We start from the raw sequence: 59622 nt of genomic DNA on the forward strand, positions 1-59622 counted from the left end.
CTAAAATCGGAAATTTTGTAGTTTCAATACTGGTAAACTAGCAGCATTACACACTAAGATAAGGTCAGTTAATTGCTTTTGGATGTTGAGATTTTGGATGAAAATTCAGTCAATAATTAATTATTAGTTTATGGTCAAACAAATTCATTTATTACTAAATTATCTTTTTAGGCTGCTGTTTGTTTTTCTTAAATATTAGAATTATGAAAAAGCATAGGTACCGATATATTATTTACTAATTTATTGTCAATAATAATTAATTATTATATTTTAAATACATATATAAAGAGATATATTCAAAAAATATATCTATAAAGACACTTCTATTAAACATAATCATAAAAAGATATTTTTATTAGACACATCTACAAAGATACTTCAATTAAACACAATTATAAATAAGAATTGATAAAAATGGACAAAAATGTGTTGGTAACGTAACGAAATTGTAGAATTATTTACATCCATCCGAAGTGACGATTGGGCAGTCAACCTAAATTGTAAATCTTTGAATTTGAAGGTGTAAAATGGTTTAATTTAGTTTTAATTTAGTTTTAATTAGAAGTAATGGAAGCGAAAATGAAATGGGGATGGGAAGGAGATAATAAATATGGCACCCTCGAGTCAATGAATGAAATCCACTACCACCGCCTTCCAATGATAATTAGTGGTGCATACTGAATACGCAACCAAGCCCGATCCTCTTCTCACTTCTCACTTCTCACTTCTCACTTCTCATCATCATGCTACTAGTATGCTACTTTCTCTTCCTTTTTCTTTATTATTATTATTATTTCCCTTTTCCTTTCTACTATTTTATTAATTACTTAATAAATAAAAGTGTATATATGTTGATGAATTAGAATGGCAAGAGACAGAGAGACAAGAGAGGGTATATAAAAGGAAGGATAAGCAATTTCATTCATTCATTCATTCATTCATGGCTTCTTCTAACAGACACTGGCCAAGCATGTTTAAGTCCAAGCCCACATGGCAGCATGATATCACTATCACCGCCACTTCTTCTTCTTCTTCTAGTACTAGTAGTAGTAGTAGAACCTCTCCTTACTCTTGCGACGACAGAAGCCCTGAGCCCAAGCCCAGGTGGAACCCAAAGCCCGAGCAGATTCGGATCCTGGAGTCCATATTCAACTCTGGGATGGTCAACCCTCCCAGGGATGAGATCAGGAAGATAAGGGCTCAGTTGCAAGAGTACGGTCAAGTTGGTGATGCCAATGTCTTCTACTGGTTCCAGAACCGCAAGTCTAGAACCAAACACAAGCTCCGCCACCTCCACACCAAGAATAACCCTCCTCCTCCACCTCCTCCGTCATCCACCTCATCCTCCTCCTCTGACAAGTCATCATCCCCACCCACTACTACTACTACTACTACTTCTGCTGCTACTACCAATACCTATTTCTATACCCACAATCACACCGCCACTATTCCACCACCACCACCGCCGCCGCACGTGGCCGCTGAGACTTTCATCTTCCCGCTGCAACATCATCAAGGTAACAGTACTACTACTACTATAACATCATCCCCGCAAGGCCTTTTCTTCTCTGAGCTCTCCAATGTGGTGCAAGCTCATCATCATCAGCCGTCTCCACCACCACCTCATCAGCTCATGATGCATAACGTCGTTGGTCCCTGCACTAGTCTCTTGCTTAGTGAGATCATGATGAATAATGCTTCAAAGAAAGATCATCATCAAGAACATGCCAGCAGCAATAAGTCCCTCAAATTAATGCACCATGGCGGCGGCCACCACCACACACCAAAGCTTAGTTTCTGCGTCACTCCACCTACTACTACAACCGCCACTCTCGTCCCTCCCACCACCACACCATCACTCCTCACTCAAGGTAACATGAATACTATTCAAACTTGTCTGAAGCAGTAATAAATTAATAAGAATTGTATTGTGGTGTGTGCATGGAATGCAGATGCAGTAGGCACTGGAGATGGAAGTGAGAAAATAACGGTGTTCATAAATGATGTGGCGTTTGAGGTGGCGGCGGGGCCATTCAATGTAAGGGAGGCATTTGGGGAGGATGCAGTCCTGATTCACGCCATCACTGGTCAACCTCTTCTCACTAACCAATGGGGTCTTACCCTCCACTCTCTCCACCATGGCGCTTCTTATTATCTGCTTCTACATACCCTCCCTCACGCACCTTATTAGTAACAAATCACTCCTCATTTTCCTTCATTCCCATTTCTCATCACTTACTTTCATTACTTATTACTCACACTTCTCATTTTTTTTTTTTTTTTTTTGCAGATTTAGCAAGGAAGACAAGTGTTGAAGGAATGGACTTTTAATTAAGCATCTACTATAGGATCGATGGAGGGGCTTTAGATCTATCTATAAAAATATATATATCTTTAATTAATTACCTACTTATTACTTGTCTACTTTGTGTTTAAGTATTAGCATTAGGGTTATATGAATATGAGTTCTTTTAATTTGGGCAATTTACTTCTACCATGTAATCTTCTTACCCACCCTATATTAGTCCAATGAAAACTTTCTTAGCTTGTTGCTATGGTCGTATATATGGCTTTGTGCCTCTCATCGTTCTTATTATTATTCCCAAGGGAAAATGAGTTATTGTATTAGGAGAAGTTATATATAGAAATCTATATAATGTATTTTAATTAATTTTACTTTTTGTTTTTTAATGCTACTCGTGATAAAATGATCATAAGATAAGATGAAACGTGGATTATGTAACAAGTGAGAGTTTACACTCCATTTTATAATATGATCTTTTGTTTATAATATGTTGTTTTAATTATATTAATTTAGCAAGTTTCAGAAAAGTTACGTTCGTTGTATCAAGTACAATAGATATTGAAGTGCTTATACTATAAATTAGATAAAGGATTCTTAATTATTTTTTAAAAAAATTTAAATAATATGGAAATATAATTAAAATGAAATGAATATTGTGAAGATAGTAATGAAATAATGAGATTTTTATCCATAGAATATAAATATCCTTAAAGTATAAAAGTAGAAAAGATAAATTTCTGAAAATCCTAATGATATATTAGATTCATAATTTTTTTTTTCATTTTTGTATTTTTAGCAAGTATCTTTTTTTTTATAAAAAATGAAATAACAATTATACAATAATTAAAAGAAAAAATTATCTTTCCAAACATTTCTATATGTTATTAGGAATCCCAAATCGAAGTTAACACAATCTGTGCACTAAATGTCAACGTGCAGTGGATATTAAAGTTCTAGCCTGCTACTGCCATGAATGTTGTACACCTATGCCATTTCTCGTGTTACTTATTTTATGCGATTCTATATTATGAATAAAGTTTATGGATGTGAATCCTAAAGTTTCAAATTAAGGAATAAAACAATAATTTACACTTTTATACGTGTCTAAAATAAGTACACTTTTATAGCACCATATATATTGAACAAGATATAACCTAAATGCCCTAACCTAATAAGGAGTTGAATAAAATTTGAAATGAAGAAGGTTTTTTTTTTTTTTTTTCCGGATTTCGTATTAGTCTGATCAAAAGAAACAGGAATCTACTTCACTGTATGCTATTTAAAACCAAATCTTGTTTACACGAATCAGAAAGGTCTCACCTGAAACGGAATGATACCAACATTTCCGTACAAGTTGCAAATATGTGTGTTCAAAACTGGTTAAAAATATTCAAGCAAGAATAACATTATTTAGCTACCTTATTAAATGGAAATCATTTTTGGTGACTAAATGGAAATCATTTAATAATTAATATCTGTTCCCCTACGAATTTATGTTCACCAATGAATTATTACATATACAACGCAAGATTCGAACCATTATATATATATTTTTTTTACCAAAGATAGGAGACTCGAACCCGCAACCTCTTAATTGAGTATGGGGAGACTATGCCATTTGAGCTATTACTCATTGGCTAAAATTTGAAAAGATAAGAGACTCGAACCCGCAACCTCCTAATTGAGTATGGGGAGTCTATTCGAACCATTATACTTGTTTTAAGTAAACTGAGCTAACTAATCGACTAATCTAATTTGTTTAGACATTATCAAATATTTATGTTATTTATTATACATTATTTTATATTAACATCTAATTAGGTGATTTTATATATAAATAAGAGTAAAAGACAAATAGGTTCCTAACCTTTTGTCCTGTGGACATTTTCGTCCCTGATCATTGAAAAATACTTTTAAGTTTCTGACCTTCGCAAAATTTGGACGGATCAGTCCCTCCATCCAAATGCCTCCGTCAGGGACTCATCCGTCCAAATGCCTTCATTAGGTACTGATCCATCCAAATTTTGTGAAGGCAAGAGACTTAAAAATATTTTTCAATGGTCAGAGACGAAATGTCGGCGGGGCAAAAGCTCAGAGACCTATTTATCCTTTTCTCTATAAATAAAAATAACTTTTACTTGCTCTGCAAAAGAATTTGAGTAACATAAATTAGTAAAGTTTGATTATTATGATGAGAAGAACACGCATAACTGGTATGGCAAATTATGTTGTTGAGAAGGGAGTGACTGTTCATTTGGTATGAAATTGAAGCACTAGATGGAGAAAGGGACAAGAATAGGATAGTAGTAACGTTGTTGAGGAAGGAGAGGTTGAATTTGAATTTGAGAAGGTGATTGGTTTACGTGTAAGTTGATAAGAACAGTATTTGCTCTCAATGTTTGATGCCTGCTTCGATTTGACACACCGATTTCGATTTATCATGGACAGACTTATCTGCAATAATCTGAAATCAAATTCTTCCCTCACTCCCTACTCTTTTTGATATTTAGCTCTACCAATGCAATCTATGTCACACTGCACCCACACATGTTATATATTATTTTCTTCTGCATGCTCAATTCAACCCATCACGTACGTTATGGTATATATGTGAATTGAAGCGATCATCATATCATATCATATCATAACATAACATATAACATTTACATGCTATCTACAATCATGACCACAACGACTCTTTGATGGTTGAGGAAATTATTAGAAGCATATATGTGTCAAACACTTTATGCTCGCCAGAGAGTTTAATTTCATGTCACATGGATGGGATTTGAAGATAGCATTCATTCATTCATACCTTTTCAAAATTATATTAAACCTTAGCTTGTTGATAAACATTAAAGTGATTTTATATACGTTTTTTAATTTGAATATGGAAGCAAATGAAGTGTTGGACTCGCGTATGGAGAGGAGGGGTGCTTCACCTCATCAGAGGATGCAGAACTCGGATTCTGCGAGTTGTGTCCCTCAAAACGTAAAAAAAAATTACCTAGAACAAGAAAAACAAAAGGTTCGAATTCCACGTTTCAAATTTCAAATTCCATCAACTGCAAATCGGACCATGCGATTTGTGAAGCAAAATTTCATGACCAAAGAACTTGCATGGTCCGAGTTGTTCTTCCTTTGGCTCAGAAAAAACTGTCCCACATTTTTGTTTTGTACGCCATAATTCTATATCTGTGCAGATCACACCCAAGCCTTCCATATCCATAAATTTGAGCCTTATATATATGTATGTGCATCACGTTTGGTTATATCCCGCACGAGGGTAATGTTAGGTGAAGAAACAGTCACCTTGACTTTAATTTGATTGGATGTCCACTCGATTTCACTGCATTTTTCCGATGACTAAATAAGGCTGCATTACCAAGTATGTCGAGATTTACAAGTAATGTAATGTATAGTTGAATGAGTCAAACTATTATAGATTAGTTAATCCTATAAGAATTTTTATTGTAATGTAAAGAAGAAAAGTCATATCTTAGATATATAGATTATTTGTAAATAAAATCTATTTGTACATTTCATTTATTTATGCCTTTATCATCTAAATGATGTTAGTGCCTTAGCTTGGTATCTGAATATCTGATCTATAATTAGGTAGCTGTGTTATTGTATAGGACAAGGGAATAACAAGACAAATCCCATCCAAAACCAAAAGAATCACTCATGATCACGTAGGTCTAGTTGATATATAGCTGCAGCTATATACATCTTTTACATGAATTGAACCATCACTCATGCAGAAAATATATAATCATCACCATTAACACTTTTTCAGTTTTCCCTACTCCCTACTTGGCACGCTAATGTTGTCTTTCTCTAATTTTTAATGATTTACTTTGGGCTTCAAATAATTAACATGCAATACGGCTATGAAAGTGGGCTTTAGAAGAGGCCCAGAGGCCCAATACCCGAAAGCCCATACATACATAGTTGTTAACGGTTTAAGCCGTTATAAGAAAATTTGTTGCTTGGTAAATGGCATAAATAAACTAAAAATTGGGAGTACGTTAAACTCTTTTGGAACCACAGGCATCGTTTCATTTCATTCCCTCAATTTGAGCATTACTATTGCACCCTGTTTCCATTGCCACTTCTTCCAAACCTGGATTTCAAAACCAATAAACTATGGTTCTGATGATCCTTAGTATTTTCAGATTCAACGGCAATCCATCTCAATATCTCAGACAACACCCGTCTCAAAACCAAAATAAAAATCAATTCTTTCTTTGATTTTCTCTCTCACTTTCTCTTCATTCATTCTCTCTCTCTCTCGCTTTGTGATTGAGGAAAATGGGGGCGTATAGCGCTGATGAAGATTACGATTATTTGTTCAAGGTGGTGCTGATTGGGGACTCTGGTGTGGGAAAATCGAACCTTTTGTCGAGATTCACCAAGAACGAATTCAGCAATGAATCAAAATCCACCATTGGGGTTGAGTTTGCCACAAGAAGCATTAGGGTAGATGATAAGATTGTCAAGGCTCAGATTTGGGACACTGCTGGCCAAGAAAGGTAAAATATTTCATTATTCATCATTCCCTTTGTGAATTTGATTCCCCATGTAAAAAATATGAATATCCATGATTTGTTATTGGAAGCTTACATATTATTCTCTATGTTCTCTCAATTGTTTCAATTATGTGGATTGAGTTGTTCTGGTGAAATGACAATCACAAAATCTGGATAGATGTCTCTGAGGCATTTAAGATTGTCATTTTTGTCATCATATTTTGTAGAGAGAGATTCAATGCCTTTGGCAATGTTGCTTTTGAAAGTATGCACCTATGTGATATATAACTCATCTTGCATTCCTTTAACTCAAGGTATCGAGCAATTACAAGTGCATACTATCGAGGAGCCGTTGGGGCATTACTAGTGTACGATGTTACGCGCCATGTAACATTCGAGAATGTGGCGAGGTGGTTGAAGGAGCTGAGAGATCACACAGATGCAAACATTGTGGTTATGCTTGTGGGAAACAAAGCAGACCTCCGCCATCTGCGGGCGGTTTCGACCGATGACGCCACGGCCTTTGCTGAAAGAGAGAGCACATTTTTCATGGAAACATCTGCTCTGGAGGCCTTCAATGTCGAAAACGCCTTCACAGAGGTCATGAAGCAGATCTATCATGTTGTGAGCAAGAGGGCACTCGACATTGATGATGATCCAACATCTTTACCAAAAGGGCAATCAATCAATGTTGGGTCTAGAGATGATGTTTCAGCAGTCAAGAATGGTGGATGTTGCTCTTCCTGAACTTGCAATCAGAATCTCTCGATTTGCCTATTCCTTGTTTATATCAATGTAGAGAGCATCATTGTCGTAGAGAGCATCACTCTCTAACCTTTCTATTTCTTTGTCTATAGAGAAATCAGCCTTAGGAAATATACACTTTAATTGTGCTTGCTTCCTATTTTGTTGTGTATTATCAAGGTATTCGTTTATTTATCTAATCTAATATAATTGATTCAGTACTTTGCTTTGCTTCACTCTTGTCTATGAATATTGGCAAAAGCATCTAACCTTGTTCTTTCCCCAATCATATGCTACATTCAATTATGTTTTAAGTTTGAAGTTTGAACATCAAACAGAATTAACATTGTTCTAAACTCCATAATCATTGTTCTTAACCTCCACCTCTTATAAAACATGAAACAAGGTTATACAAATTCCTTATCCATATCAAAACGAACAGCTAAAAAATTAAAATAAAAACATCAGCACTAAGCACTGAGCAGAGTCGATTATAAACATGAAACAGCATTGCCCTATCGCAGCGAACAGCACCTCCAAGTTATTCATAGGTGTAAACCCTAAAAGAAGCGAAATCAAAATTAAACCTTGAAATACCCAAATTGGTGAAAGTGGAGGAACTAGGTCACCAACCGAATTAGGAGAAAACAGAAGCAGCGCGTGATTCAAGGGCGAGATTTGTCTTCGTCATTATTCGATACAGAGGAGGAAGAAGAAGGAGGAGGAGGAGGAGGAGGAGAGTCGTCGGAGCGGAAAGAGAGGAGAGGGTTTTGGCCCTTGATGACCCAACCGAGGGCAAAGAAGGCGAGGCCGGCGAGCAAGGCGGTGCCCCAAGCGTGAGAGTACCACTTGCTGTATTCTCTGGTGGCATACTTCCACTGATCCTTGAGCGTGGAAGGATCAGGGTTCACCGTCTCCGGTGGGTTCACGTGAATTTTCTGGTTGTGCCCTGAATACTTGCTTGAAGACCCATTCTTCCCACTTCCATTTGAAGAAGATGGTGGAACAGGGTATTGCTTTTTTGGATCACTTTCTCCCATTCTTCAATCACCGAACAAATCACTCGTGTAAATGAATTATATTACCTTAGATTCTTACAACATATTTATATGCCACGTTTCATGAAATCATGGATCACATATTCACATGTGTCCCCCAAGAAAAATTCCTTTCCTTCTTTTGAGTTTTTTTTTTTTAATTTAATAATTTTAAAAAGTTCGAATTATATAAAAATATCCCTCATATAAAATTGTCTTTATATAAAAATTATAAATAATAGATAAAAATTACTAATTAATTTGACTAAATTATCATACGAAAGTTTTCAATTATTATATGAAAATTATTTATTTAAGTAATTATTTTATAAAAAATCTAAAAAAAAATAAAATCACTTATATATAAGAACTTAAATTAATGAAATTTTTAGTATGTTGTCTAATTGTTTGTTTCAATAATAAATTTTTAAATAAAATTTAAATTCGTGATGAATTAGTCTTTAATACAGTGGGCAACTAAATAAAAGAAAATGGAGAGAGAGTTGGCATTCAAAAACTATACTTACATTTAAAATTACAATCATTAACAAAATTAACAAAAATATTTTCATGACCACAAGTCTACAATACATACAAATAAGGATGTTTGAAGTTCTCCCCTTGTGGTACCTCATAATTGATGCACCAAATATTCAAAGTGAATTTGTATCCTAAATTTGACACAACAAACCTCAATGATTACATGTGAAGAGGGGAGTAGATACACAAAAAAATATAAATATACCAAGTCTCATTGAGGTTCTATCTTTGCTGTTGGGAAGTTTCCAGAATGGCTAAAATCTTCATTGTCATAAAGGTGTTTGACATTTTGCCCAAGTGGCACCTCATAGCTTTCTGTGGTGGAAGCTGATTCAACACTCGGGTTCAAACCAGCAAGTTGGATTATGTTCTCAATCTCTTTCACAACCTCAGCCATAGAAGGCCTCTCAGATGCATATTCTTTCACACACCTCATTGCCACTTCAACAAACTTCTCTAACCCCTTAGGACTTGTGCTTCTGACTATGGTTGGATCAACAATAGAGTGAAGATTGTACAAGTCTTTTGATGTATCCATTACCCTCATTACCTCTCTCACAATGTACTTCCCTTGCTCTATTGGCCTTTTCGCTGTTACTAGCTCAAGCATTACCACTCCAAAGCTATATACATCGCTCTTTTCGGTCAATTGCTGGCTCATGTAATATTCAGGATCCAAGTATCCCTATGACAACAAAAGGTAACAAAGCAATCAAAATACTTATTCAATTTTTTTGTGCTAAACAGAAGCTTTCTTTATTCTTCAAGTTTCATTATGTATGATGTTTAATTAAGTTATAAAGTCTAAAGCATTGTCTACAAACCATTGTCCCTTTGACTTGAGTAGTGACATGGCCCCTTTCACTATCAACAAGAAGTTTTGAGAGACCAAAATCAGCCACTTTTGCATTAAGGTGATTATCAAGTAGGATATTGCTTGATTTTATGTCTCTGTGTATGATTGGTGGGTTAGCAAGTTCATGAAGATATGCCAGACCCCTCGCTGCGCCCAACGCGACTTTCAGCCTCCGTATCCAATCCATCGATATCCCAGACTTTCCTGCATTGACAAAGTTGAATTGGAAAATAATAATCATGAGTCTATGATGCAACATCATGGCAGATATGGACTGGTGAAGGAATTGGAAATACCTGTAAGACTATCCATTATAGTACCATTTGGAACATACTCGTACACCAGCATTTGTTCACCCTTCTCAAAGCAGAAACCCACAAGACTAACAAGATTCTTATGGTGGACCCTTGAAAGAAGTTCAATCTCAGTTTTAAACTCAACAGCACCTTGCATAGATTCTTGTGCAGCCCGCTTGATGGCAACCACTTCCCCAGCAGGAAGAACACCTTGGTACACCTAGTTGATGAAGAACAATTAGATCTTTCACTCTTTCATACAATTGAACAAGAAGAGAGTAAAGATAAAGATGTCATGAATGAATACCTTTCCATAGCCCCCACTTCCAATAGTATTACTTTCTGAGAAGTTGTTGGTGTATTTCCTCAGATCTTCGAAAGAAAACCATCGCGCTCCTTTCAACTGAGGAGCAGCTCCACTATTCGGGTTCTGTTCCCAATTTGCTGCAATTTAAATGACATTTGGATCAATAAAAGAGTACCAGAAACGTTGCTTTCATTACAAGAAACAAACTAAGCTAAACTTGCATCAACTATCTTACCAAAAGGATTGAGTTCAGATCTTTCTGCTCTTCTTTTCTGGCGGAGGGCATACATGCCTATGACGACTGCTAATCCAAGAAACACCACAACAGCAACTACTGCACCAATTATAGCTCCGGTATGCTTTGACTTTGATTTAGGTTCTCCTATGTGACATAAGAGTGACAGAGTGAGAGAAGAAAATAATATATGACAGAAGAGACAGAGAAAATATAATCAATATTTCTGCTTAATAATTAGACACTGAACCACCTCCATAGTATTGATAGTTGAGACCATTGAAGAAATAAGGGGAGAAAAATTCCGGGGGCTTGAAAATTTGGTTACTTAGCACAAAAGCAACACTTGAAACTCCAGTTCTATTGAAACGATCAGTTTGAGATGGGAAGACATCCAGAGTCAACTGAAAATTGTTGTTAGATGCATTCCTTGAGGGATTACTCAGAGAAACTGAATCCACAGGAAGCTTTTGGGACGCAAAGCTCTTCAACAAAGACTGCTCAAGCTCCTTGTAATCAGTATCGTTAAGGGTTGTGAAACTAAGAGCTCTGGAGTAGAGTGTTCCACTATAGGGATATGCACATTTACAATTTGGGCTGGAAACCTGACCAGAAGAGCATGATTGAGCGGAGCAATTATTTAGTGGTGTTGTGTATGCAGGAGTTTGTAGGGGCAGTTGGCAATAACTCAGTTTTTGAGCTTCAGATTCATGACAAATTGGATTACCAGCTAACCTGCAAAAGCATTGCATAATAACTGTCTCAGAATCAAATTGAGTCTACTTGAATAGCTGGAAGAATCAAATTGAACTCTGTGATATCAATGTCATAAATGAATCTTACACCACTTGGAAATTTATCTTTTTGCTTCCTGGCTTGTAATCGGTTATTTGATTATCCTGCAAATCAATGAGCTGCAGACTGTTACTGTAGCCACTGGTAAGATTCAATGTGCCACTCAGCTGGTTGTCCCCTAGTAGCCTGTTACCACAATTCAATAAAACCAGGTTATCTCACATTCATATGATGCATCACTTAATTATTGAAAGTTAGAATCAAGGTGAAGGAATAGCATACACAGTTGTCAGAGATTGCAAACTTGAAACCCATAATGGAATATCAGAATCGTTGAAAGAATTGTTGCTCATATCCCTGCAGAAGATTTTCCATAAATGCAAACTTAGATCATTATATTATGCATGAGTTTTATGTTTATGTTTTGCATGTTTTTGTTGCATAAGATCTAAGTGTAGGAAAAACATGTAAGCAATAGCATGGCTTCTGGAATATTATTATTGAGTTTAACTTGAATAAAAACTTTCCAAAATATAACAGGCTATAATTATTCTACAGTTTACTACTTACACATAGGAGAGACTGTTCAATCCGGTAAGGTCCGGCAGAGAGCCATTTAGCTTATTATGGGATAAATACCTGCAAAAGTATATATAGTCAGTGCCTTCTCTCTGCAAGATTGATAACATAGAAAAACATGGAAATATTTGCAGATAGACAGTTTATGTATGAAGCTTAATATGACATGATGGTTCTTTAGTTTCCTTACAGCTCACTCAGCTGTCCAAGATTCTTTAAAGTTGAAGGCACTGCTCCGCTAAATCCATTTGTATCTAAGCGCCTATGATCAAGAGAGGAAAAGACATCAATATAGAGAAAATCCAAAGAAATTCAGACATCAAGAAGTCACCTGACACAGGTAACATGATACTTACAACACCTCCAATGTGCTCACTTGACCAAGGGAGCTAGGAATACTACCCTGCAGTTGATTGTTGTCCAAAAGCCTAAGATAAAAAGAATACAAGGGTGGATAATGTCACCAGCATATTAGGAAAATAACATGAAATTGCAGATAAATGTAATTGAAATATTGTGCTGTCTTACACTCTGTGACATGGATTTCCATGCCTTCAATTCATTTATCAAAATCAAGAAAACAAAAAAAAAGTACTATAAGATGTAATGATGCTTACACATGTTCTAGTATCATTTTTGAATTGAACAGTTTTTCCGGTAATTGACCAGAGAACTTATTGTTCCCCATATGACTGCAAAAACAGTGAACATTGTCTTAGATAATCACTGAAGTGGTAACTATATATATTCAGTTATATTATTAATGCAACAATATCAACTGAAAAGTGATGTAATGAGAATTGACATACAAGTGTTGTGCCTGAAGGAGCAGGTCAAGTCCTGGTCTTCCTTTGTTATCAGATACAGGAATTTGTCCTTCAAGTTGATTATCAGCAACATCAAACCAATTGATATTAGTCAGATTGCCAATGGAGCCCGGAATTGTTCCGTTGAACCGATTCATATTAAGTGCTCTGCATAGCAATATCTGATAAGCTAATCATAATGTACCATATCTTAGCACAATGAATAAACACTGAGCTGCAATATTTGGATAAATTCAAGAAGTGAACATTATATGAAACAATATCCTTTGTGATATTGGAAGTAGCAGAGTTGTTAATATAGAAGTTCTTACAGAAAGGTTAGTTGCTTCAAAGCTCCAATAGAGTCTGGTATAGGACCAGAGAGACCACAACCAACCAAGGCGCTGGCAAATAATAAGAGAAGTAACTTATAAAGAAGCATACTATATTTTTCAAGGGATAGAAAAATGCTAGATAGAAGAATTTCATTTTATTTTTCAAATATGATATTGCTAATTAAACTGCTTTCCTTACAGGGATTTTAGCTTCTTCAAACTCCCAATTTCTTGTGGAATCGTTCCTGTCAAGCCAGTGTTGTAAGAAAGATCCCTACATGAACAAAACAAGAATGATCCATTGGTTATTCTGTTTTCTCAATTCAGCTTATTTTGAAGATCAAATGCCTTAACCACACTGAATCATTTTAATGAATATGAGAAATTGAAAAATTACAATGTGTCTAGTTCAGGTAATTGTTGGATTGCTGAAGACAGTTGTCCCTCCAAATTCATGCTTAATAGTTTCCTGAAAAATATAAACATTTTTTTTTTCAAATTTAGTTTCTGAAGAGTATAATGTGAGAAACAATCTTTCATGTCAAAGGAAGTGAGGACTAACAATTCTGTAATCCTTGAGTTGGAGCAACGAATTCCTTCCCAATTACTGCCACAAGGATCTGTACCAACCCAATTTGGTGGTTTGTTAGTCCAGAATCCTGTAAGAGCTGCTAAGCCATTATCTGAAGCAACACAATTCACAAAAAGAAAATTTGTTAAAGGAACTAAGTAAATAGAAGACTACAATCTCAAACAAACTCTTAACAGATTTTACAATAGTAAGAACTAAGAACCTACATCATGTCAACTATTATTCTGGCAAAGAAAAAAATAACAAGGTAAACAAATCCATTTTCTAACTTTTGATTATTTCTTATAACCATTGTAGAAATGATCTATTCTTATAAAATATCTGCCTAACTGCTAAATGAAGGAAGAATCAATTACTTTTTAAAATTTCAAAACATTAGTTTCATCAGTTGTTTGCTTCATTAAATATTTAGAAGAATATTTTAGAGGCTAATTGAAGGTTATATCATAACTCTAGCTTTATTTATTAGCAGCAAAGGATCTCTGAGTAGGTACCAATATAGGTCAATGACTTGCATGCATAATAAGCACAGATTTTGACAGAGATAAAGATGAAGATAGAACATAAATTGATACATAATTTGCATAAAAGGCCTAAAATAGTTTAGGCACTTGTCAACCATATATAGTAGCATCCCAAGAAAATGGCAAGAGTTCTTGCTCTTTTATTTATATATATGAGATATGATAAAGCTACATGAAACAAAGAGTAAGATATCAAAAAGGGTTGAGTTGAGCTTACAGTCTTGGCTGTTTGTTTGTGCTGCTACAAGCAGAACTTGAATAAGAAGCATGAGTAGAAGAAACAACTTGTTATGATGTTCCATTATTATGATGCTGAAAGTTATATCTTCTGATGATGAATGAAAAAATCTAATCAACCCTTTTCTTTCAAATGGAAGCAAGACAAGGATCACAGAATAAAGCAGAAAAAATAGTGCATAATAAAGCAGAATCTTTTAACCAAGAATGTCTGAGATAAATTCAATAGATAAAGGTAGACGCGTCTTCTTGAATCTTGATGGCTAACTAATACATTTTACTCAGTCAACGGCTCTTCCATGTAAAAATTTCAACGTTTGAGAAGGTTATATATAACTCCAATAAATAAGAAAGAAGAAAAAGATAAAAATTGTTCCATGGTGGCCACTAACCATATATATCTATAAATATCTTCAATTGATAGAGTCATTGTGATTTTTTCTTTTCTCACCCTGAAATATTCAAAAGAAGAATTCTATAAATAATAAGAATAAGAAAACATGAAGTGTTTGAATAAGCAACCACCTAAATGTAAGATTTAATTTCTATTGGTATCTGTCAATCATGCAAGATGCAATTGGTTCCACTTCCATATTAAAATACTGCTCATCACAACTCTAAGGTAGTTAGATATTAAAGTCAAATTAATAATTATTTGAATATTAATTGAGGATATAAACTATAGGTGATGAACAAGGTGCACTCCTCATCATCACTCTCATATTTGTTAGGAGGGGACACATACATTCATTTTTGGTGTCTCACATTGTTGGAGCTAAATTGGCAGATGAGTGGTACTATAAGAACCACCTTGTTCTTTCTTTTCCATAACCAAATTCATATTCAAATTTAATGGCCTTACACTATATGACAATTTCATGAACATCTAGTTTGCCGTCCAATTAATATTACTATTAGCAATACAAAAATAAATAAACTTGGTTATGCCAAAATTTTGTGTAGCTTTCACTACTCTCTGCTCATGTACAACCTAAGATATATTCTAAGTTTTGTTATATGTATACCTAAAATTATTACACGCAATCAACAATGCTAGGAACCAAGAGTGTCTCTGGGTGAATCCAAAACCTCTACGTGGATGGTGCTTATACTAGGCATTAGTATGTTTCTTCTATTAAGTATCAGAATGTTTCTTTTGCATACTAAATGGATGTTCTTTTATATATTTTATAAAAAAATTTATATACTAAGAATCGGGATTGTTGGAAGTTCCGTGATCCCCGCCCCTATTTCTTCAACTATTATTCAAAATTTTAATTTGGGGTGAGAAACAATTAATATCAAATATTATAAATTAAAAACAAATAAAATTAATTAAATATAATTATAAATTAGTTAAGTTGTTTACTTTTTTGTTGATAAGCTTTTGGTTCTATATACTTTTCCTTTCTCTAATAGTAATAATATTTCCTAGTTTCAGATATCCTTGCACACAACTAAGCACACGCATTGAACAAGAATAAACAAGAATTTTTAATTTTTTTATTTATTTTTTAGTGTTCTATTTTAGAGAGAAAAGATGTGAGAATTGTATAGTTGGTTGGACAGGCTTGAAGCAGGTTGTGATCTTTGTATAATTTGTATTTGAGCAAAGTGGAGCGGCAACCGAAGAGGGTGAGAAAAGAATACAAGTTTTGTACTAAACCAAAAACAAAGAAACAAAAAGTTTAAATGAAAATATAGCATCTTCTTCTATTTCCTACTAGCTAGGATTTAAAAAAAAAAAAAATCAAAGTGATTAAGATTAAAATAAAAAAATCAAAAGTCATTGCAACGTCAAATTAGAGGAGAGACTCTACTTCACGGAAGAAAAGTGAGAACGCTAAATTAAAATTATTAAGATAAAGAAAGCCATCAGTGTGGTGTATCTATATACTATTGACTATTCATTATTGCATGTTGTATTCTTAGCTTCACGTAAATTAAATATGATGAACAACTTTTTGTCCTAGTGACTGGACGATATGTTCTAGAGAGAAGAGAAGGATTAAGATTTAGAATTCTATATATATATAGAGAGTGAAGTATTTAATTGGTCTTTTACGTTTTGGTGTAATTTTATTTTGGTCCTTAAAGTTTAAAGTGTCCTATTTGAATCCAAAAAAGTTTTATTTAGCTTTAATATAGTCCCACTATGAGATTAAAGTTAAATAATTAATGTAATATCTTACATTAATGTATCTACAGTTGATTTTGTGTCTTTGAAGCTTGTACTTGTTCTTCAAATTATCGACCTTGTTCTTGTACTCATGTAGGACATTCCGTTAATTATTTAACTATATAACATTAATGCATCTACGGTTGATTTTGTGTCTTTAGAGCTTGTATTTGTTCTCTAAAATATCAACCTTGTTCTTGTACTCATGTAGGATATTCCGTTAATTATTTAATTATATATAATAAAAGTATTGTAGTTATTTTTTATAATAGGAGTATTATAGTTATTTTTTATAAAAAAATATTAATTTAAACCGATTTAAAATTTGAGTTACCAATTTTTTAGTCAAATCGATTTATTTGGTCTAATTTTGACAAAAATAATACGATTTAATTAATTACATATGTTAAATTTAATTATTATAAAATATCTTTAAAAAAAATATTTTAAGTGTCTTTATATAATAGTTACTTAAAGTAATAATGTGAATCCTACAGCAAATTGCATTTTCTTTAACAAAAGCCGCATAGATTATTATTCAAATGATGTTGGAGAAAGGAGTTGGTCAAATCCACCAATATAATTACTATAAAAAAGTATGTAACATTTTTTTTGGTTCATGTATAAGCTGTGATTAAGGGGTCAAATTAAACAATTTCATACGTTGATCGGTTAACCGTGGCCTAGTATATGGAAGAAGTCATGTTAGTTCATGAACCTACAGAAGTAGTCCCATTCAATCTTAATGTTTTTACTGGTTTGCAAATTTGAATTTTTTTTTCTAATAATGTTTTCGTCACTCGTGTATTATCCTTCATTATTTAATGAAAATTATTTAGCATGAAATGATAAATAATTAAATATTGTCATGTGCTGCAAATATCCAATCCCCACATTTGATTATTATTATTATTATTATTATTATTATTATTATTATTATTATATAAAAAAAAGTCAAAAATACAAACGCAGTCATATTTTTGAAATTTCATAAAAAATGTCCAAGTTGAATTTCATGTTGGATAGCTATTTTAATTACATGGCATCAAACAGTGACATATATCAAAAGAAAAAAATATTTAAATTAGCGACGAGACATTAAAAGGCAAGTTAAATGACAGTATAATTTTCAATCCAACCTTTAAAATTTAGGATTCTAAACAAGAAGATGTTTTATTATTGATAATGCTGAGAAGACAAAAAAATTATTAGAATTTATTTTATTCAATATTTATAAAATTTATTTTTATTTACCAAATAAAATAAGCTCTAATTATTTTTTACTAAATAAAATAAATTTTAATAATTTTGGACTATTTTTTTTATTATCAGACTTTTCCGTTTTATTATTTGCCTTCAAACTTATAGAAAGTGATTAATATAGGAACGGAGGAAGAAAAGTGGCACGACCTAATTTGAATTTCAATAATGGAAGATGAGTTGGTAGGTAACGATGCAGATATATGCAGTTAAGACTTGTAATAAATATAATAAATACTCTAATCATATGGCACATGGATGATGGATCAATACAACCTATTTTTCTCCCGTTTCTATTATTTGGTAATATGGATATTATGATATATACATTGATTAAAAGGACATGCATAATTTGATGCTGACGTATATGATCTGTCCTTGTTCTTTTTGTAGTTAATTAATTAAATAATATTTTAAATTTTTTTTGTCAGATGAATTGGACAATCTCTAATGTTAAATATTATAACACACTTACATTACACATTCATCCACACAACACTAATATATTCAATACTTAGCGCATTCACTAAAATTTAAACCCAAATACAGTGAATTAAGAAAAATAGGGTAAATACCTTTTTCGGCCTCTCAGCATTTTAAATTGGGACATATCGCACCTTTATCATTCAGAAACCTCAACCAGGTCCTCAACCATCAACATTAGTGAACGTATCGATCCCTGTGACCGGTTGCCAACAGGTTGCCTGGATGACGTATCAGGTGGAGACTGAGTTGTCAACTGCAGGTGCCACGTGTAAGTAGAAGTTGTTGCAGGGACTCAAAACCCCCTCCCTGTAACTGAAACGGCGTCGTTGCGTTGGGTTCATATTCCCCCCTTCTTGAATGATTGAAAGGGTTTAGGGTTTGCATCTTCTGACTATGTGAGAGGACCTGCAACAGTGGCATGGCTACTGCAAATTCTGGTGCTTCATTCAGTCGCGAGAAAAGATGCGGTGGGGTGAGGAGAGTTGGGGCAGTGGAATGAGTGTCATTCTGGAAGGAGCGTCGAGAAGAATGAAGAAGAAATTTGTTCCTCCAGTGTGCAATTGCGAATCATACGCCATTTTGTTCGAATCTGGCACTTCAAAAAACCCAAGGAGACTTTTCTTTGGTTGTTCTTATTTTAAGGTAAATTTTTTGAAATCGTTTTTATTTGAGTTGCTGCGTTATTTTGGTAACTTGTTGGAGTTTAACAGTAAGCATGTTTGATGTAGAACAACACATGACATTGCAAATACTTTGTCTGGCTAGATGAGTATGTTGCCTCTTTTTGTATTGATGAAGTGCTACAAGATGGAGTAGCAGACCCAACGAAAAAGATGGAAGAAAGAATTACAGAGATAGAAAAGAAGATAGATGAGGTCAAAAACGATGATAAAAACAGTGGTACTCTTAGCAGATGGAAAATGTTTGAGTTGATTTTGCTAGGAATTGTAATAGGAAAGGGATGTAGTCTAGTTACAGCTGTATAATATTAATATGCCTTTGAACTTGTAAATTCAGTGTTTTGTAATGGGTACAATTTCTGAATGTAGTGAAAGAAAAGACTATGAAATTGTAATAAACTATGGTTCTGGATTAATAGACATTGTTTAGTCAGTTATGAGTATTTTTTGCATTTCATGATTTGTGTGTAATTGATTGACAAAATCATGGTTGAAAGAAACTGAAAACATAGTAACAATGCACATTTACACAAGGATTATATATTGTCATTTCATAAATCCAAGATTTGGAATATGTAGCTCATAAACCATGTGAGGCAAAGTTTCCATAAGGTAACACACAAGGTACACCAGACAAAGTTTACAAAATAAAACTCCCAAACTATGTGAGGCCAAGTAGTTTTCTAAAAAAACATGTCCTTACTTGGTAGTAATTTTTCAAATTCTGGACTAGCAACTAAAAAATATAAACAGCATTACAAACAGATAAGTCTTATGGTCTAAAAATCCTAGTTAACTAAGTCTGCTTTAGTGGCCTGAAATTTGGTGTTGGAATGAACTTCAATAAGTCTGAAGAGGTTTCTCCACTTGATGCAGCCACTGTTTCCTTGGAGATGGCCTCAAGATTTTCTGGTGTAGCTGCTGGCTGGTGGCCTATTTGTGGATTCAGAGAACCTGGTGGCCTAAAAGTCTTCAGCTTGGGCCTGAATCTGGCACTTGGTTGGGCTGGTGGTGCAGGACTTGACTGGCCTGGTGGTGAAGGTGTTGGCTGGCCTGGTGTTGTAGGTTCACCTTGAGATTGCTATGCAACAACATCCAAAATCAGCTAGTTACTTCACAAAAAAAAAAAAGAGTTAACAAGTTAGACTGCATAGTATAGTGAATAACATTTACCACTGGAGGGGCAGATTGAGTGATTGGAATTTCCTCTTGTGGAGCATGTGGTCTCTTTGGCATCTTTTTCTTATGCTTCTTAATCTTAGCCTGTTCTAGTTTCAAACAATAATATAGCAAACCAATCAGGTCTAAAAAGACACACAGCCAAGCACAACACTAAACCTAAAGAACAAAAAGCATAGCAAAGTAAAATTCACAGTTCTAACCCTAATTTCCTCTAAAGTAGGGTTCGGCCTTTGATGCATGGGTTTGTTGTGAGTGTGGCCAGATGTTCCACCCTGAACAATGATTTCAAGATTTCAATTAACTTATAGTATTCCATGTATGCAGAAAGAAAAGCAAATTTTCTACAAAATTTTTCCATACCTTGTTATTTCTCCTGCTTTTTGGTTGCCAGTTAGGGTTTTTAGGTGCTCCCTTACATGTTTTGAAATAGTGGCCACTTTCTCCGCATTTGCTACAGGTAACCTAGAAGGTCCTTCTAACCTTGTTGCCATCACTTGGAGCTGGAGGTGTAGCTGATTCCTTTCTCCTCTTAGTTGGTCTACCAACAGGTCTCACAATTTTTGGTGGATCAGCCTTCAGTTGGTTAGTTGGTTCCCAATACTCTTCACTGAGTACATGGTTGATACAAATGTCATATGTCTTCCTTATGGTTTCCATAGTGAGAAATGGAGACACGAAGTCTACAGCTGATTTTACCCTCACTCTGGATATTGCTGCAATAGCATGAACACAAGGTACACCTACAGAACATAATTTATCAAATATAACATCATCCATAGCTCAACAACATTACCAAAAAAATTGAGTGATTTGACATGCATACACCTAACCTGTGAGCTGCCATAAATTACATGTGCAGGTTTAATTTTTCAGGTTAACCCCAAGTTTTTGTGTATTCCTGGATACCTCAAATACAACCCTGTCATTGTCACCACACCATTAAGCATTCTACTTGTGACTTTGTGGCTTAATCCATTTGTCTAATTTCATTTGCTGCACTGGTGCTAGCCTTCCTTTATATGCCCCTAGGATCCTCTTGTGTCTAGCCATTTTGTTCATAACATGAACCCGTAGCTTCTCACACAGTGTTAGAATTGGTTTCTCCCTAGCTTCCACAATGATTGCGTTCCAAGACTCACACATGTTGTTTGTCACAGCAGCATTCTTAGGATAATGACTGAAAAATGCCTTATACCATACCTTAGGGTCAAACTTACTCATGTATTCCCAAACTCCATTACTCACAGTTTTCAACCTATCCATAGCAGCCTTGAACTGAACTGGAGTTGTGCTCCTAGCAGCTTCCCAAACACAACCCTTAACCTGTTTGTCCTTAAACCTCTTTTCACAATTTTTTCACATATGCATCACACAGTTCCTATGAAATGCATTTGGCATCACCTCTTGGACTGCCCTTACAAGACCCTGCAGAATATTATATCACATAGTTAAGTTATCACAAACTAACAATAGTAGAGGCTAGCTAGTAACTATGTAACTTACTTTCTGTTGATCAGACATCAAATGCCATCCAAAGAGCATGCTTGCCCCGAAGTCCTCCTGAAGGTAAGTCAGAAACCATTTCCAATTATCAGTGTTCTCAACCCTGGTTACACCAAATGTGATGATAAATACATGATTATTTACATCTTGTGTCACTGCAGAAAGAAGTTGGCCTCCATAGTAACCCTAAAAGAAACACCCATCCAGCCCGATGAGTGGCCTGCACCCATTCCTGAAGCCTCTTTTGCAAGCATCAAAACTGATATACAATCTCTGAAACAAGTTTGACCCTTGTGGCTGGGGTAAGGTGTTCATATGTGCTGTGCTCCTTGGATTGCTCTTGTGTATCTCATTCAGATAGTCCCTCAGCTTCCCAAATTGTGCCCCTTCACTGCCCAACACAGTCTCCTTAGCTTGCTTTATTGCTCGTGTAATCATCTTTTGATTCAATTGAACATTATAGTCTTCTTTCATATGTTGCATTGCCTCCTTAGGTGTCAACTTTGGTTGCGTTTTTAGTCGCAATCCTAATTTCTCAGCAACCCAATTTTTATCAGCAAGGTTGCTTCCATAATCCCGGCCACATGTGTGCTCACTGTGAAATGTCTTGACCTCAAAAGAGTTGGTAACCGAGTTCTTCGACACAAAAATTAGCTAACAACAATCTTCCTCCGCACAAGCTGCTCTAACTCTTTCGGCTCATTTTTCAGGTACATGCAATCCCTTCCATCTTGCACAAACACATCCTTAAGTGCTCTTTTAAATTGCTCCATAGTTGCAAACTGCATACCTAGCCTAAACTGCACCTCTCCAAATGTTTTGCCTTCATTAAAATCTGGACCAGCAGGGCCCCTCTCATCATCTGATAAAATGGGAGTCACAAAACCCTCAAACTCATATTCATATACAATGTCAGCACCATCAACAAATTCCTCACCAGCCTCAATTGCAACCCCCTTTTGTTCCACATTTCCAATACTAGCTGGGCCTTTCATATTACCTAGATCCGGCCCAACACAGCCTCCACTACCTGGGCCTTGGCCTAACCCTGAATCTCCACTGCTAGACCCACTTTCCATTTCTCTATTCAGAATATGTTTCATCCTCCTCTTACCAGTATATCCCTTGGAGGCCCTTCTCTTTGCCATAGTCTTAGGTGAGCCAAACTTTTCATTTTTCTTCTTTTTTCTTTGTACATCAACAGACTCCTCAGAACTCTCAGTCTCATACCCAGGAGGAGGGGGCTTGTAAGCTTCATCTTCAGCACTCTCGTATGAATCATAGGAGGAGGAAGAAGATTTTGAAGAATCTATCACCACCAACACATCGTCATCTTCAGAAACCACTTCCTCCACCACAGACTCATCGTCAGTTACAACAGGAATATCCACTCCATGCTCAAAGTAAAGGTGGAACTCCTTCATATTATGGCTCATAGTGAAGTCGCACATATTGTTGATCTCCTTGCCATAGAGCACATGCAGACCATCCTCGAACTCAATAGCAGTTACGTCATGCTAGTAGATTTGTTTGTATGTCAAGTACCCCAAACATTTGAAAAGTTCCTCCAGGTCCTTCTTGTTTACGAAATCAATATCCATTGGAGAAAACTTCTCTACCTTCCCGCCTAAGTAATGTAGCTTACCATTAGCTCTTACAAACTTTTCGCCATGGTTAAATACAGGGATCACAAACACAGACATCTGCAACATTTATAACCTGGATCATTAAAGTTTTACCGTAATGCACAACAATGCCACCAACATTATCATCACTAAAAGCACTACATACAAATTTCATTGTCCGGAATACTCACTACGTTTATCAACCCCTAGCATTACCAAACTCTAATTAAAAACAGTGTTTATTGTTAACCATTTTATCCATTAATCATATTGATCAATACGAACGTAAAGCAGTTCACACCCCTCATAGACATGCATGAAAAATAATTACATTCTCAACTAACACAATGTGAAAATCGAAAAAAGGAACTAACCTTTCACTGCCGTCTCACACAGTCAACATCTAACTCCTCCACACGTTCGTCGTAGATTTGATTATACCAAACTTCCGTTCTAGCGTCGTGCAAAGGTTCTGGAGGGAAACAATGGTGGGAGATGAAGTGTTAGGACTTTTTAGTGAATGAGTAAAAACAAGAAGGAGATTACAGTAAATATACCTTGAAAGTGAGGGGGAATATAAACCCAACGCAACGACGCCGTTTCAGTTGCTGGGAGGGGGTTTTGAGTCCCTGCAACAACTTCTACTTATACGTGGTGCCTGCAGTTAACAACTCAGCCTCCACCTGACACGTCATCCTGGCAACCTGTTGACAACCGGTCACAGGGGTCGATACGTTAACTAATGTTGATGGTTGAGGACCTGGTTGAAGTTTCTGGATGATAAAGATGCGACATGTCCCAATCTAAAATGCTCAGGGACCGAAAAGGGTATTTACCCAAAAAAAAAAATAATTTTACCAACAGCTGGATAGTTCAAGGTTTAAACTCCCACAATGGGCGGTGCTACATTAAATGGATGTTGACTGAAGTCGAATCACAACACCCAACTTGTAGACATTATTTTCGCTGATCAAACTGAACTAAGAAGAAACATATGCAACCAGTCAAAAATAAGGATGATGTGATAAAACATTACAAGTTATCACATCAAAATGCTAAAGTTTAATCCAATCATAATTAATTCATGATTGAGCCTAGTTATATATGCTGTTAAAACTATGTTGAGTCCTTAAAGAAAAAAAGACAATTATTACTTATATCATATGACATAGTTTAATCAAAGTGGGATTGGAGTTTTATACTAGTGATTTGGATAAAAGAAATGTTATTACAAATGAACAATCAACAAAAAGTGATAGATACCATAAGCTGCAATTATATTATATCATATATAACAACTACCGTATCATCTTTGAAGGGAAGCTATATATATGATGATATTAATTGAGATTAAGTTGTAGACTACTATGTATGGCCTAATTATTAGTGAGCTATATTCTAAGGTTCACTTTTGATTTTGAATTAAGTTTTCACTTGCCGGCCTTCTGTTTTTTTTTTTTTGTCGCCGGCCTTGCCCACTTTCATGTCGTTATTATTCTTTATCCTTCCTTACAATGCAAAACTCTATAATAATAATAATAACAATAATACTAATTAATTAATTAATAATACTACCACCTTTCGAGTGCTATACATTTCTCAAACAAATGGCAGTTTAGAGAGTAAGTAAATACCCTTTTAACTTAAATTGGATGGATGGGATAAGAGAGACTCCAACAAGTTCTCAAACTATTCTTGTATTATTCGCCTCTTAAAGTTTAGGTATTTACGTCATTCCCATATTGAGTTATTATACTTTCTTTCTTATATGAATTTATTTATAGTAAAAGATAAAACTAAACATCAACATTGACACAACTTAGGATACTGTAAATATCTGGATACATTAAATTACACCTCAAAAAAAAAAAAAATAATAAAGCTGGACATAATGCCAGAACAATCAAGGTAGCAAGTAATGCATTGGCTGAAGAGGCTTGCTTAGCTGTTATGTGTTATTATGCTTAAATCTTTGTTGATCATGTTCCTAGCATTAATGAAACCAGTGGTTGTTAAAGAGGTCAAGATACCTAAATAAATTCATGATATTCGGGTATGGAATTTGGATTCTCTAAATTTTAAATTTGTACTTTAGAGGGTAAAGTGTGATTTTCTACCTTTGAATAGTTTCTGTCTCATATTTATTTTTAGTCCCACCTATAAAATAAATGGAGAGATCACACTTTACTCTCTAAAGTGAAATTCAAACTTTAGAGAATCCAAATCCTCGGGTATGGTCCATGTAAGGTATGATAATAAGTAATAACGCATTATCCCTTAATCAGTAGTTACTCAAAATGAAAATAAGTTATGTGATTATGTGATCAGCAGTTACTCAACAGAGAACATAGCAACGTCCCCAAGAAGAAAAAGAAACCCATCTCAAATAGCTGAATAAGGGCAGACCAATGCAAAGCACCCATGCTGCATGAAGTTTGGTTAAAGGCTGATTCCAAAGAATATAAGGTAGACGGTCTAAAATAAAAATGTTAAGTGGCAAATTCTACTATTTGAATTTATAGCCAAAGACATCTATCTCGAATAAGAAAATGATAATGTCACTTTAATTTTGATAATACCACTCCAAACGTTTTTTTACATTGTATATTTGCAAGAATTTATAGAATAAAAAAATGACATTATCAAAATAGGAGTAACAGTATTCATTCATTCTCGAATAACATGGAAAACACTAGAATGCTATTTAGAGACTGAAAATGCAATAATGCCCTACTCTAACAAAAACATTTTGGTTAACAAATAGAAGGGTAGAGGGCATGGAGGATACTGCAGAGAAAGAGAAATATTTTCCCTTGGCTTGATGTAGGGAACCCTTTTATATAATAATAATAATAATAGTAAATATTTCAAGCCAAATAATTGCATTACATGTTAACAACTTGGAATGGTTATCTCCATTATAAAGCTAAATGGACACAATATTGTATTGTAGTGTAGTGAGAGCACAGATTCCTCCTAATTGGAGTAAAACCAGGCCACACAGCAATCTCCATGAAATTCACTTGCGTGCTTCGGCTTTCTTCTGCTCTTTGGCTGAAACAGATTGAATCCTCGGTTCAAAGACTTTGAAATCACAAGAGTTGGCAAAACAAACAGTCATTAGAGCTTACCAGCTTTCTCTTCTTCTCTCTTCTTAGCTGCTTCCGCCCTTTGCTGACGTATAAGAGCTAAACGTTCTGCATACCAAAGATAGAAACATTAATCATATGTATTTTACAATTAAGATTCTCATGATTTCTCCCAGCAAAACATATCTATTTCAGTTAAACTACTGTAGCGTACTCCAATCATCAAAACTTGTACACAAGCAACCATAAACATAAGGGAAAGAGGAACAAGAAAAAAATGTACGGAACTAGAGAAACTATTTCAAGAGCTATAGAGGTACCTAAATCTTTCTTTGATTGTTCTGTTTTTCCTTGCTCTTGCAGCCGCATGTAGCGCTCATGAGCTCTCTGTTTCTCTAGCTCCTCTCTGCAAAAAGGTGGGAAATTTTATATATAAAGAAAACTTCACAACTTTCACCAATATGGAAAAAGCAATTAGACAAATAGAATGTCCAGATCTCCTTTAACAATCTTGCTTTAACAAGAAGCGAATAAAAAATAACAAACCTTTCACGCCTTGAAAGTTCAGTAGTTTTTCCAACCTGCACCGACGGAAAAAAAAGCTAGCATTATATTTACCATGAAATTTATTATAATAAGATGTCAGTGTAAAGATCGAAAGGGAAAGTTGAACTCACATCAACATCTCTAGCTTTCAAGCTCTTAGGCTTTACCAAGTTAGGATTTTCAATCTCAATAATCCCTTGAGTTCCTTTACTCTTCTGCATACATTATATGGCAACAGGACAGTCAATTTCATACTTACGAGGGCATACTGCAGAAGCAAACAAAAGGACACAAAAAAGTGAACAATTCAGGAAAATTTATATAGTAGTAAATTAACTGTGGCTTCTTCTTCTTCAGATTCTTCCCCAGATTCATCCTCAGACACTTCCTTGGGTTCTTCTTCATGCTCAGCTTCTTTCTAATAAAGTCATCAAGAAAATGATCAGGTTAGTAAAATTTGGTTTGCAAAAGATATCAAGAAAATGGAAACAGTTTAATTATAATCATGTACAATTGTACATTGTATTTCTTTAAAAACAAATCACCATAGGTAATCCAAACTGACAAAATTATTCTGTGTAAAGTGAACAAATGATGTGTACTTGAGAGAAAGGAGAAAGAGGGGGTGGGGAAAAGGGTGTAGAAGAAAACCTGTCTAAAAGTTCGAGGCCGGTTTGAGGTACCAGCAACTGCAGTAGTCAAATGAAATATTGAGTTCTCAAAAGTATTCTTTATGAAATTAAGAAATATCTCTTCTGTTTCATCTCTTTAAAGGAGGAGAGGAAAGAGGTGTTGGTATCACAATCTATCTTGTTATTTTAAATTTTAAACTTTTAATACAGCTCAGTTTCGCATTTAGAGAATTGGGTTATAACTTAACCAATTGAACAGTGTAGTATATCAATAGAGTATAAATCATAATGGAAGCTTTTGTCTTCTAAAACTTAAAAGGATTTAAGGGCTGATCAAAGAAAATCATTATAGAAGCTTTTCTTTCTGTCATCAATCCTAAAAAGAGAATAAAATTTCTAGGATCTACTACCACTTTCACAAACAAGTTCCTACATGATTTATCAGCCTCACATAGTCACATAAACAATCTAAGCCAAAACCATAATCATGTTTGAAATGCCTAAACAACAATCTAAATCAGTTCTCCCCAGCATAGTCAAATTTTGAAATGGTTAACAAATCTTGGAGGGAAAACCAAAATTCTATTAACAAACCTGGCAGTTCTATTTCCTTATGTGTTAAAACTCACAAACAAGACAGACATATCTTTTAAGTGATAGACTTATATAACATCTAGCAACTAGGCAATGTCGCCTTCATGGTAGCCCATATAGAAACCAACCACAATCATAGGCCAAAAAAGTGATAATCTCAGCAACACTACATAATCATTAATTTTCCATTTTCATCACAAATTATAATATTTTTCATATTCATCCAGGGTCCTAACTGATGCTTATTTCATCTATAGTGCAGCACTGCAGCTTGTAGCTTCAGATAAAAGAATTAACAGCATAAACCAACTATGAACGCTAATTTGAATTTCATTCAACATAACAGTATATTCATTAATTATCAAACTTCACAGTCTATCCAGATCTAACTACAAAACGTCCACATAAAAACAACACACGCTTGCTTCAATTTTATTGAATCAATAAACCAGCTACATAAAAACTTAGCTCAAAATCACAATTTGCAACAAGCTGAATAGAATTTCACTGATTTTGAGAAGAAACGACAACACCACCAACAACGGGAATCAGATGGAAAAGAATAAAAGGGTTTGAGAATTGTGCTTACGGAGATCTTCCGGCGTGGAGAACTGGCGGCGACCGGTGGGCTTGCTCTTGTATTTTCCCCTTCCCATCGCAGTTCCAATTCAATAATACCAATCACTCACACACTACGATCAGATTAGAATAATGCTACTCTTCTGCAGCAATCGTTTATGATCAAATAGAATAGAATGCTCAAACCAAAAAGGTGATGCGCTTTCTTTCACTTTATTCCAAATTCCAATCTTTTCTTCTTTTTTTTAATTGTCAAAAACCCTAGTTGCGTTTACTCCATTACAAATTTTGATGAATCCAATTCGGAATCTGTATTTCCAATTTTCAATTTTATTTTATTCTTTTGCAGTTTGCTTCACAAAACTTTTTTATTTATTTTTCGGGGTATTGTTTCTAAACTCAAATGGGCCCAAGAGGCCCAAATTATCTCCAAGGTCCAAGACCTAAAACCTGTTCTTCGTCTTCTACGTCGGTAATTGCAGAGTGAGGAACAGATTTTCTTTTCCCACAGTTCACAGTCCAGAGAATTCAATCTAATCTCAGCTGCAGCAACCACCATTTTAGGTAAACCTCATCATTTGTTTCAATTTGAACTTTTTCTCTCGCTATTTTTTTTCCCAGCTGCTAGAATGAGTTTGGTTGTGCCTTTATGGGTTGCTTGTTGCAAGTTCCGCTTTTTATTTTCAATTCCTGAAATTTATCCATTGTTCTTCTGGAGCTGTATTATTGGTCTTACAGTTCCTAAATTTTAAGGCAAGCCTTATTCGTTTTTTTAGCTCTGTTCGTGGAGAGACATGGTTATCGCTCTTCATTCATTATGCCCAAAACAGAAATGAAAAACAATAGTTGATCTGAATTATTTGTATTAACAATTATTATTATCATTGTTATTTTGTTTTTGGATTTTGGGGGGTGGGGGGGGGGGGGTTTGGCTTTTGGTGGTGGCAGAATGTTCCAAAATGAAATTCTATTTAGCGTACCAAGTGTTTGATCAAATGTGTGTATGGTGTGTCCGTTGTTGATAAGCTTGGATGTATTGCAAATTGGCAGGAGATGAAGAAGGGAGTGCACCCGCAGAAGCAATGGATAACCTATGTTACACAAACGGGTAGATTGATGCATGTCATGATGACAAAGATACACCCTGTTGGCAAAGTTTACCACTTCCGGGCAAGGCGTCAGATGGCCGAGAGTTTGGGGCAGATTGCCAAGTTCAGGCGTCGTTTTGGGCTAGAAAATCCAGAAACCACTCCAAAAAAATGACGTCCTCAACAAGAAGAGGGAGAGAAGTTTCTTTGCCTCTATATTTAGATGCAAGTTCAAGGAAAATAACATATATACTTGATGATACTCTTAATCTGGCTTTTTGTAGAATTCATTATATATTTATATATCAAGTTAAAACTGCTGAAACATTTCATTTTTCAGTTAATATCAAGTGATGTCGTGAGTAGTGCATTTTATAAGTTATCATGGGGATAGCATACACTGATATTTATTAGCTACCTTTGAGGCCTTTTACTTTACAAGGAAACACACTAAACCCAATAATTGGGATATGAGAAATATAGAATGTTATGACATTTATGGCAGGGGATAAAATTCTTAGCAGCAGAATCTGATTTTAGTCTACTATCTAGTCATATTCAACTTACACCCCAAAGAATCACATTCATTTTTGTGATTACCATAATATGTATTCCCAGCTCATATGTAAATGCTATTTATTCATCTAGTGGCTTTCAATATTTTTAATAATGTCTAAATCAAGATTTGAGCAGACTATGCAGCTTCTGAACCAAATCATCCAAGTAATAGTTTTCGAGCCCCTTGCTGAGTAGGAACTCCCTCCATTTGCCATGGTTCTTTCTCACAACTTGTCCCACTTCACTATCAGTGTCCATTACAGTTATCACAGCCTTGCACACAGCTTGCCTAGTAAATAGTCCATCATCTGCACTTTTCTTAACCTCTACTCCTACTTTCAATTCTTCACTCATTATTCTTGCATTAATAAATTGATCTCCTGCGTGGGGGAGCAGTACCATTTGGCACTCATTTACCATGGCCTCTGTTAATGATCCAGAACCACAATGAGTTACGAAGCAACCCACGGATGGGTGGCGCAAGATCAATTGCTGTTGAACCCAATCTCCATAAACCACCCCTCTTCCTTTTGTTCTCTCAATAAATCCTTCAGGCAAAGCTGACTTCACTGTTTCTGCTCCGGTCGGGGGTCTTAAGGCAGCTAGAAAAGGCATTCCTGTTAGTTCAAAACCCCATAACAGTTCCTCAAATAGGTAGCTACTCAAAATGCATTCACTTCCAAAAGCGCAGAAAATCACTGTTTTCGGTTTGAAACCTCCTAGCCAAGTCACCCATTTTTCTTCTAAATTGGATATTGGTGGGTATGGCAAAACTGGTCCTGCCAGAAACACTTGCTTTCTCATTTGCCTTTCAAGATAATCACAATAAGGACCATCCATTTCTCTGCAAGTTTTGAAAATGACAGCATCACAGCTGGTGAAAGATATAATTTGGCGCTCCATAAATGAAATGCCTTTGCCGTGACTCTTTATAGTGATAGCAGCTACATCTCTTGCTTCATAAGGTTGTAGCCGCATGGCTGATGCAGGAAAGCTTGGTGGAGGGTGTAATAGATCAGTTTCTGTTAGTGACTTTTCATGGAGTTTTCTTTCTGGGCTTATAACATATCCTACAACGGCAGGGCTAGTTGTGCAGTAATTTACAGCCTTAATGCCTAACCGGGATGCCAATGCAGGTAACCAATATGTGAAATCAAAGAATACCATATGGGGTCTAAGCTCTCTGAGAAAATTTTCAATGGCAGGCTCAGTGAGGTCCATTGCTGCCATGAGAAGGGAATACAATGAGAAAGGAAGGTCTGCAGTTGTTTCAGACCCAGGAGGGAGGCCATCGACATCTGGTATGGTTATCGGAATGAAGGAGATGAGATCTGGGTAGAGATTGAAATGTTCCAATTTGGGTATGGTATTTCTAGGCATTAGAAATGAAATCATGTTGCCTCTCTCAGCAAGTTTGTTGGATATGTGAAGGTATGATGTAAGATGGCCTAAGGCAAACCATGGATACACTGCAACATGAAACGAAGTGGTGCCCATTGTTGCCAGAAGGAATCAAGGCCAAGAATGTGATACTTCTGCCAAGTTATGTAGAATAGAGCTCAAACAGTGTGGATTTCACAAGAATGTGATACTTCATGCTCTTCTCATTCTAAAAATTGCCAACGGTTTAGAAAGTCATGTAGTTCGTGAGTGCTATCTCCCGGCAATTCTATAATCAGGTAGGAGTGAGTGCTTTCTACTTTATACTTTCTTCATATTGATTCTCGTTCCCATGACAGAATTCTATTTTAAGGATATACTTAATTATTTGAAAGAAACTCTTTCATACTTACGCCCCATTGAATAATTATAAGTTTGGTCAATGAGGTAATAATACAAGAAGTAAACTTTAAATCTATTCACTTCAAATTTACAAACAGAACGTGTTGGTCAATAACAACAATACTTTTCAAACAATAGGGCAAAGCTGGGGAAGGACGTTTTCAACTTCTCACAAAATCTATTGAATAAAATTGTGCATCATTGCTGTTTATAAGTAAAACCAGCTATTAGGAAGTATTGCTATCAATATTAATCACCGAAATGGCCTAGCTACAGCAAAATAAGCATCTGGATTCACTGACATTAACAACTCTACAACGAAAACATTTCTTGGAAGGGAGAACTTGAGACCTCGTTCAATAATACCTGCTTGAAAAAATCCATGGGAAAGAGTTAGCACATTTGGTAAGCCTTCTAATTGTGTTCTAAAAAGCAACTAGAACTTACTCGGTGAAAGCTTTTTCCCTCCGTATAGCTCCCTCGTTAGAGGATTAGCAGCCCATCGAAAGACGGCCACCCGACTTAGAGGTTGAAAACCAATTACGCTCCCGTCGCTAGAGAAAACCACCTGATTTTCAAGCAATTGCAAGGTCAAGGACAGAATCAAATGTACTATTAAGAGTTTCCAGATACCATTGTCGTGCATCCAGACCAGGTTGATAAACACAGATCAAACATGACGCGTCACATGAATGCAGTTTTTACCCCCACATTAAGGAGACTCAAGCCTCAAGCAGTTCATGAAATTGAAGTTCTCATGACAAGTCATCTGTTAACTTTAAAGATGCACCAAAGAGAAGGCAAGGTTATTTAGAATATTCTGAAGATCTGGAGTACCTGGTAACTATCAATGTCCTCCATGGACTCTACTACATCTGCATCTAAGTTATCTAGAGTGGTATCGAGAGTAGCATCGCCTTCACCTCTTCTCAAGTAGGGCGGCAATTTTCCAATATAGACGCCAATACCATCTTCCTTCCTAATGTCACCGGACCACCCAAGAGCATCCTTTACCTTTTCAACAGCTAATGTGCAAAAATCTTCCAACTATCCATGCAATATAGCCAACAAAAAGAAGCACTCTTCAGACAGAAGTTAAAGGTATGGTAACACGAAAACAAACAATACAGATATGCTAGCACGAACACAAGAAAACAGCCATGGAACATGATGTGGCTGAGAAAGAATTTCAAAGGGTAAAAATATGCAGATTAAAAGCTAAAGCTTATGACATACTTTTTTTATTTGTAAATATCCACCACTGATGCAACTTTTGTTTATTTAAAAAAAAAAAAGGTAAGGTAAGGCCATTCCATTTCAACAAAATACCTACACTCAAGTTCTATAGCTTTGGATCTGCTAACCAAATCATGATTTTCCTACCCCCAGAGGTAAGTTTATAACCTTTGCACCAGTCACTGTCACAGCATGGCAAGCAAACTCATAACAATGACAAGAAAGTGGCAGAATTCAGACAGCTCAATGCTATAGACTAGTTGATTCTAATAGCATTTAATATGACAAGCCTTTTTCTAATAGCATTCATTGTTGTTTGCAGATAGCAAGAAAATTGAGCTTATAAATTGAAATGAACAAGAAAATGAAATCTGCATTCCCAAACAACACATAAATTGAGCATATAAATTGTTTCTGAATATTTTCTACATAATAAGCAAATAATAGAAGGGGGGAAAAGAATAAACTGCATACCTTTGTTGCATCCGAACTGCCATGCATTACAACATTGATTTCAGATGATGACGGAGATCTATGATCTACAAGGTGTTTCTTTTCCTTGAACAAATGAGGCAAACATAATTGACCCAGAGCAGTGACTGCAAAAAGAAATATACCACTTGCAAGGGAGACTGACAACAGTTTTGATAAAGACAAGCCCCCCTACCAATTAAAATGATAAAAAAAACAGGTAAGTGCTACCTCAGTGGAGTCATATGAAGGAAATATAAGATGAAAATATTACTCTTCAAGCAACAAACACAGACACTTGACTACCTTCTTATTAGACACACTGGCAACATTGGCTGCCACACTACAGGATAATTGCTTATCAACTAGTGAATAAGGATCCACATAATACATATCTAGCACTTCTGCCAATCGAACCTGCAATATTGTGAAATTTGGAGCAAAATGAACATCAATTGTACACATGATATTGATAACATAGTTGTCACATAATTTCAGGTAAGCCTATGCAGCAATACGTTCAATAACCAATAATTAAAATCATGTATATATATAAACATAAAGCCATCATAATTGAAGTTAACAAACCGCCATACACATTATCATTGGGTTAAGAGCCTGATCTGTTTAGAAAGTTGTCTGTAACTCTCCAGGTTGTTTCTCAGCCTCACCCTCAGTCTTCATTAATATTTTATCAACCCTTACACTTTGCACGTTTTTGTTAGTTTGCTTTCCTGATCATCTTTTTTCTTCCTGACTGGGTTTGCACTATAATATTTTTAACCAGAAAATTTAGAGGAAGTCATAATTGTGTGTTTTAATGGTTTTGCATGAATTATTTAACACAAAAGAAAAATATTACTTTTCTTTGGTCAAGTTAATCACTGATTAGTGTGCTCAATTGCCCCTTCTTATGTAGTAAAGTAAGAGTATCATTTGACACTTTAGCAACTAGAAGCAATGAGGCCATCCAATACTCATGAACAAGAACATTGACCCCAGTGTCTCACCATGTTCTCTTCCTTATATTTATTTAACATAAAACTGAGAACAAAAAAATAAATTCCACCACTAAAACTCCAAAAGGCATTCAATGCAAAAGGTAAAACAGAAAATTGAGAACAAAAAAATTAATTCCACCGCCAAAACTCCAAAAGGCATTCAATGCAAAAGGTAAAGATAAAGTACCATTTGAGAGTGGGTCAAAAGAGCTTCCCACCTATTATCTGCAGACTTCTTCCAGCCATGAATTTTTGCATCTCCCATTATATTGGCATCAATCTCTAATCGATATGTAGGTACATACTCGCTTGCCCAAGCACTGAAATGAGAACCACCAATTTTTTCTAATTTCTCGTAACACGATGGCTTCCACCAGCGATGCATTGATTTTGTTTTCAAAGGCTTATCACTATCCTTCATTAAATTATATTTATCCAATAGACTCCTAGCATTTTCAACTATCTCATCTTCAAATAATTTGTACAAGAAGACCGAAGAATCATTTGATTGTATCCTTTTAGACTTCTTAAACCAGGGAAAGAAACTGCTTCTATTACCACTATTTAGATTATTTAGAAATTCTTGTTGAGTGTTTTGAAGAGCAGCAATGCAAACAGCTTCTGCAAGCTTGGAGATAAGAGATTCATCAGATGAGCCAAGGGCAAAAGATGCAGAAACCTGCTTATATGAAATGCATAAAAACAACTGAATGTATCAGTATCAGGGCCACCTGCAGGACAGACATTTTAATATGCCATTACAATTTACAAAAAACAATGGAGAAAATAAAATCTCATTTTCAAAAGAAAGTAAAGGTAAGCAACATACCTCTCTCGGGGCTTCAAGATCCCCCATGTTCCGTTCTTCTCCTGGTTCAAAGACAATCAGCTCAAAGTTCCAAAGCTGCTGCAGAACCACTTGCCTAAAGGTCATAGCAAGTATATCTCTGGATGCATTGCTAGAAAAAATATCTCTCGAGATAGTCTTCTTGAGCTTAGCCGCCTTTTCTTTAACTTTCTTAGCAGGTAAGAACTGTCAAGACAACAGGCTTTAAAGATCTAAACCTCAAATTGCATTTCTATAAGTTTCATCTAGAAATTAGCAACATACTTAACACCAAAATGTTTCCAAAACAGGACCACCAAAGGCATCCTAAAATTCCAGTCAGACCTAGTGCATGGTTCAATATACACAAATGCAATACATAAACACTCCCTTAATATGTTAATATCATTGTTCCATCAATACAAAGCATACCATGTTTTCAGCTCCAACACTTTCACTTTACCAAGCAACTTAGATACAAGAAAAACATTAACTATTAAGCAATGAAACCTATATAGTTACATTTTTCAGTGGAATTTGAGCATTTTGTTGAACATAACCACACCCCAAAAATATAATACTCATTGTTGTTGCTATTAACAGAGTTTCGTTTAAACAAGGGAAATTGAATTGAACTAACCAATCGGGTAGAGACAGTGCTTCTCTCGCCGGAAGGACCAGGATTCATGGTTTCGACGACCATGGCATCCATGTCGGCGTTGACATGCTCGTCGGCGACTTCGCCGCCGTCAGCGGCGGCCGCAGTTAAGGCCTGGTTGAAATCGACGGTTCCAAGGAGGGTGAGCTGGGCGAGGTCATTCTCATAGGTCCTGAGGCAGGGGAGGTCGTTGCCGTCATAGTCGGCAATGGCTTCAAGCAATTCTTGCTCAGTGTGGAAAATGCCGTTGGAAGAAGAAGAAGAACAGGAGATGGCAAAGTTGGAGTCTTTGGTGGTTGTGTCGGCGAGGTGCAGTGTTGTTGGAGAGAATTTGGTGCTGGGGAGAAGGGGAACAAGAGGGGTGAACAGTGAGGTGCTTGCCACTGTAACCATTTCTGACACAATTGAGGTTTCTTTCGGTGTTTCCCAACGTTAACCAAAACGAAGGCTACCTTTTTTTTGTGTGTTCTTAAACGAAGCCTAGTTTGGATTGGGCCAAACAAAATGTTTGGGCCATATAAGTCTAACTTGTTGGGCTTTATTGAAAGTTATAATATTTTTATGAAAAAAGGACTGAATGAACATTTTCCCTTTTCAGCCTTCCAAGTTCCAACTTCCAACGCAGTTGCGCAATACTCGAACTCGTGTTACTGTGTTAGTGTACTAACCTCCGTTCACCGTTCGCCAACTTCCAAATCATATTATTACTTAAAACTTTAAAAACTTTAAGAGTAAACTACCATTTCTACCCATGAAAGTTCAAAACGCTGACAAATATATCCACAAGAGACGGAAACTACCAAATGTAGCCATCAATCATGAGTTTCGTGGGACGAAACTAACCAATCCATATTCCAACGTTGACTCCGTCAGTAACACTCCCTACGTGGCACTTCACGGCGTAACATGGTTTGGGGGCTGCAGACGTGGATATTATAATTACAATTAGTTTAAAAAAATGAAATTTGAATTTTTTTTTAAAAAAAAAGGGAAATTAGAAATGAACAGTTAGGAAAGGTTTTTATCTTCGTGCGTTTCAGAAAACAAAGGGTAGAGTCCTAGGAAGAAACTATTCATCTTCTACACTCAAAGAAAAACTCCCAGGCCGACGATAATCTCCGTATTGAAGAGAGGGTGCTTGTTGGTGTGGATCGTTTCAGCGGGTGGAGTTGCGTGGTGTCATCCATAGGTAAGTAGTAACCGTTGATCTCTATGTCATGGTTTTCTTGTTTTTCGGTGCATGGTTGTGGAAACTGGGTTTTCATTAGGGTGTGCTTGTATTTGCTATAATTTGGTTGTTAATTAGGGAGTGTCTGTTTGCAGATGGCAACTATCCACATTACGTTAGTCATTAGTCACAGAAAAAAATTTGAAAAGGGCGATGATGGCAGACTGGCATACGTTGGGGGTGAGAAAACAAAGATTGAACGAGTGAATGTCGATATCCTAAATAGGTTCTTCATGAATGACTTAGTAAAGGATATAGGGTACACTGATGTGAGCGAGCTTTACTGGCTTGAACCTGGGAAGGAGTTGGATGGTGGGTTGAGGTTGCTTAGACTTGACATGGATGTGGTGACTATGTACGAAGCAACCATTGCTAATGGGAGGAGAGTTGAGGTGTTCACTGAGCATCCAGTTAACCTTCCGGAGTTTGCAGAAGAAAACAATGAACATGAACCAGATTTTGAGATTTTAAATGTTACGAAGACCCCAGTCAAGCACAGAACCAAACTGTGTGTTAGGAGACCACCAACCCCAAAGAAGAAGGGAAAGAGAGTAGTGAAAGTCAGTGAGAGTGAAGGAGGTATGCCTGGACCCGATACCCAAACAGAGGATGATGCGGTAGACAAAGATGTCCATCCTACCCCCAACAAACACACAACAACCAAAATTAGGCAGTGACCAACCAAATCTCCCCACACACTCACCAAAAGTAACCTTCGAAGAGCCACCAAGGATAATTCAGACCCCAGATGCACCCACCGAACCCAATTTGTCTCCACATGAGCCGTTGGACAAGACTCCTCCAAACCCTCAACAACCACGTGTGTCAGTTAGAAGTGAAGAAACTGGACACCGAAATCCCGTTTCTGCAGAGTCAGTGACTCTCACAGTTGATAAAGGGCCTGCGGAATCTAATGAGGTTTTCACACAATACATCCCACAACTTTGCCACGAACCAGAGTCTCAGGAGCAGAGCATTCAAAATGAGAATGAAACACCTTGTCAAGAGAGTCAACCTAGCAGTTCACAGCCCGAACCGTCTATAAACCCATATGTGGGTGGTGGTAGTCCAAAGAAGCGGAAAAGACGATCAACAGTCAGGCCTCCTCCATCAGGGCAAACCTTCATACATAACCAGGATCCAAACAAGCATCCTTCAATCTTTATACCTGTGGAGGGTGAAGATATGTCTGAGCCCAGTGCAGGGATGCATTGTTACGAGTCTGAAGAGCTGGATTCTGTTGCAAGTGATGATGAAGACAGTCAGCAAGCAGCATTTCCTCAAGCTAATCCCGATGCTCCAGTAAGGGAGGTAAGGTTGGATGTTGGCATGGAGTTTGAGAATCTGGAGCATTTCAAGAAGGCAGTTAGGAAGTTCAACATCAACCTAGGGCGAAGCATATTCTTCCCATGAGTTGATTCAACTAGGTGCAAGGCCATATGTTATGATGAGGATTGCCCATGGCAGATATATTGTGCAAAACGGTCGTTTCCATTAAGCTTCCAGGTGAAGACCTTTGTCAACAAACATACCTGCAGCAGAGTAAATAAGAACAAATCTGCAGATGGAAAATGGGTTGTAGAGGAGCTTGAGGACAAGATTCGTGACATTCCAGACATGACTCAAAGGCAGGCACATGATTTTTTCAAGAAGGAGTTTGATGTGATTGTCAATGAGAGGAAGATATACCGTGCAATGGTGAAGGCCAAAGAACTAATAGAAGGATCAGAGATAGCTCAGAATGCACTTCTTCGGGATTATGCTAATGAAATAATAAGGATCAACCATGGCTCCACCGTAAGGATTAGCACTGATTATGTCGAAAGGACTGGGCATAAATTCAAAAGGATTTACATATGCTTGGAAGGGTGTAAGAAGGGCTTTTCAGTTGGCTGCAGGCCTTTTATCGGGTTAGATGGTACTTTTCTAAAGGGATACTACCCTGGGCAGTCGTTGACTGCGATCGGGCACGATGCCAATAACCATATATACCCTATATCCTATGCTGTGGTGGAGTGCGAATGCAAGGATAGTTGGAAGTGGTTTCTCGAACTTCTCCAAGAAGACTTAGGGGACGCAGCTATCAATGGAATCAACTTCATGTCAGACATGCAGAAGGTAATGGTCTCAATTCTTATTGTTCGTGTATGTCTTTATAATTAGTGGTTTACAATGTTCTTTAAGTAGTTATTGCTGTCATAAAGGATAATCATATGATTGCTTTGCATTTCCCCACTAGGGCTTCATCCCTGCTATGCGTGAAGTAAACCCAGGAGCTCATCATAGATATTGTGCTATGCACATATGGCAGAACTTCAGAAAACAGTGGGGTGATACAGAGTTGAAGATGGCAATGTGGAGGTGTGCCAAGGCCACAACCTTCCAAGAGTTCAATGCTGTACTAGATCGGATCAGATGGGTTAATCCACATGCTTGGGAGTATCTGAACAGGATCCCTCCAAGTCAATGGAGTAGGTCTGGCTTTAGCGAATACTCAAAGTTTGACAATTACACGAACAACAACTGCGAATCGTTCAATTCTAGGATCAAGAATACGAGAGGGAAGCCTATTATAACTATGCTGGAAGATGTGAGGGTTTACATGATGGGCATAATTGCTAGAAACAAGAAGGCGTTGGTGGGATATAACGGAGTCATCACTCCGGTGCAGCAGAGTAGGCTGGAAAAAGAGAAAAGGGAGAGCAATAAGTGGCGGCCGTTTCTCACTGGAGATGATCCTGAAAATGTGTATGAAGTTCAATGCTTGCCACATAAGGTTATGGTGGACATAGGAAAGAGGACTTGCAGTTGCAGATTTTGGCAACTGACTGGCTTGCCATGCAAGCATGCATGTGCTGCCCTTGCATACCAGAATAGGCGGCCAGAGGAACATGCACACAACTGGCTTTCCATGGGGGCATATAACAGCACATACCAGTTCGTCATCCAACCTGTTCCAAGTCAAGAATACTGGGAGCATGTTGACCTACCACCTGTACTCCCACCAGTATACAAGAAACAGATTGGGAGGCCAAAGTCAAAAAGAGACAAAAAGAACGACGCCCCAAAGAAACCCACCCCAGATCCACATAGGGCACCCATGAAGTATGGCCCCATCACCTGCAAGTATTGCCTAAAGGTAAATCATACTTCATATGTTACATTACTTATGAAATCATGCTCCATGTTTTGTTTCATGCCATATGTTACTGCAGACTGGACATAACAGTCGCAGCTGTTCCAAGAAGAAGGAGGCAATGGCTGGGAGTGCTGGGGGACAAAGTGCAAGTCAACACCCACCTGCTGCGGATGACGAAGAGGAGGCGGCAAGACTAGAGGAGATGTTCTGGGAGGAAACTCTTGAAGCTGTTCAAGCAGCTGAAGCAGCAACAACTCAGCCCCCGCCTGTAACTCTATTGATTTATTTTGCAATCCCATTTTACAAGTTATAAGTTTTATGTCATTATATCACTCATACCTCTCTATCTGAACAGGAGACTACCCCAGTTCGTCAACCCGTTCCTAATCCAGTCAGGTCTCCTTCAATTAGGCCACCCACTGCAAAAAGGCCACCAAAGAAGAAGAAGAATGTGAGGAGACCCCCACCAACTAGTCAGCAACCACGACCTCCTCCGCCTATTGTCAGCCCAATAACACCAACTACTACTAGTCCATCACCCCCAGCCTTTGATGTGCCACCCACTGTGACACCTCAAACTATGCAAGCTGCCTCCCAGGGTACTACTTCAAGGTTCATGGAGTTCATGCCAACTCCCACAGTTAGAGTATCAACCTCAAAGAGGTGGCCGCAGCCAGCCTTCCGTCCACCAGCCAAAAAGGGGTCAACAACTGCACACTTGAAAGAGGGGTCAAGCGGAAGCAGCAACTCCACTCCAATTCCGTGAAGCAATAGTTTTATAAGTTATGTTTTTTTGTAATCCTGTTGGCAGTTTATCGTACAATTGTTGGACATGTCACATACTATGCCTTATTTTGTTTACGTTTTGATAACTCTTAGCAGTATCTTGCACATTTCTATAAGCCAGTTACTACATACTTATCAAGATGTTATGCTTGTCTTTGATGTTATTTTGGACCACAAAGTAAACAAGAATTGCAATTAGTACCAGATAATTTTTGCATGTTACATAACTTATAAGGCTACATCTGACATTAATTGGATACCATGTGTGCACAAATGACATATTTAGAATCGATCATGGGTATTTTTGTCATGATCTTACACTAACAACTAATAAGGATCAAACCCTCCTAAGAATCAGATACACAGTGCACACAACATTACAAACCACAGCCATTGATATCATCAGAAGCCAAAACCTAATTTTGCTAAATTCAGCTTCAAAGCTCCCTAATCTGGTGAGCATCTTCACTTCATCCTCAGCCTCATCAACATCTTCCTGCATCTTTCTTTCCGACAGTTCTCTCCTCAAACCCTTCTACTGCCCTTCGATTTCGTCTACCCATGCAAAGAAGTTGTAGCCCGAGTTCTATCCATGGCAAAAAAAGTAAAATCAGATGCACATTCAACTCCCACAAAACAGGGTGTACAACGGGTTACATTCCAATTGGGACAACGGACGAACCACCTCCCAGGACTCATCGCCATCCCCGACTGTAACAGCGTCACCCCTAACCCACAGAAACATCTGCCATTGAACTTCCTATCATGCACCCGTTTTGAAATTGAGCTTCCAGACACACTACCGCTGCCATTCGAAGGTGGAGTAAAGAGTCTTCGCCTCGACATCGGTATAATTTCGAAGATTATTGTGAATCTAGGGTTCGTGCTTTAGATGAAAGAAGGTTTGAATTTGGAAAATTTTGGGGTTGAGGGTAGATTATAACGGTCAGACATGTCAGCAATCCACATCTGCAGCCCCCCAAGTCATGTCACGCCGTGAAGTGCCACGTAGGGAGTGTTACTGACGGAGTCAACGCCGGAATATGGATTGGTTAATTTTGTCCCATGGAATTCATGATTGATGGCTACATTTGGTAGTTTTCGTCTCTTGTGAGTAGATTTGTCAGCGTTTTCAACTTTCATGGATACAAATGGTAATTTACTCAAACTTTAATTATAAGTTTCGTTAAGACAGTTGGTTTTAAATTATTTCAATAAGACTCAAATATAATAAAAATGAAAAATTACATTGTTATTTTGATGGGGTACACATCCTAAATTCCAAATTAAACAACCATGTTTTCTAACAAAAAGAATTGTGTTAGGAAAACAAATGAGAATTTTGCTCTATGAAAACGAAACTAGTCAACAGGACGGCGTTCCACGAAAGGAGTAACTCCGTTTAGAACAAGAATCCTATCACTAAGAAAGAGTAACTTTCCAAATAAAAAATAGGAATAAAGAAACTAGTACTAAAGAAAGCATATGCGTAATTAACGTTGTTAATAACAATTAATAATAAATAGCATTAAAATGACGTTGTTACGGGAAGAATAATTAACTAGAATTAATTAAGAAAGCATATGTGTAATTAGTTGATGGGCGTCTACTTTTACCTCTACCTACACACTGAAAGAAAGTCAATATAGTTTCCCCTTCTTCAAAATCAATCTCAAATCAAATCTGGGAGAGAGAGGCAATCATGGGGTTCGCCATCACACCCACCACTAATGCAATCCCTGCCTGTTCATCATCATTCAACGCCGTTAACAGAACCACAACCCCTAATTCGGGTTCACTTACACTAACAGATCGCAGCAGCTGCTGGAGGACGAGAATCAAGAGGACTGCATTGCCCCTTGTGGTGTGCGCCGTCGAACGGAGCAACACCAACGGCAGCAACAGCAGCAGCAGCAGTGACGGCGGCGGAAAGACCAAGAAAGGAGGAGGTGTCCCTAATTCGAACTACGTTGTGCCCCTGGAAACGACGTTCCCTCTCACGAACTCGCTGGCTCGCCCTCTCGCCGAGATTCTCAGAGACCTCAACAAGAGAATCCCGGAGAATATCGTCAAACCTCACGATCGCGATCCAACGCTAATCCCGTGGTAGGTGAACCTACTTCCCTACCTAATCTTCCTTTTTTTCTATTATTACTATTAATAAGAAGGTTAGAGAATCATTAAAAATTATTATTTTTAATTAGCAGTTAGTTATTAATATTTAAAAATACGAGTTAAAAGTAAGTATATATAGATTACTGGAAAGAATCTTATTGATGGTTAAAGGTGATGGCAAAAAATAAATTCTGTTTTGTCTTTGAGTATTTGTTATTAATATTATTATCTAATTAATTTAACTTGTGCTATCTCTTTGCAAGGTATCATGCTAATAGGATGTTAAGCTTCTATGCCCCAGGTTTCTTCATGTTTTTGTAAACTCAATAATTTGATATCTCTAATCAAAATGTAAACTTTAAAAGTTAACTCACTCATGTTTACATTGCAGGATGGTGCGGCGAGATACGTGATGTCATATTCTCTGACAATGGCAGTGTTACTGTGGTTTATCGCGTTACTGTGAGAGGATCTGATGGAGAGGTGGGTTGATTCTTCCATTATCTACTCTTATATTTTCTTTTTTAAATTCTGTTAATAGATATTCATGTTTCTTTTTATAATGTTTAGGGATTTAGTAACCTCTAAGCTTGTTGTATGTTGTTTAATTTGTCTCAAGTTTCCATTAAGGTTGCTACTTGCTGGTGGCAAGTTGCAACAGGATCCGGGATTATGAGATACTGTTGTTCATTAGGAATGAAGAGATCAGAAATGAGTACCCTTGAACATCTAGCAGAGCGTGATTTGACGCTAGAAAGAATGCACTGTACAATGCTATGAGTCATAATAGCAAAAGAAATTGCCATAGTACTAAGTGTGTGGAATCAATAATCTTGTGCATGTCTTTGTGATTTCACTCACTTCGTCTTAGTTCTGCTACTTTATGGATTGAGGGGTTCAGAATATGTCTGATCATGTTTTTATTATACTTTTCAAGCCCCTCTTAGGGGTATAGGTTATTTTCTAGAAGAATGTATATCTGTAGAAATGGACAGCTTAATAATGTAAATGGCTATGTTATTTATCAGGTTAACGGGTTGCTGGTTATGCTATTTAGCTTATCAGGTTAAGATTGTACTAGCAAAAAGATACTACTCCTTTATATTACAAACATTTCATACATTTAGAGTGTAATTTGGAGCCTATCTGTTATTGTCCTTCCGAAGTAAAAAGCAAGGTCTTTTGATCAGTATTTAGTTTAGCTGCCTTGTTTTGAATGCATCTGTGTAGACAGTCTCTTTACCAGATAAAAAATTTGCGTATTTCCCTTCTACATTAGCTGTGCATTTGGTAACATCTTCTACAGTGTCTAAGCTGCATTCAATTTCTGTCTTTATAAACAATAACAGGCACATCGTGAGGCAACTGGGACAGTGTCACCAAGTGATGGCCACATTGGCGATGCAGTTGCAGCAGCTGAGGAAATTGCTTTCTGCAAAGCTTGCGCCCGGTTTGGTCTTGGCTTGTATTTGTATCACGAAGATCAACTAGCCAGTATTTAACACACTAAATATATATGTTTTGGTTTATATATATATTGTAGTGCTGGTTTCTTTGAATTGTTGTCAATAGAAGTAGCCAATAAATGCATGTAAGGTATTCTGGAAAACTAATTCAAGATATTTGCTTTGTAAAGACTTTTGAAAGCTGGTGTTAAGGCAATTTTCTTCATTGATATGTTATTTGTGCTTCATGTTTCCTAAGTTAGGTTAACCTTAACTTGATTCATACAGACCGTTACCTGAGTGGCTGAGTGTGAAAATTTTGTCTAAACTTCTAATGCTACTCTGTTTCTCGTTCTCCTCTCAAAAGATCTGACATTAAGTTTTAATTGATCTTGAATTGGTTTTTCACTGTTCTATTCCTCTTGTCACATCTTTCCTCTTTCACCGAACAAGTCCAGCACATTCTCAAATCTCTATAAAACCTTGAATATGAGACGCCCAAAAAGGTGCGGTAGCCCATCACTAAAAAAGAAAAAGATCTCCATACACACGAGGGAGAATGCTCAAATGCTCAATGCTGCCCTGTCCCAAAACCAACTCACAGTTGGTGATACCATATTGCTGTATTATAATGATGATTGATGTCATGTCATCTCTCTGCAATCAACTACCGAAGCACAAAAGTCAGCTCTATCCACTTGCAAGTTGCATCGCCGAAGCCAAAATGTCATATCAATTAAGAGCGAGTCCAAGTCAAGAAGAGGGGGCCAAAAAAAATAGGGGGAAAATAAAGGGAAAAAGAACTACTGGTCAACTATGCAACTAACCCAATTTTAGAAGACTTCACATGATTCATCAAATAGCATAAATTAACCACTTCTGACCTCCTTAGAACATCTCAGTAGTGGTTTCGTTTGTCAAAACAAGAAAGGACCATTGATCATAAGCAAAAGAAAGCATGGAGATGAAACAAATGCAGAGTGCTGAAGAGTTGTTTCAAGCTCAATCCCATTTATACAGCTATACATACCATTTCATTGGGTCTATGTGCCTCAAAAGTGCAGTTCATTTGGGAATACCAGACATAATCCACAAGCATGGTCAACCCATTACACTTAATGAGTTGGTCTTGGCACTTCAAATTGACCCTAACAAATCCGGATATGTGTATAGGCTCATGCGGTTCTTGGTGCATTCTGGATTCTTTGTTACAACCAAGATTGATGGTGGAAAAGAAGAAGAAGAAGAAGAAGAAATAATGGGGTATGATCTTACACCTTCCTCAAGGCTCCTCCTCAAAGACACTGTCCCAACTCTCTCTCCTTTTGTTCAAGCAATGTTTCATCCTGCTATACTTCACTCTCCTGAGTTCTTGGCAGAATGGTTCCACACAAATGAGCCTACACCCTTTCACACTGCACATGGCAAAAGCTATTGGGACTATTTAAGCCAAAACCAAGAGTTTAATGGCCTCTTCAATGAAGCAATGATCAGTGATTCTGGAATGATGAATTTGGTGATCAAAGATTGCAAGCCTGTTTTTGAGGGGCTGAGTTTATTGGTTGATGTTGGTGGCGGAAAAGGCGCCGTGGCTAGGTTGCTTTCTGAATCTCTGCCTCATTTGCAATGCATAGTACTTGATCTTCCACACGTTGTTGAAACTTCACAAGATTGCAATAACTTGAAATTTGTTGGGGGTGACATGTTTCAGTCTATTCCTTCAGCTGATGCTATTCTTCTTAAGGTATGCAAAAATCAAAATTCAAATTGTTCATCTTTTATATGATTAATATTTCTTTTTTAGCTAAAGTATGATTAATATTCATGTCGCAGTTAGTTTTGCATGCTTATAGTGATGAAGATTGCGTTAAGGTACTGAAGAAGTGTAGAGAAGCTATTTCAAGCAAAGGTAAGGAAGGGAAAGTAATAATCATAGACATAGTGATCAATGAGAAGAATGATAAGCGTGAATTGACAGAATCAAAGCTCCTCTTTGATCTGCTAATGATGAGTGTGGTCACTGGAAAAGAGAGGGAAGAAAAAGAATGGAAGAAGCTCTTCTTGGAAGCTGGATTCAGTCACTATAAGATAACACCCATATTTGGTATGAGGTCACTCATCGAAGTTTATCCTTGAATAATAAAAGGCAGAGATATTGATCTATACATTGCTTTATTTTGTTAGGAGTTAAATCTTAGTCATATTTCTATTAATGATCTAGGCCTCTGCTTTATAACAAGCATATACAATAGCAGTTTATATTGGGAGTCTGTTGTAATAGTTTCTCTCTTGGTGCTTTATAAATAACATTAAACAAACCTATAATAAGCTTCAAAGTTCAAACAGCCTGTGTTTTTGTGCAACAACCTTGTGCTGTTGTGGATATATATTTCCTTCTTTTTGTCTTCAACTATCTTCATTGTATTCCTATATAATTAAATGTGAGGTATCTTAGCTCCAATATACCACTTTGTTTGAGTGGACGACTACTTAAGAAAATAAAGGGAGTACAATTGTATACTTAATATTAATGGTATATAATGGCACAAAGTTTTGTAATTGTCACTACAATAAAAATATTTTTTGAGTTTTACTGCATCTTTAACATTAAATGATTTTTACCTATTCAAATATTTTGAACAAGAGTAATATTAGTATATTACATTATCAACAAAAAATTATTTTTTTTTTGTTAATATTTAGTCAGCTATATAAATTTTAATAGTATAAAAAAATAAGTTTAATTATTCTGTTGGTTTTATAGTTTTACTAATTTTGCAATTAGGTCTCTATACTTTTTTTCTTTTCAATTGGGTTCATACACTGTTTTTAATTTTATAATTAGGTCCTTTTATTGTAAAAAATGTAAGAATTAATTGAATTTTTTTTCGCAAATTGAAGTCGTTCAGAATTAAAAATCTACATAGATCTTTGACCGCATATATTTTAGAAGAAAGATTTTGTTAATTTTAACGTTTTTAATATGAAAAGGACCTAATTAATAAATTAAAAGTAATATAAGAATCCAATTGAAAAGAAAAATATAGAGACTCAATTAAAATTTAGTAAAATTATAGAGACTAACAAAATAATTAAAACAAAAAAATATGGACCCAAAATATTAGCTAAGGCTAATATTAATAAAAAGGAAAAGTATTTGGAACCAAGAGGTTACCAGCCAAAAACTAAACAAAACCACATTAATTTATATTAATAATTAATTTTAAATTTTTTAAATTCAAAATTTAAAAAATTTAAAATTCATTAACTAAACCTAATTGATACCTATAAAAACCTTCCTCTTCTCTCTCACATTAACTTACCCCACCTCTAACAATCACACACACAAACCTCTCTCTCTTTCACCATCAAGCTCTCTCCGCCTCCCCACTGCAACCCACTCCTCCGATGGCTTCCACTTCTATTTTGTAGCAGTGAACATAACATTCCAAAACAAAGCAGGGCCAAGCAAGCACCAAGCAGTTGCTCTTAGAAACGGAGCCGACTTATCAGCCTTCTACATGTGCAGCTTCGAGGGCTACCAAGACACACTCTACGCCCAGTCCATGCGTCAATTCTACAGCGACTGCCACATTTATGGCACCGTTGATTTTATTTTTGGTAACGCCGCCGTAGTCTTCCAAAATTGCAACATCTTCCCCCTCCTCCCTATGACTGGCCAATTCAACTCAATTACCGCACAAGGCAGAACCGATCCCAACCAAAATACCGGAATCTCCATACACAATGCAACGATTCGACCCGCTGACAATTTGGCCCCTCGCGTTGGTGTTGTGAAAACGTACCTTGGTAGGCCGTGAAAGCAATACTCGAGGACGGTTTTATCGAAAAATATAAAAAAAAAACATTTATTTAATATGAAAAAAACATCCTAATACTTAACAAAAGAAATATCCAATTATATTTTAGCAAAAATAATTAACTATTTATAAAATTTAAAAAAAATATAAAATTTTTAAAGAAATTGACACATTCACATTTGCAATACAAAAAAAATTGAAAAATATATAAAAGAACATCCATTTAGTATGAAAAAGAAACATTCTGATACTTAACGGAAGAAACATCCATATATATTAATTCGTATAAATTTTGAATTCACCAAAGATATTTTGACTGATTTTTAGCTAATACCTTTTTGGTTCCCTAGCATTGCTCTAATAAAAAATATTAGTCCTTAACATTTCTCTTTGAACAATTAATATATACTAATTACTAACCTACCGAAAACGGCGAAAAATTTATTAGCAGTAATTCAAAATTAATATTCTAATTACTTAATTAACTTTATGAATAATTAAGAATCAATTTACCCATAGTCAAGAGTCAAGATGAAAATATTGCATTTGTTGTACCTTAGAATGGTCTTTTTAAGGAACGTATTCATTTGACAAATACTAAATTTTAGCAAAAGAAAAAATGACTTCATAAAATTTTGCCTTTAGAATACAAGCCAGTGCATCTTCTTTCTGCCCATTTTTTCTTATCCCACTTTTAAAGCAACTTATTAATTAATAATATTGTTTTTATCTGTAATCATAAATAATACCAACTATTCCTAATAAAATACATAAATTAGCAAGTTGAATTAGATAATATCATATTATTAAATGTGATTGGTCCTTGGTGGATCAAATTGAATGCCAATGTCTTAATGCTAAAGATGACCAAGCATTCCACCTAATAGCTAGTTTAGTTGACACAATTTATATACAAATGAAGGGTAATGATAGTATTAAAACCCACTCAATATCCATCAGTCCTCACAATTAGGGACTCCTAGGAAGGAATTGAAGCAACAAAATGATGTTCCACAAGGAGTACCTAGACTTGATTTTGGTCCCATTGGGATTGTTCATCATGTTTTCCTATCACATCTTTCTCCTTTACAGATATCTAAATCGGCCTCACACTACAGCCATGGGGTTTGAGAACAATGACAAGAAGATTTGGGTTGATAGAATCATGCAGGCAAGTTAATTAACATGATTTTGCTTCAAATTTGAATACCCTTTTGAATTCTATATCTATTAAAATAAAACTAGTTGATAAACATCTCTACCAATGCATAAAGTTATATACTTTATTAATGTCTAGGTTGAGCCAGACAAAAGGGATGTCAGCACAGCTTTATCTGTTCTTCAGAGCAACACAACAGCAGCTACATTCTTAGCCTCTGTCTCATTGACACTATGTTCTCTCATTGGAGCATGGATTGCTAATAGTTCCAACATCTTCTTCCAAAGTAGGCTAATCTATGGTGACACAAGACCAACCACAATTTCAATCAAGTACATATGCTTGTTGCTATGCTTCCTTCTTGCATTTGCATGCTTTATTCAATCAGCAAGGCACTTTGTTCATGCAAACTATCTAATAAGCACACCGGATTGTCCTGTTCCTGTGAGTAGCGTGGAGATAGCGGTTATAAGAGGCAGTGATTTTTGGTCAGTTGGACTTAGAGCACTTTATTTTGCTCTTGATTTGCTGCTTTGGTTTTTTGGACCAATTCCCATGTTTGCTTGCTCAGTTTCTATGGTCATAATTCTTCACTATCTTGACTCTAATTCAAGGCCATTGCATAATGGTAATAAGCCTCAGTCTCATATTGCAAAGGGAAGTTATAATTTGTAATGATCTTATGAAGAGATGTTGTGTTCATTATGAAATTCAGAAAGTAAGAGTCATAAAATAATACTAATAAATTGATAAGCACTTTTATGTTTAGTGATTTATATAGTATTTAAATTCGTGGTGGAATGAATTCAAAATTGTTATTTAACTAGGCATGTTTGAATAATTTAAGAGTAGAATGGATAATTTAAATGGTCATAAAGAAAAAATGTTAGTGGAAGATATGATTTTATGGATAAAGTATATTTTATTCTTTAATTTATGAATTAAATTTTCATATACGGACAGTGTAAAACGTTTAACATAGTCATGCAGTGTAAAGTATTACAATCGTGTAATCACAATTGTTCTCTTAGATAACTATTCGTCCAGTCAATATTATTTTTACTATGTGACGTTATGTAATTAGATACACGTGTAAAGCGATTTTACACTGAGCCATCAAAGTTAAATTCTTAATTTATTAGAACAAAAAGTAGAAGCAAGAATATGCTGTAATGGATGCTACAAGATGAGTTGGCAGTTGGCGTGCCAAATTAGATGGTCCAATAAAGAATAGCAAGCAACATTTTTCTTGCAAGCAAGGCTCTGTTCTAGACTTCTATAATAAATAAGTCAAGTGGATATAAAACCCTGAACGCATTAATTTGCTTTAGCCACAAGCTAAGTGTTTGTGTGTGCGAAGGTTCTTTGGAATTGAATTAGAAATGCTAAAATGATACAAAGTATACAGATCATTGTCCTTTTTTCGTATGTTCAACATTTAATATTTGTATTATAAGGAGAATTTTCTTATTCTTAGCACATTGCAGAGTTGAAATTTAGACTGGTAATGGGTAGGGTATGGTAGGATAAGGTTTGAACTCTATTCTAATTTTACTCGCAGATTGAAAACTTTTTTAAAATTCTATTCTACCCTATCGCGAGTTGAGAATTTTTCAACCGGTCAACCCTAACCTAATCCGCATCCTAAAATTCTAAACCCTACCATATTCGACCCTACTCGCAGAAAAAAAAAAAAGTAAATATAAAATTCAACCATTCCAAATTCCATACATATTAATAAAATAAAAAATTAAGTTCAAATTAAAATTAAAAACAATAAAATCTTAAAAAAAATCTAACATAAAATTACAAATAATATGATTATCAACTAACTTAGTAGTTATTTCAAATTTTTATAAGAAAAAGATTGTAGGTTCAACACTCACTTTCTTCACTATATACATAACTTTTATATATTATATAATATATTAGGGGTGCGCATAGAATAGGATAGGATACCCTATCCTACTTGCAGACAAACTCGCACCGCATCCTACTCGATCGGGTTAGTCCGGACAGGTAACGTATATATTGCCGGTCCTAGTTGGAATGCTTGACATAACCATACTAAATGGAATGTGTCAATATATATAGTTTTAAGGTCAAAATAGGTATAGAAATGCTTTTGATATATGGTGAATATAGTTTTGTATTTAGGGGGAATAGGAATAATGATGATAGTACTAATAATTCATTCATGGAGTTTAGGGGTTTAGAGTATGCATGTAAAATACATGAGTTGAGGAGAACGTATGTATATGTTAGGATAAGACACCTTTCGATCCACAAAAATATCACATGCTTGTTTTGTAAAATTAATAATTAATTTGCGTGGTCCATGGCGATGCAAGCTATGATAATAGGGCGAATTGAGACATGCATGTGATGTAGACTACTCAAGTTCCATTAACATAAAATCAATAATTCTAATTCTTATGACTGTTAAAAGGCTCAACCAGTTCACGGAAAATGACATATTCCATTTCTCAGAAAAAATATAACAATACAAGTGCTACAGCCAGGAGGGACCAGAAACACAACCCAATAGGGGGATCAATTTTGGAGATCTTATTGGGGGAGAATTCTCAAAAACCATCATCATGTCATAAATCAGAAATCTTCATATTTTAATGGTGAAAAATATTATTGAAAGATCACGTGATACTTGAAAGCTTTAGATAAATGTTTATGTTGTTTAAGTTACCAAAACAAGCATACAGTTCGATTCGTTGAAGTAGGGCTTGAACTATTGAAACCTCTTTTTTCTTTTCTGGTCAAATTAAATCCTTTAAGTAAGTCTAACAGAAATACCAAAAACAAAATGTAAGTCAAACCCATTGGGCTTACAACATCTTGACTAAACAAGAATATGATTAAAACAAAAAATACACACACAAAAAAAAGCCACTCTTACATGAAGACTTTCATCTCATCTGAATAACTTTGTCACCCAAAATGTTTTTTGTATTTAAAAGGTTGCCACAAAATAATAATATCTTCTATTTTGCTTCTAAAAATAAATTAGGGGCATAGCCAACTTATCATCACCTGATGAATCGTCAAATTTCGATACTATCTCAGAATTAAGTAGATCTAACTTAAAATTAAGAGCATTTTAAACGCTGGTTTTTAATTTTATTTTATTTTGGACCTTATACATTAAATATTACATAAATATTTGGAAGATTATATATTATAAAAATTAATTTAAATTTAATATAAAATTCGTCACTTTAATACTTGATTTTATTTCAATTTAACAACATTATATAACAAAGTTACAAATTTACAATTAAGAGGTTATAGCTCAAATGGCATAGTCTCCCCATACTCAATTAAGAGGTTGCGGGTTCGAGTCTCCTATCTTTGGTAAAATAAAAAAAAAAAAGTTACAAATTTACAATGTTTATTTAATAGATTTAATAGATATACAAATAATAACATTTTACTAGTCTTTCTTTAAAATAATATGATATCTTCTTATTAATACTAATATTATTTCAAAGATTATATTCAATGCAAGTTTAAATTTCAAATAAGTTCAGTTACTATAAAAATAAAAAACTAATACTCAAAAAATATTTTATTAGAATTGCTCTAAAAACCAATTAAAAAGGTGAAAAATGCTTTATAAATATAAATATTATAAAAACAAATATTTTTAATAGATATAATTTATAATATAATTTTTTTATGTCTAAAATAATTGTTTAGAGTGTGAGTATTTTTAAGAAGATAAACTAATAACATTGTATCAGATATAAACTGTTATTATTTTAGAATTAGTTGGACCTAACTCACTCAAAAAGTTAACTTAAGAAGTAAAAAATATCTGACATTTATAAAGTCAATTTCTAATATGATGGTCTAATAATATTAGATCCAATAAATTTTGATACTATATTAATATTAAGTGAGCCTAATTTAATTTCAAAAACTGCCAATGAGTAATAGCTCAAATGGCATAGTCTCCCCATATTCAATTAAGAGGTTGCGGGTTCGAGTCTCCTATCTTTGGTAAAAAAAAAAAAAAATTTTCAAAAACTGTTTAAAAAAATTAGAAAATGTTTTATATTTATAAACACTGTAAAAATCTTATTTAGAGATGCAAGATTTATAACATGTTCTTCAAATTACGAGCTATTATTGGTTTCTTTCTAAATGTAATGGATGAGTTAAAATCCTTGCTTGCCACAATCGATAATAAGATTTAGATGTACCTCATATGCAAGTTACATTAGTTTCATATTTAATTTCTTTTGCCCCTCCATCGGTAGTGATGATGAAGATGAGAATAATGACAAAAAAATTAATCACCTTAATAAATTTAATGTCAATGACAGACACATGAATCTTTTCTGTAACTTAGCCCTTGCTTCATTTTTTTGAAACAATTTGAGGGAAAATTAAATCAATGTGAAATGATTGTTTTGGAGAGGGACTGGAAAAATTAATCAACCTAAAATTTTTAATTTGGAAAATTAGTGGTGGAAAGATTGTAAACACAAGAAATACGCATGGTGCTAAATCTACAAACTGCACAATTTGGGTTGGGGTAGAATTTTAATTATTTGGGAGTCCATCAATGGAGATGTCATGTGAAATTCCACGGAATAATTTGTCAAAATAAAATTATAATGATTATACAATAATACAGAAATTATTTTTATATGAAAAAATAAGTGGTATTTTTATATAATATTATTATGAGAAAGTCTAGAGACCAGCACTTTTATTAAAATCTGACTAGTATTTAATTATCAAAAGAAAAATGAGTAATCCTACATCATTGGATATAATCTCACATCATTAAAAATATTAATGATGATTAATTGATAGTTACAAATCACAAAACTTATTAACCTATTCTAACACTTCTCATTATTATTTAGAGTGTTTTTTAATATTGTAGATGTGCAGAAAATCAATAAAAACATGCTCCATATACCTCTTGCAACATTCACATTAGTCTATTTTCACCCAAATTAATCACCTAAAATTTTTTCATATCTAAATTGTTTACCCTACAGTAATATCTAGAGGATTTTTTTTTTAGAAAAAAAAAAAAAGAAAGGTACTACAACTTTACAAGACAAAACGACGCCTCTCCCAGTAGTACCACTACTTTTATGTACACCATACGTTAACATTAGTTTTCTTTAAAAAAAAAATGGTTATAGTATCGTTAAGATGTTCAGTGAAAATGGTGGACCTAATTTTGATTTGTTTTATTTTTTGGATTGGAAAGAAAGAGAGAGATAAAATAAGAGGAATTTTTATTTCTACGGAAGTTTCTATTTTGAAGGGTGTAACGACTAACGAGTACTGTGTAACACTGACAGGGAAGAGGCCCACTTAGCTACTCCTTTGCATTGCACTCTCTACCCCTACTCATTACTCAACTTCCACTTCCCCCTTTTGAACCAGCATTCAAATTCACTCTCAACAATAACCCCAAGTAAATCTACAATATTAAAAACGATAAGAGAAAATTTTTTGGGAGGCTTTAAGTTTTGTATGAAATTGTAATCAGATTAAGTCAAATTATTCGTATTCAAAAAAAAGAAGCTACTCAGATAAAGATGTCTAAAACGTTTTTTTTTAAAAGATTTTTTCAGTAATTAAAATTTAACATATATAATCGATTAAAATAAAGGGGCAATAGAATATTGTATTGTATGGAATTCGAATTGATAGCTCATTAATATTTTAAAGAAGTCTCGTAATTAAATATTTTGTTAGTTTTTTTAATGCATGAAATAAAATATATATTTTTTAATAAAATTTTTTAAATTATTATTCGAGAAATATATATTTTTAAATTTTTTAATAATTTTTTTAAATTGAGTAATTCGAATCTGCCCAATTCGAATTACTATGTGCAGTATCTATGTGTAATTCGAATCAGGTTGATTGGAATTAGTGGGTGTATGCGTGTGTAGGTAATTCGAATCAGTATGATTCGAATTACATGTAGATAAAGTTCGAATTAGGCTAATTCGAACTATATAAAAATGTGAACTGATTGATTCATGACAAAATTTTTTATTTGACTTATTCCTGTAATTTTTTTATTCTCTTGACTTATTTTAGTGATTTATCCTATTTGTATTTTATCATATATTTTATACTACCACTAATTTTAGTGACTGATTTTAGTGTATAGAAAAAATAACTCTTATAAAAATACTACGTACATAAAAAAATGTTACAAAATTAATTTTTATATATTTGTGCTATATAAATATTACTTAATATGATTGTTTTGCATCTTCGTATAGTATAATAAAAAGAAAGAGACAGAATTAAATAATATAAAATTATATGAATATTGAATAATATAATTTTAGTATAAGCTTACAGCATAGCACAGTGTCACAAACACTATCCTTTGTTGGGTGTCTTGATTCCAGGTATCACGTTCCCATACAGAGTGTGGGCCCTCTCTACTCAGTTTTGGCCAAATCCTCACCGTACGATCTAAAATAACCCAGTTGGCGGTAGCCGACAGCCTCTGATGAGACAAAGACCGGTCTAGTTCCTTTTGGCAATCCCTCCCACGGGCCCCATCCCCTACCCTCTATTTACCCAAAATTACTTTAATACCCTTCACCGGAAGGGGCACCCGTCAACCTCGCCTCAATACTCGACACGTGGACATGCGGCTGCAGACCCCATCGCGCGCCTTTCTTGCCACCGCAGCTACGTTGGAATCGCCAATGTCAATCACAATATGACATAACTAAAGTACCATCAATTCTTATAAAAAATTAATTATTGAATCAGTTATTTTATATATATATTTATACGATAATTAATTGAGTGATCGTTTTTTATATACACATAATGTAATTATCTTTTTTTAATGTTTAACATATCTTTTATCTTATTTGATAATTATTATTGATTTTAATAGAAATATTTGATATTATAAATTGAAATAATTGATTATAATATATTTTTGTGGAAAAAGATAAATTGAAAAGAAAAAAGTAATTGGAAAGAGAGACAGAACCCGCGTAAAAGTCGAGGGTTTCTTCTGGCTGCCTGCAAAAATCACTCTTTCTAAACTCACTTTAACTCTGCTCCTCTTCTACGCTTCACAGTACTGGAGCGTGACGACACGCGCATGTGAATGGTGGGCCCAGCTGGAATATGTATATATATAATATAAAAAAATGAAAGGTTATCAGGTGTACTGAAAATAACAGTGTTTCAATTATTTTAACCGTTGATCTGAATTATAAAAAATATATATAATATATATTAATTAAAATCAACGGTTAAAATAACTGGAATACCAGTATTTTTGGATATACCTGATAACTTTTCTAAAAAAATTTATAACTGTATAATATATCAGTAATTTTTAATCGTTAATTTTAATTATAAAAAATATATATAAATTTTATAATTAAGATTAACAGTTAAAATTTATTGAAAGACTAATATATTAATATACTTAAAAGTTTTTCTATAATATAAAGAGAAAAAGTATAAAATAGATGTGGGGTTTGGTTGGTTGGTTGGGTGGTATATGTATTGTAAAATCATGGATGCATCCTTATTAGCATTCATGGAAGGAGGGCCAAGTGGGTGTTTGTATTTGGAATGTATTGCTCTCACTTCGCTTAATGCCACCCTCAAACTGTTATTATGATTTCCAGCGATATTATTATCCCACTTCAATTCATTACAACATTTACTTGTACATTTTATTAGCCATTATCCTATGGAGATAGAAAACAGAAAAGTACCACATTCATCATGCATTTCACTAATTATTAATTGATTCTCATTCTATAGTTATCCATTCAATTATTTTCTGTTAAGACAATTGACAATTCGTTGATATTGCATAGTGGATGATAGGTCACGTAAGCTCAGCCTATAGCTAGCTAGTAGCCTACTCAAGCTATTACACACTTGCATTACTTCATGCTTTTGTGGAGCCCTATCCAATTTATAACAAAAATTTATCTCAGAATAATGTAAATCAAATTTTACATTCCTATAGTTTAATCAATTATTAACCACCATTATTGAAATAAGGATCACAAGAATGCAGGGAACGTCACATCCCATAATTGGTGTATGGATCTGAAGAGTTTTGAATTTGACCAAAAAGATGAGTCCTAATAGGCTTCAATAATATGCATGCATATGGGCGAGAAGGTTTTCAACTTTCACCAAAATGTGCAAAGCAGGATGACAAAGTACCTTTATTTCTTGCCCCCAAAAGAAGCTCACAAATTCTTATAGTTGTTAATGGTTGGGATTGAACTGTATAAAGTCATGAGTGACATATCCTTAATTGAAACGTTCTGCTGTGTGCCGTTAGTTAATTATTGTTAGTGTTGTATTTATCCCCACATGATGATGTTTACCTACCTAGATCTACATCTATCTCATATCTACACATATAGTTAATAGCAGTAATTGAATCCAAGTGCTTATTAGGATGAATTACGTCACATTAGGGAATCATAAGCACACATACATATGCATAGAACATGGCTCATTCGTAACTTTTGTCACATTCTCAAATCCCAATAGTAATTCATTCAAATTCGACAAACAAGCATAACACCTAGTAGCAGCACGCTTACTAAAGGAGCGTGGAAGCTTTATAAATATCTTAATTAATAATTTAAATTACATGTGTTTTCTTAACTTTAATTAAAGAGTACTATTTTATATTCTTATTATGAATAGAATGTACTTAACACGTATTGTCTATGTTATAATAAGTAACTTTTTTTTTACAATTAGACTAATAATATTTGGTATTTTATATTTTAAATTATAAAAAAAATAAGTGTCTGTAAGTAAAAAAGGTACACCAAAAATTTATGATTAAATAAATTTTAAATATTTATATATTAAGTAAGAACTGGCTATATATACACTTTTTAATTTGAATATGAAAGCAAAAGTGGTATTGGACTCGAATATGAAAAATACAGGTGCTTCATAGTCATGTGTCATGTGGTGTCAGTGGAATAGAACTCGGACCATGCGAATTTTTTATCAGTAAACGGAGGGTCCGTTTTCTAACTTTCGAAATTCATATTTGTCCAATCACAAGTCGGACCATGCTATTTCTTAAGCAAAATTTTAAAATCAAACAACTTACATGGTCCGATTTGTGTATTCTGAGTTTTTTCAATTTTTTAACACAAATCAAATCTAATTTGTGTACTCTAAATTTTTTCAACTTTTTAAACACAAATT

At 35.2% G+C, this 59622-nt stretch overlaps 11 protein-coding genes and 2 pseudogenes across 11 annotated transcripts; 8 read left to right on the top strand and 5 right to left on the bottom strand.

The window, feature by feature from the left end:
• Window positions 1–887: 887 nt before the first annotated feature.
• On the top strand, window positions 888–2191 carry LOC107619964 (WUSCHEL-related homeobox 9-like). Its single transcript, XM_016322191.3, has 2 exons — window positions 888–1871; window positions 1953–2191. The coding sequence occupies exons 1-2, from the start codon at window positions 941–943 to the stop codon at window positions 2189–2191; spliced, it is 1170 nt and encodes a 389-aa protein (XP_016177677.1). The 5' UTR covers window positions 888–940.
• A 4141-nt stretch (window positions 2192–6332) lies between these two features.
• On the top strand, window positions 6333–7800 carry LOC107623761 (ras-related protein RABA1f-like). The gene is made up of 2 exons (XM_016326125.3): window positions 6333–6840; window positions 7152–7800. The coding sequence occupies exons 1-2, from the start codon at window positions 6620–6622 to the stop codon at window positions 7582–7584; spliced, it is 654 nt and encodes a 217-aa protein (XP_016181611.1). The 5' UTR covers window positions 6333–6619; the 3' UTR covers window positions 7585–7800.
• Window positions 7801–7948: 148 nt separating this feature from the next.
• LOC107623762 (uncharacterized) lies at window positions 7949–8665 on the bottom strand. The gene is made up of 2 exons (XM_016326126.3): window positions 8215–8665; window positions 7949–8141 (listed from the first exon to the last, which is right to left on the bottom strand). The coding sequence occupies exon 1, from the start codon at window positions 8619–8621 to the stop codon at window positions 8247–8249; it is 375 nt and encodes a 124-aa protein (XP_016181612.1). The 5' UTR covers window positions 8622–8665; the 3' UTR covers window positions 7949–8141; window positions 8215–8246.
• Window positions 8666–9121: 456 nt separating this feature from the next.
• Window positions 9122–15280, bottom strand: LOC107623581 (leucine-rich repeat receptor protein kinase HPCA1). Its single transcript, XM_016325905.2, has 19 exons — window positions 15113–15280; window positions 14701–14811; window positions 13930–14050; window positions 13765–13836; window positions 13567–13641; window positions 13365–13436; window positions 13036–13200; window positions 12844–12918; window positions 12583–12654; window positions 12417–12488; window positions 12218–12286; window positions 11930–12004; window positions 11696–11833; window positions 11106–11587; window positions 10853–10999; window positions 10618–10754; window positions 10311–10530; window positions 9983–10218; window positions 9122–9843 (listed from the first exon to the last, which is right to left on the bottom strand). Exons 2-19 carry the CDS (start codon window positions 14783–14785, stop codon window positions 9370–9372), a joined length of 2787 nt encoding a protein of 928 aa, XP_016181391.1. The 5' UTR covers window positions 14786–14811; window positions 15113–15280; the 3' UTR covers window positions 9122–9369.
• Window positions 15281–26429: 11149 nt separating this feature from the next.
• On the bottom strand, window positions 26430–29416 carry LOC107623238 (28 kDa heat/acid-stable phosphoprotein-like protein). Its single transcript, XM_016325422.3, has 8 exons — window positions 29086–29416; window positions 27922–27959; window positions 27608–27688; window positions 27402–27485; window positions 27271–27305; window positions 27045–27130; window positions 26767–26832; window positions 26430–26689 (listed from the first exon to the last, which is right to left on the bottom strand). The coding sequence occupies exons 1-8, from the start codon at window positions 29150–29152 to the stop codon at window positions 26655–26657; spliced, it is 492 nt and encodes a 163-aa protein (XP_016180908.2). The 5' UTR covers window positions 29153–29416; the 3' UTR covers window positions 26430–26654.
• On the top strand, window positions 29201–30541 carry LOC107623239 (Ribosomal protein L31). Its single transcript, XM_016325423.3, has 3 exons — window positions 29201–29268; window positions 29558–29639; window positions 30126–30541. The coding sequence occupies exon 3, from the start codon at window positions 30129–30131 to the stop codon at window positions 30336–30338; it is 210 nt and encodes a 69-aa protein (XP_016180909.1). The 5' UTR covers window positions 29201–29268; window positions 29558–29639; window positions 30126–30128; the 3' UTR covers window positions 30339–30541.
• Window positions 30542–30841: 300 nt separating this feature from the next.
• On the bottom strand, window positions 30842–32302 carry LOC107619965 (cyanidin 3-O-galactoside 2''-O-xylosyltransferase FGGT1 pseudogene; annotated as a pseudogene).
• A 247-nt stretch (window positions 32303–32549) lies between these two features.
• Window positions 32550–37138, bottom strand: LOC107624002 (deneddylase). Its single transcript, XM_088503513.1, has 8 exons — window positions 36678–37138; window positions 36041–36244; window positions 35399–35890; window positions 34517–34627; window positions 34214–34402; window positions 33341–33550; window positions 32951–33071; window positions 32550–32869 (listed from the first exon to the last, which is right to left on the bottom strand). The coding sequence occupies exons 1-8, from the start codon at window positions 37086–37088 to the stop codon at window positions 32757–32759; spliced, it is 1851 nt and encodes a 616-aa protein (XP_088359639.1). The 5' UTR covers window positions 37089–37138; the 3' UTR covers window positions 32550–32756.
• An 880-nt stretch (window positions 37139–38018) lies between these two features.
• Window positions 38019–40086, top strand: LOC148578978 (uncharacterized; annotated as a pseudogene).
• A 91-nt stretch (window positions 40087–40177) lies between these two features.
• On the top strand, window positions 40178–41828 carry LOC148578979 (uncharacterized). The gene is made up of 3 exons (XM_088487878.1): window positions 40178–41062; window positions 41139–41330; window positions 41418–41828. The coding sequence occupies exons 1-3, from the start codon at window positions 40178–40180 to the stop codon at window positions 41826–41828; spliced, it is 1488 nt and encodes a 495-aa protein (XP_088344004.1).
• A 1566-nt stretch (window positions 41829–43394) lies between these two features.
• On the top strand, window positions 43395–45645 carry RAD52-2 (cobalt ion-binding protein). Its single transcript, XM_016326169.3, has 4 exons — window positions 43395–43954; window positions 44227–44264; window positions 44355–44446; window positions 45313–45645. The coding sequence occupies exons 1-4, from the start codon at window positions 43551–43553 to the stop codon at window positions 45463–45465; spliced, it is 687 nt and encodes a 228-aa protein (XP_016181655.1). The 5' UTR covers window positions 43395–43550; the 3' UTR covers window positions 45466–45645.
• A 606-nt stretch (window positions 45646–46251) lies between these two features.
• On the top strand, window positions 46252–47768 carry LOC107624453 (putative O-methyltransferase 3). The gene is made up of 2 exons (XM_016326946.3): window positions 46252–47152; window positions 47242–47768. Exons 1-2 carry the CDS (start codon window positions 46367–46369, stop codon window positions 47542–47544), a joined length of 1089 nt encoding a protein of 362 aa, XP_016182432.1. The 5' UTR covers window positions 46252–46366; the 3' UTR covers window positions 47545–47768.
• A 2332-nt stretch (window positions 47769–50100) lies between these two features.
• On the top strand, window positions 50101–51156 carry LOC107621712 (spastin, putative (Protein of unknown function, DUF599)). Its single transcript, XM_016323726.3, has 2 exons — window positions 50101–50400; window positions 50527–51156. The coding sequence occupies exons 1-2, from the start codon at window positions 50233–50235 to the stop codon at window positions 51061–51063; spliced, it is 705 nt and encodes a 234-aa protein (XP_016179212.1). The 5' UTR covers window positions 50101–50232; the 3' UTR covers window positions 51064–51156.
• Window positions 51157–59622: the final 8466 nt, after the last annotated feature.

This window comes from Arachis ipaensis, chromosome B10 (genome assembly GCF_059453495.1).
Source record: "Arachis ipaensis isolate K30076 ecotype BB chromosome B10, ASM5945349v1, whole genome shotgun sequence".
NCBI classification, from domain to species: Eukaryota; Viridiplantae; Streptophyta; class Magnoliopsida; order Fabales; family Fabaceae; genus Arachis; species Arachis ipaensis.

What these genes read in the sequence shown, in the direction of transcription:
- LOC107619964 (XM_016322191.3), top strand. Translation starts at nt 941, where the DNA reads ATGGCTTCTTCTAACAGACACTGGCCAAGCATGTTTAAGTCCAAGCCC. An exon ending in ACCATCACTCCTCACTCAAG is followed by an intron (nt 1,872 to 1,952) that starts GTAACATGAATA and finishes CATGGAATGCAG; the next exon opens with ATGCAGTAGGCACTGGAGAT.
- LOC107623761 (XM_016326125.3), top strand. Translation starts at nt 6,620, where the DNA reads ATGGGGGCGTATAGCGCTGATGAAGATTACGATTATTTGTTCAAGGTG. An exon ending in GACACTGCTGGCCAAGAAAG is followed by an intron (nt 6,841 to 7,151) that starts GTAAAATATTTC and finishes CTTTAACTCAAG; the next exon opens with GTATCGAGCAATTACAAGTG.
- LOC107623762 (XM_016326126.3), bottom strand. Translation starts at nt 8,621, where the DNA reads ATGGGAGAAAGTGATCCAAAAAAGCAATACCCTGTTCCACCATCTTCT.
- LOC107623581 (XM_016325905.2), bottom strand. Translation starts at nt 14,785, where the DNA reads ATGGAACATCATAACAAGTTGTTTCTTCTACTCATGCTTCTTATTCAA. An exon ending in AACTCAAGGATTACAGAATT is followed by an intron (nt 13,837 to 13,929) that starts GTTAGTCCTCAC and finishes TATATTTTTCAG; the next exon opens with GAAACTATTAAGCATGAATT. An exon ending in AAGATAAATTTCCAAGTGGT is followed by an intron (nt 11,588 to 11,695) that starts GTAAGATTCATT and finishes ATGCTTTTGCAG; the next exon opens with GTTAGCTGGTAATCCAATTT.
- LOC107623238 (XM_016325422.3), bottom strand. Translation starts at nt 29,152, where the DNA reads ATGGGAAGGGGAAAATACAAGAGCAAGCCCACCGGTCGCCGCCAGTTC. An exon ending in CTCCACGCCGGAAGATCTCC is followed by an intron (nt 27,960 to 29,085) that starts GTAAGCACAATT and finishes TGACTACTGCAG; the next exon opens with TTGCTGGTACCTCAAACCGG. An exon ending in ACAATCAAAGAAAGATTTAG is followed by an intron (nt 26,833 to 27,044) that starts GTACCTCTATAG and finishes TTTGGTATGCAG; the next exon opens with AACGTTTAGCTCTTATACGT.
- LOC107623239 (XM_016325423.3), top strand. Translation starts at nt 30,129, where the DNA reads ATGAAGAAGGGAGTGCACCCGCAGAAGCAATGGATAACCTATGTTACA.
- LOC107624002 (XM_088503513.1), bottom strand. Translation starts at nt 37,088, where the DNA reads ATGGTTACAGTGGCAAGCACCTCACTGTTCACCCCTCTTGTTCCCCTT. An exon ending in TTTTGACCCACTCTCAAATG is followed by an intron (nt 34,628 to 35,398) that starts GTACTTTATCTT and finishes ACAATATTGCAG; the next exon opens with GTTCGATTGGCAGAAGTGCT. An exon ending in AGGACATTGATAGTTACCAG is followed by an intron (nt 33,072 to 33,340) that starts GTACTCCAGATC and finishes CTTGAAAATCAG; the next exon opens with GTGGTTTTCTCTAGCGACGG.
- LOC148578979 (XM_088487878.1), top strand. Translation starts at nt 40,178, where the DNA reads ATGCGTGAAGTAAACCCAGGAGCTCATCATAGATATTGTGCTATGCAC. An exon ending in CCTGCAAGTATTGCCTAAAG is followed by an intron (nt 41,063 to 41,138) that starts GTAAATCATACT and finishes ATGTTACTGCAG; the next exon opens with ACTGGACATAACAGTCGCAG. An exon ending in CAACAACTCAGCCCCCGCCT is followed by an intron (nt 41,331 to 41,417) that starts GTAACTCTATTG and finishes CTATCTGAACAG; the next exon opens with GAGACTACCCCAGTTCGTCA.
- RAD52-2 (XM_016326169.3), top strand. Translation starts at nt 43,551, where the DNA reads ATGGGGTTCGCCATCACACCCACCACTAATGCAATCCCTGCCTGTTCA. An exon ending in GATCCAACGCTAATCCCGTG is followed by an intron (nt 43,955 to 44,226) that starts GTAGGTGAACCT and finishes TCTCTTTGCAAG; the next exon opens with GTATCATGCTAATAGGATGT. An exon ending in TGAGAGGATCTGATGGAGAG is followed by an intron (nt 44,447 to 45,312) that starts GTGGGTTGATTC and finishes AAACAATAACAG; the next exon opens with GCACATCGTGAGGCAACTGG.
- LOC107624453 (XM_016326946.3), top strand. Translation starts at nt 46,367, where the DNA reads ATGGAGATGAAACAAATGCAGAGTGCTGAAGAGTTGTTTCAAGCTCAA. An exon ending in CTGATGCTATTCTTCTTAAG is followed by an intron (nt 47,153 to 47,241) that starts GTATGCAAAAAT and finishes TTCATGTCGCAG; the next exon opens with TTAGTTTTGCATGCTTATAG.
- LOC107621712 (XM_016323726.3), top strand. Translation starts at nt 50,233, where the DNA reads ATGATGTTCCACAAGGAGTACCTAGACTTGATTTTGGTCCCATTGGGA. An exon ending in GGGTTGATAGAATCATGCAG is followed by an intron (nt 50,401 to 50,526) that starts GCAAGTTAATTA and finishes ATTAATGTCTAG; the next exon opens with GTTGAGCCAGACAAAAGGGA.